At 43.1% G+C, this 72089-nt stretch overlaps 1 protein-coding gene across 3 annotated transcripts; it reads left to right on the top strand.

Annotated features, from left to right (window-relative positions):
• The first annotated feature begins 26599 nt into the window (after nt 1-26599).
• Nucleotides 26600-33284, top strand: LOC136508089 (protein STICHEL-like). 3 transcript variants are annotated; one of them, XM_066502707.1, is made up of 7 exons: nt 26600-26690; nt 27491-29470; nt 30064-30286; nt 30879-31442; nt 31804-32494; nt 32727-32802; nt 32878-33284. In XM_066502707.1, exons 2-7 carry the CDS (start codon nt 27518-27520, stop codon nt 32908-32910), a joined length of 3540 nt encoding a protein of 1179 aa, XP_066358804.1. In that variant the 5' UTR covers nt 26600-26690; nt 27491-27517; the 3' UTR covers nt 32911-33284. The 3 variants fall into 3 exon arrangements, with proteins under 3 accessions (XP_066358804.1, XP_066358805.1, XP_066358803.1); XM_066502708.1 differs by lacking the exon at nt 26600-26690 and adding an exon at nt 26757-27012; XM_066502706.1 differs by lacking the exon at nt 26600-26690 and adding an exon at nt 26760-26803.
• The last annotated feature ends 38805 nt before the right edge of the window (nt 33285-72089 follow it).

The raw sequence follows: 72089 nt of genomic DNA, 5'->3' as shown, positions 1-72089 counted from the left end.
GTTAAACGTTGGTACTAACGCGTACCTTACATTGGCACGATTTAACACGACAAGAACGAAGTTAACCCTAAGTAGTTGCTTTTAATTAAAAGCTATTGAATAAATATGAATTAAATTAATACCTTATATTAAAATTCAGAAACATTTGTTATATTGGATGACGCTGCTAACATGTATCACACATTGCGATGAAACTCGCGCAATCGAATAGAAATCAAAAACCTAAATCGACTTTAATTAATCAGTGATTAATTAATTATAGACACAATTAATATTTTAATAAAATAAATTCATAAACATGTGATATGAAAATTAATAGTGCTACTGCGTAGATCTCCACGACAAACTAATGCAACTGGAACGAACTGAAATGGAGTTAAAATGAATAAACTACGATTATTTAACGACCGGTGGCGAACTCGTAAATACCTCATCTTCAACCTTGGATCGTCATCACCAACAGAACATACAAAACAGCGATGGCCATAGGAGGCTGCTATTGCTCGCGGAGGGGGGAGTCGAGGACGGCCTCGGCCGTGGGGCCTACTTACCGGTCTGTGGCGGCGCAGCGCCGGGACAGGGCCCACTCGGGCCGGAGCAGGACAGCAAGCACGCACGCCCGCACCCGCACGACACAGGGCGGCAGCGGCCATCCTGCTCACTCACGAGCAGGGGCGCGGGACGGGGCACGTCCGCACCCAGAAAGAGTGGCATCGTTCTAACGTATCTTAAAACCTTTCCAAGCCTTTGGATTTTGAAAACAAAGCATCCTATCTAACTTTTATTTTTTGTAAGTTTTCAAATTCTTTTTAAACCACTGCTTGAAAATAATATTTTGAAGATTGAGATTTCAATTTATTTTTGAAACCACCCATCACAAAAGTACCAATGCAACGACATGTATGCGCAAACATGTTGCTACCCTTATGTTGGATTTTAATTTAAAGAAAATTTTCTTTTTTCTATGTTTTTATGAGCACAGCAGAAATCATTTTACTCTTTTTTAGAAAGTAGCTAATTTTAGGGTGTTACATTGATGCCATGCGCATTCGGCATGCGAGGTGCCATCCTATCGGAACCACTCTACGAATGAGTGTAGGATTTTGAACCAGAACCGTTGGATGAGCTCCCGCTGGGCGAATTGTCGCCAAACAATGACTCACTCGACATCTATCCAAGCGAAACACACACACGAAAAACCAAGCAAAAAGCAAAACAGTAAAGAAGCAAAAAGGGCACAATAATAAAACAATAAACTACAGTGAAATGGAAAATGAAAGTAAAACAAGCAACTCGGAGAGAACTAACCTGCGAAGAAGAACGGTGAAGGCTAGAGTCTCGGTGAGATCAAGCAACAAGCTGGCACACCGAAGAAGCAAATAGAGCGATGGCGAAAGCTCTCTTTCTCGAGCAGCAGGCAAAAGATGGAAGAGCATGCACGGCTCCACGAACCCAAGGCGGGTCTTATATAGCCAACACGGCGCGTGCCCCCAGGAGCCGGCGCGACGGTTCGGTCGCGGCAATTCATTTTTCGAGAAACAGTAGCCGAGGCACGGGAACCGAAACAACGAAAAAATAATAACAAATAAATACAATGATAAAAAATAATAATAATAAAATATATATAATATTTATACACAAAAACAATAAATAATAATAATAATAATAATAATAATAATAATAATAATAATAATAATAATAATAATAATAATAATAATAATAATAATAAAGATATACATATGTGTCCATCACATGCCCAAGACTCTCATCCTTCGCCTGGGACGGCATCCGAGCCCTCATGGGGTGACAAACCTAGGATTTTGCAAGGGCGCCACGCTCTGATCAAAAGCCTCTTCACACGGCGTCGAGGGGCTAATGTTGGGGGCAGGCCCCACCTCTGGGCACTCCACGTAGCTCGGATGCCACCCCCGCACCTCGCATAGGTGAAAGGAAGGTGAAGTTGAGTTTGCTCGGGTCTTGATCTCGTAGAGATAAAATAGGCATGCGCACGTCCTCATTTCGCCAGGGCGAAATGAGTGCGCTCGAGCCCGCATCTCGTCCAGTCAAAAAGAGGCCGCGTAGGCTCGTACCTAGCCCAGGCGGGACAACATCCATCTTAGGTTACGCCATTTCACCTGGGCAAAGGGGGTGACACGGTCAAACTCGGCGTGACGCCGGGCTAGGGCCCCGTCGGGCCAGACTATTCGCTCGGGCGAATAGGTGCTAGTTGTTCTCTTACCAGTTTCCTTGCAGGTTTCGCCTTTGGGGGAGCTATTCGCCTCGTGTGGCTGACAATTCCTGTCGGCCGATGGCCCACCTTGTCGGTCGAGAGGGCGACACCACACCTAGGGCCGGTCGGGTCACTCACGGCAGGCGTAAACCGAGGGAGGAGGGAGCTCCAGATGGCAAGCTTGCCCCGGGCGGCGGGGAATATTCTTTGAATTTGTAGTAGTTGTAAGGGCATTTATGTCCCATGAAAGGCCTATGGCGTGTATAAATAGCCCTAGCTGGGGGATTGTAAGGGGAGGACCAAGTGGAATATAAGCAATCTACTTATCTCGCTTGTGTCCCATATTCGTCATCTTTCGTGCTTGATTTCGCTCGTGTGGTAACCGGTGTTCGGAGGCCTCCGGCCCAGAATAGCACTTGGTCACGCCATTGCAATTGGTGTGACTGAGTCACGCCATCCCGCTTGACGTGAGCAAGCCTATATAGCCACACGTGCATGTCTTCTTTCTTCTCACTTCATTCCTTTTCTCCTCCAACGACCAAACCTAACTCATCGGGCGTGACATCTGCTAGCCGGCCACATGTGTGTAGATCTCCATCAAGAAGGCCTAAATTGAGGGGGAAATCGCTCCAAGAAGGTACCTCCTTCAAATCCTTCACTCCTTATATTGAGTTCCCATGTGTTGATTTGGTTTTAGTTGGGTTACCTGGTTTTGTTGTATAATTACTATTATGTTTGGAATGGTTTGGATCCGGATTAATTGGAGGTATCATATCTCTTAGTTGATTTATGATTTCGTATAGTTAAGATTCAAAATTTGTTGTATGCAAGGATAGTTTGATTTATTTGTGTGCTATACATATATATATATATATATATATATATATATATATATATATATATATATATTAGTAAAGATTGCTATCAATAAATTGGTGGGTGCTTAATTTTTATTGTATTTGACTCTAAAAATTGGTCAAATAAGCATATCTACATATTGTCCTCCATTGATCCAAAACGGGCACCAGAGTCCTCCGCTGATGCCACCGGAGCTCAGCATCATAGTGTCTCAACAGAGACGAAATTTTTGTGCACGCCAGGTTTAACACTCACTGGAGTTGTTCATTGACCACGGGAGAGCACAACACTAGAGCTTAGCACTAGTAATGGCTACCTCTGATAGGTTGTTAGTGACCATTGAGGGAGCTCTGATAGTGGACTCCGGTGACTCACCGGAGCTCTCCAATGCTCTCAAAAAATCTATTGGAGGTCGGTAACAACTAGTTTCTTGAGTGGAGATATAAATAAAGTGTGTGGCCAAACATTTTACAACTCTTGGAACCCCTAACTGATATCCACACACACTAGAGCTCAAGTTAAGCTTCCACACTCATTTGCTTGCTAGTGATTGCATCTTTAGATATAGATTACTGTGATCTTAATGCATTTACTTTGAGATATTGTATCGAGTGGCTACATAGTTTGCTTGTTAGTCTTGATGGTTGCCTCCACCTATACGGCTTGGTGCAACGGGACTCCATTGAAGCACTCAAATTAAAAATTGTGAGGTGCTCTGGAGGTGATTTGTCAGAGTCTCTTATGCTCATCCTCGCTGGAGTTAGCAAAGAGCAACTTTTGTGGAACGGAAGTGTTGAGAGTGTCTTTTGACCAAGCCGGCTTAGAGACCAAGCCCTCAAGTGGAGGAGGCAACCTTGCGGGGTTGAGTCTTGGTAGAGAAGTGATGATCCTAGGACTTACCTCAATGTGGATATAGGTGACCAGCAAGTCACCGAACCATAAGGATATATCTCTTGTCATCCCTTGGGTCGTATCACATTTGATCACTCTACTCTTGTGCTTTACATTGTGTTCTTAAAATTCATAAAGTAGTGATATTAGGACTTGTTATCCTAGGGAGCAAACGAAGATAGTCTGTTCAATTCTAGTACCTTAGTTTTGTTCATAGTCTTGATACTAAAATTGTGTAGGTTGCTCTCACCATAGGCTTGCAAGACAAATCTAGGCATAGTTTTATTAGGACTCCTTGCAAGAAATTTTAATTAGCCTATTCACCCCTCTAGCCATCCAAAGACACTTGCACCTCAATTAAGTGTCAAACTAAAACAATAATAACATAAAATATAACGTATTATAAAAATATAGAATAGTATGGATCGACAAAAAGATAAACATTTATTAGAACTAGACATCAAGTAACTATCTCCTTGATTTGCCTTTCACGAGAGCAGAGAAACACAATGCAGGATGTAAAAACCATCTACCACCATGATAGACTACATATTAGATTTAGCTTGGGCATTTTAGACTTTTACGAATGCTTGAAACAAAGCATAAAACATAATATATACTTAGGGTACTTATATTAGCATGGGCCCCTTGGATTTTGAGGCCCTAAGTAGTCACGCAGCCAGCACATGCCTAGGGACGCTCTTGCCCAAGAGGGCCATCTTCACATCAAGAGCCAAACTTCATACCAGGCATATATTATGTATTGATTTGCATTGTGACATTGCCCATGCATGATTGTTCATGTAACGTAGAGACATTTGAGGAGCAGGGGAATGAACAAAGTGTGGTTGATGATCGAGATAGTGACAAAGAGGAGAGCGAAGAAAGGCGTGATGATGACATCATGATCGAGATGGTGACAAAGAGGAAAACAAAGAAAAGGACGATGATGACGTCCATGAGGTTTAGTGGCATGGAAGTGATAGGGTGGCAGAGGCTAGTGAAAGCTGTGAACAAGTGATCGAGGCTAGTAAAAGATGATACTTATTCTCTGTGAAAATCCAATATTAATGAGAGTACAATATTGTGTTCTATAAATTGAGCCTTAAATTTTCCAGATATGCAATATATACGGAACGGTAAATGAAAAAATAGACACACAACTAACTTCTACACAATAGGGACAGAACATAAACTGGATAGATCCACATCCTCCAATACAATTAAATTAAATACATCATTTAATCAATATATTATAGGGAATAGATACCATACCTTACATGAGCAATTTCTATCGATGTCACGTGGATTTATAGTGACTCGAAGCACTAGTTCCTGAAATTTTAGTTCAGGACATACTTTTTTATATTTTTAATATTTTTGTGACCTCCTCACCCACACAAACATATAGCTGCTGAGAAGGACATGGCGTGTTGACGCAGGCATATTGCATAGTCAGGAGAGGGGCTGCACTGCCAAGGGCAGGCTACCATGGCCGATAAGTTTGAGCGAACAGGGGATTATCAGCCTGACTTATCAGCCATGGTACAATATTTTTCTCTCACAACAAATTAGTGAACAGTATTTTTTAGCTTGTCTTTTCAGTAAAGCAAACAGTACGTCGAAAGCAAGGAAGAGGAGCTCTGCCTATTGCGTGCTTTACTAAAATAATTGCTAAGTACTTTAGTTGTATTATTTATTTTTACTGATTTTCATTGTAAATGCAGAATGAAAAAAGAGATACAGAGAAGGGGGGAAGACTGTACATTTGGTGTTATACTCAGAGAAAAAAAAACCCGAAGTGGTGGCTTTACAAGTTTAATGGTATTATTAAATTTGGTTGATGATCCAACCAGCTCAATCAAGCTGGGTCTTGAAAAGGCCATTTGCAGCTTTTTTTTTCTATTCAAAGAACATGTATACACAAATCCGGCCCTAAACTGTGTGATAGATGTTGTATTGTGGTCTGTAGGAGTGGGTGCACAATCTTCATTCTAAGTGCCTGTTTGATAAGGGCTAATTGCTAGCTAGCTAAAAATTAGCTCTAATGCATCTAAATAGGAGGGCTAATATTTGAGACAAGTCTTAAACTAGTTGTTAGCTAACTAGCTATCTGACCATAACTAATTTGAGTTGTAATCTCAACTAGTGACTAGTTATGTGTATCAAATATAACCCTACTAATTGCAGTTCGAACTGTAAGTTGATGTCTGGGCGTGGTCCTCCGACACTGCAACCACAGAATCTGAAGAAAATCCTCTCTGTTAGAGAGGACTGCATTTGCCGCTGGTCCATTGTCGCCTTGATTCCTCCTGTTCCTTCCTGCATTTTCTCAGTTCACACATGACACGACACGCGTGAATGAATTATGGAGGGATTATGAGTGCTACATCATCCATTTCCGGAGTTCCCTTTTGCTGAGATGACGAGTTAGGGCCCGTGCGTGCAAAAGTAAGCAAGCGAGAATTCTCCAACGGCGAGCTAACTTTTGACTCCCAATGTATATAATCAACTGTCGGAGCTAAGATAGCCCTTGTTTAATGGAGAAAATATGGGGAAATCTTTAGTGCAAACCCTCTCTACTCGTACTCGGTGGAATCTTGAAATTCCTTTTGCAAAACATACTTAAGAGTTTCAAAAAAAAAACTACACACATCCATAGTGCATTAATAAATGTACATTGTAGCGAAATTTGAGATTAAGTTCAAATATCAAATTTTGCTGCATGTACATCTATAGATGCCACTACTAGAAACGAGATCTTTGCCGAGTGCAAACTGCTTTGCCGAGTGTTAAAAATCGGGCACTCGGCAAAGACCTTCTTTGCCGAGTGCCGCACTCGGTAAAGAATTGCACTCGGCAAAGGACTTCTTTGCCGAGTGCCAGGCTCTCGGCAAAAGCGCGGCACTCGGCATAGGCTGCCCCGCGTAACGGTGTTCGGCCACGTCCTTCTTTGCCGAGTGCCTGCTGTTCGGCACTCGGCAAAGAAAGTTTTTTTTTAAAAAAATTCTTTGCCGAGTGTCCCAGATCTGGCACTCGGCAAAGATTTTTTTTTTGGAAAATACTTTGCCGAGTGCCCCTGACACAGCGCTCGGCAAAGAATTTTTTTTTTTGAAATATTTTTGCCGAGTGCCCCTGTGAAGGCACTCGGCAAAGGGTGCCGAGTGCCTTATTCTTAGCACTCGGCAAAGACCCCCTTTGCCGAGTGCCATGCACCGGCACTCGGCAAAGTTTTTTTTTTTGCCTCCAAATTTTTTGTGCAGCCCTTTTAAAGTATCAGGAACTCCTAGTTAGAATTTGGGGATTTTTTGTGGCTTTTTGATATATTTAGTTACTTTATTTCGTTTACTTGAATTTTTTTGAAAAATATAAATTTGAACTGCACGTGGTACGAATAATGGAATTTAATGATTCAAAAAATGATAGTCATGTTACTGAGTGTAGTGTGAGGCCGTATCCAGGAACGGACCTGAAATTTCGGACATCTTGTTCACGAAACATGACTGCGAACTTGCGTGCGAAGTGTTTTTAAATTCTATAAAAAGCAAACAAAGTCCGAAAATGATGAAACTTGTTGAGATGTCGTGATATCGTATGTGGAGGCTATGATAAAAAATTGAGAATGTTTGGTGCACGTTGTCACGTACGATGCTTACAAACCAGAACATCTCCACATGTGATATTTTTCGAAAAAATTCAAGTAAACGAAATAAAGTAACTAAATATATTAAAAAACCATAAAAAATTCCTAAATTTTAACTAGGAGTTCCTGGTACTTTAAAAGGGCTGCACAAAAAATTTGGAGGCCAAAATAAAAATTTTGCCGAGTGCCGGGGTATGGCACTCGGCAAAGAGGGTCTTTGCCGAGTGCCAAGAATAAGGCACTCGGCAAAGAGGGTTTTGATTTTTTTTTAAATTTTCCTCTTTGCCGAGTGCCTTCACAGGGACACTCGGCAATGACATTTCGAAAAAAAAATTCTTTGCCGAGCGCCGTCAGGGGCACTCGGCAAAGTTTTTTTCAAAAAAAAAAAATCTTTGCCGAGTGCCAGATCTGGGACACTTGGCAAAGAATTTTTTTATAAAAAAAACCTTCTTTGCCGAGTGCTAGGCCAGGTGACACTCGGCAAAGAGGCGGTTAAAAAAATTAAAAAACCCTTTGCCGAGTGCCAGATCGGGGGCACTAGGCAAAGGGGGGATTTAACCCCTCCCGGTTGGGCTGGCCACGCACCCCACACACACGACACACGCACGCGACACCGCTCGCTCGCCCGCGTCACCACCGCTCGCGTTGCCCGCGCGCCCGCGCCGCCCGCGCTGCCCGCGCCCTGCCCCCCGGCCACACCGGCCCTACCCTCGGCCGCGCCGGCCCTGCCCCCGACCGTGCCCCGTGGACTGCCCGCTCCGACGCCGCCCGTGCCCGACCCCATTCCCGACTCCGGCGACCCCGACTTTGAACCCGATGCCGCCTGACCCTGACGCCACCCTACCCTACCCCCGGCGCCCATTAGGTATGCCTTCTCTCTTGTTGTTGTCGTGGTAGTGATAGTTGTAGTAGTATTAGTTGTACTAGTAGTGCTAGTGGTAGTAGTAGTATTAGAAGTAGTGGTAGTTGTAGTACAACTAGTGGTAGTAGTAGTAGTAGAATTAGTGGTAGTAGTAGCAATAGTGGAAGTAGTAGTAGTAGAACTAGTGGCAGTAGTAGTAGCAATAGTGGAAGTAGTAGTAGAAGTAGTGGTACTACTAGGATATATTCTTCTGCATGGATTGATATCCAAACTACATGGCTTCTCTTGAGACATATGTGCTTGTCGGCCATCGTGCCGTTGTTTTTTGCAGGTTTTGGAAATCTCACCGTACAGGGGAGGTTCTGCCAAATTTTTTTAAATGACAGTATTTTGTTCCATTTTTGTAGAGAAGAGCCCGTCGGAGCCGAGTCGGAGTTCCCGTCGCCATGCCGGTCTGCCTGCACCACGTCTCCTCGCCACTACATCAACCCGCCACAGCCCCGCTAGCCTGACTCCGCCGCCACCCTAGGTATAACCCCTCTTTCCGTATCATGGTCGTAGATCACGTAACCTAGTTAGGCGTCTCCCGTTCGAAAGAGATACGGTTGGAGGTATGCAGATCTTCGCATATCTATGACCGTATCTATTTCGGATTGTCCACATTTTTTGGATAGCCCACGGATGCGTAGATGGGTTAGTTTCCATGGTCTGCTCTGGTCCGAGATAGAGTTTTGGCATCACCTCCCTATTGTTCTCCGGATACGCACTCTTCTTTGGCAGGACGTGTATCTGGAGAACAGCAGGGAGGTGCTACCAAAATTCTATCTCGGATAGGAGTAGAGCATGGAAACTAACCTCACTATGTATCCGTGGGTGGGATTAGGACCTATCCTCACCTATTAGACAGTAGGAACACCATGTAGATGCAATTGATGGTTACATTACTCGCTGATACATATGTTAGAGGATGGATGATCGTTAGTGGATGTACATAGGCTGGAGAAGTTAGAGTGATTACACCACGGAATGGATGAACAAGACCGATGCTTTCTTGAACAGTGCATTTGGCAAGGCTGCTAAAGGACATTGCCTAGTTTTGTGTCCCTGCAGCAAATGTGGAAACAGGAGAAGGGTAAACAAGGTGGAAATGGGTAAACATCTTGTGAAGAATGGATTTACGCTGGACTACACCCGGTGGGTCCACCATGGTGAAGCCCATAGTATGAGAGAGAAGGTGGTGAGACCACGGGTGGAGGCTTTTGATGCTGATGCCGGGGTAGCAGACATGTTAGATGACTTTCACCAAGGATAGTTCGATGAGGGACGTGAGAAGGAGGAGATGGAGGCAGCCGCACAGGCGTTCTACGATATGATGGGCTTGGCACAGAAACCCCTTCATGATCGGTCAACGGTGTCTCAACTGGATGCCATTGGACACTTAATGGGGTTGAAGTCCAAGTTAAACTTGAGTGGACCTGGCTTCGATAAGATGTTGGCCATCATTGGCACCCTGCTTCTGGAGGGCCACATTCTGCCAAAGAGCATGTACGAGTCATAGAAACTCCTTCGTGCACTTAAGATGTCGTATGAGCAGATACATGCTTGTCCAAAGGGGTGCGTCCTATTTAGGAAAGAACACGAGCATGCAAAGTTCTGTCCAAAGTGTAAATCCTCTAGGTACCTGGAGGTAGACTCTGATGATGGCCAAAAGAGGCAACTTACGATCTCTGTGAAAATCCTACGGTACCTTTTGTTCCTACCGAGGATCCAACGGCTATACATGACTGAGGAATCCGTGAAATAGATGACATGGCACAAAAATGGCAAACGGTACAATCCTAACAAGATGGTACATCCATCCGATGGTGAAGCTTGGATCCACTTTAATGACAAACATCGTGACAAAGCAGATGAGGCTCGTAATGTACGTGTCACGCTGGCAACAGATGGGTTCAATCCTTATGGAATGATGGCTGCCCCATACACATGTTGGCCCATCTTCGTTATCCCCCTTAATCTCCCCCCGGTGTCTCCTTTTAACGACATAACGTATTCTTGTCGTTGATAATTCCTGGACACCCAGGGAGTAATATGGGTATGTTCATGGAGCCCGTGTTTGATGAATTGGTCCATGCTTGGGACGAAGGGGTATGGACATATGATCGAGCTACAAAGACAACCTTCAAAATGCACGTTTGGTACCACTACTCCCTACATGACTTCCTGGCATATGGGTTATTCTACGCCTGGTGTGTTCACGGGAAGTTCCCATGCCCAATATGCAAGGAAGGTGTGAGGTTCATTTGGTTGTAGAAGGGTGGCAAGTATTCGTCGTTCGACAGACATCGTCAATTCCTACTTCTTGACCATCCATTCAGACAAGACATCAAGAACTTTACGAAAGGTGTCAAAGTGACAAACCCTGCACCATGGATGATAACTGGTGCCGAGGTTCATGCTCAGATAGATGCTCTTATGCCCAATGAAGAAGGTGGTTTTGTGGGATATGGTGAGCAACATATGTGGACTCATATCTCGAGCATGACGAGGCTCCCCTATTTCGATGACCTTCTTCTGCCATATAACATTGATATAATGCACACTGAAAAGAATGTCGTCGAGGCACTTTGGGCAACACTCATGGACACTGAAAAGTCTAAGGACAACCCTAAGGCTAGAGTGGACCTGGCAATGTTGTACGATAGACCAAATCAAGAGATGTAGCCTCCTAGTCGTGGCAAGACCTGGAGAAGGCCTAAGGCCAATTTTGTCTTGAAAAAGGACCAAAGGAGGGAAGTACTTGAATGGATCAAGACGCTAATGTTCCCAGATGGGTATGCAGCGAATCTAAAGAGGGGAGTGAACTTAGGCACTCTGCGAGTCAATAGGATGAAGTGTCATGACTACCACATATGGATTGAGCGGCTTCTTCTGGCGATGGTTCGAGGCTATGTCCCAGAGCATGTCTGGCAAGTGCTGGCAGAGTTGAGCTACTTATTCCGCCAGCTTTGTGCCAAGGAGCTCTCTTGGACCGTCATTGATGACTTGGAAAAAGCGGCACCCGTGTTGCTCTGTAAGTTGGAGAAGATCTTTCCACCTAGCTTCTTCTTGCCGATGCAGCATTTGATTGTGCACCTCCCATATGAGGCACGGATGGGGGGCCATGCAGAACCGTTGGTGTTATCCAATCAAGAGATGTCTGAAGACTCTTCGCAAAAAATGTAGAAATAAAGCCAAAACTGAGGCTTCCATTGCAGAGGCATACATTCTAGAGGAGGTGTCAAACTTCACAGAGAAATACTACACTGAGAAACTTCCTAGCATTTATAATCCACCCCCCTCATTACAATGCTGGCGAAAATGAATCGAACCTTAGCCTTTTCCAAGGGCAATTCAGAAGCGCAAGTGCATCGACCACTAAGCAATTGAAAAATGAAGAGTGGCGTAGTATCATGCTATATGTGCTGACCAACCTTATCGAGGTGTAGCTATTCATTGGGTAAGTTCTGAACGAACTTGTTTCATTTCGCCGTATGTCCTTGTTTCTTCGTCCAACCCCCTTGTTTCTCGTTGGTATAGGGAATTTCTTCGTCAATACTGGCATGGATCAAGGCAACCTACCCTGCAAGAAAATGATACCCTTCTTTCATAGGGTGCAGGACCAGGGAGCCCCGATTTCATTTGTTGGTTCAAATAGAAAGCCCAAACTGATGCGCCTATAAGTGACGAGCTGAGACAGGTTGCAAATGGATGTGCCGTTAGGGTCAAGTCATTTACCGGTTATGACGTGAATGGATATTGTTTTCACACAGCAAGCTACGAGCAGAGTCGGCCCAATCAAAAAACCACAAATAGCAGAGTTGTTACGCCCGGCACTGATGGACTCGACTATTATGGAAGAATTGAAGAAATCTATGAACTATCATTCTATGGTTCCAAACCTCTTACTCCTGTCATATTCAAATGCCACTAGTTTCATCCTGGAGTAACGAGATGGACCCCTAAGCTTGGGCTAGTCGATATTCGATAGGATTCCATCTATCTAGGAAAAGATGTCTACATTGTGGCTCAACAGGCCGTCCAGGTTTATTATACGTCATACGCGTGCAAAGACGCCAAGCATCTTAAGGGTTGGTCTATTGTGCACAAGGTATCGCCACACGGTAAACTACCTGTCCCAAACGATGAAGATTACAACTTCAACCCAAACACATATGATGGAGAGTTCTATCAAGAAGAGGGACTACAAGGAAGGTTTGACATAGACTTAACCAAAGAGATAGGAATGGAAGTAGACAATGAAAGGGATAATGATGAGGACACTGGAGACGAGGTGCGAAATCTGAAGGACATACAAATGCTTGAGCGATTACGTTTAGGCAATGACAATGAAGACAACATTCCTCCTTCGGATAGTGTTGATGAGTTGGACAATGTTGATAGTGATGACGAGACCTATGATCCAGCTAATCTCAATCATGAAGATTATTTCTAATACATGTAATACTATGTTTTTTGTAATTATGTTTTGTTCATTTTTGTAAATATTTCTAATACATGTATTACTATGTTTTTTGTAATTATGTTTTGTTCATTTTTGCATCTATTTCTAATTACGTCTTGTTTTTCTTTTTTATTGCAGGTGATTGAACAAAGATGGTGGGCGACCATCATAGGTCCATGAACTCGATTTACCAAAGACCACGCCAGCTACAGAGGAGGTGGAGCGGGCGGTGGAGGGATCGGACAGGAGGAGGAGGAGGAGGACTGCCAGACGTAGGAGGGGGCCATCTCCTCCCACACCGCGTGAGGAGGAGCCGGAGGAGGAGGTGGCGCCCGTGGACGAGTTGGACGATGAGCAGGTTCGGCAGACGGACAAGGAGGAGGGGACGCACGAGGACGACGAGTTGGAGGCGGCAGGCACGGGTTCTGCTTCCTCTGACTCCTCTTCGAGTGTCTACTTGCGAGGTCCCACGAGCCTCCCACAGGTTCCGCTTCCTCACCAACGCCCAGTGATTCGCCCCGAAGGGCAAAAGTAAGTAATTTTATATGTTATCACCACTACTTCATATGATATGATGAAAAAAAACTAATATTTTTTCTTAATCACTTGTGCAGGAACTTGGTGGTTGTGTCGGGTGGTAGCACACGGCTAGTCAACGGCATCCTGGGTCTTCTATGCAGGCAACACTTCCCCGGCATTGTCACGTACGCATCGAAGATAGAGCCGGCCTACTCGTTTGACCACTACGTCGTCGCCATCGATGCGGAGTACCCCAACAAGGCAGCGCGGGTGAAGGCAGAGTTTTGGGTAAGTCTCCCTCACACAACATTGCTCAATACATCGCATTCATTGGACTTTTCTTGAAATAATGAATGGATACATCGCTTTTGTATGCAGACTTATTACAGATGCGAGGAGGGATTTGAGGCCAGGGCGGAGCAGGTGACTACCAAAGCTTGTAAAAAACTCGTCACCGACATGCATCACGAGGTGCGCATCTAGGCCATCGTAACCTACTACGGGTCGAAGCTTGGAGAGAGGAAAACCAAGAAAGACGCAAGAGAGATGCAGCTGACCCGGGAGCAGTATCTTGAGGTAAATGAAGAACATCAATATTGATTCGTTTTGAGATTAAGTTGGTTTAATTTGATCTTCTTATATGTCCAATACTTGATGACGTGTAGATGATTTCCTGGTGGTGCCAAGCGTATCCCGAGTGCTGGGCGATGATGGTGGAGAGGTGGTTCACGGAGGAGTACCTCAAGATGCACAGGGATGCCTGAGACCATCGTTTGCATATGCAAGGTCCAGCACACCATCAAGGCAGCCGCAGCCTCGCCGGATACAAACAAGCATGGGTACGCGAATTCATTTGTCTATTGTGACGCTCAGTTCTGCCTGATTTCTAATCATCGTGCTATCTTTCTCGCAGTCGGCGTCACATAGTGGCCAGGCTTGCTCGGACTTGCAGGCATGGTGTATGGCCCACAAGGGCAAGGCGACGTCTGACGTCTCCTTCAACCTGGAGGACCTGCCCGAGTCATACACGAACCCGAGCATCCACTCCCACATCAGTGAGTATACTGAGGTGGTGAGGTCGCTCCATGGGTCAGACCACGATCTGAGCACCTAGGACTTCAATGGAGAGGCCGTCATGAGGGCGGGGCAAGGCAAGAAGCATGGGTGGTTCTGGCTTGGCGACGGCGTCATCGACACGGCCTCTACTCCCTCTCTCTCCCAGATCCGAGCACGGAGCACGAGCGAGAGCCCGGCCATTCGCACATGGCCGACCGCTGCATAGCACCGGGTCGACGCACTCGAGGTTATTCCTGTTTTACTCGTCATACATTGATCTTTACACACCTTAATTAGCTTTGCATTACTAAAACATTGGAGTGAAATATTGTAGGCCCGGCTGGAACAAGAAATAAGGCAACGTTAGGAGCTAGAGGCCGGGCACCAGAGGATGGCAGCCCAGCTGGAGGCTGAGCAGGCCGAGCGGTAGGCCCAGGCGTAGAGGCTAACGGACATTACGGAGTTCCTACAAGGGCTTGGGTAACGTATGGGCTTCTCTCTGCCAGCTGGGCTATTGGTTCCACCTCCGCGTCCTGCAGCTGCAGCTACTCCTGTGAGTATGAAAGTTTTTTACTTTCGCTTGTGCTTTGCTTGTATGGCCTCTACCTTCCTAGATTAGCTATCCAAATAATCTTGTCTTACATGCAATCTTTTCTCCTTTGTGCAGTCTCCATCTAATAGTGATTCGAATAATCCACCTCATGCACCTCCGAATGATGTAGCTGGGCCTTCACCACAGTCGCAGTGGCCAAGATGAGTGCACGTTGTATTTTTTTCATTTGTTGTTCACTTGGTGATGGACTTGTGATATACTTGTGATGCACTTGTGGACTTTGATTGACTTGTGGATTTATTTGGATGAACTTGAGCACTTATTATTATATATGTGATATATATTGTGATGGATGTGATATGTGCGGATGGATGTGTGGATGGATAAGATATATATGTGATGGATGAGATATATATGTGATGAATGAGATATATATGTGATGGATGAGATATATGATTGTATGAATTTATTTGTCATGATGAAATGTAAAAAAAATTAAAAATTGCCGTTTTGGGTCACATTGCCGAGTGTTGCACTCGGCAAAGGACCCCGTTGCCGAGTGCCATGGTCATAGCACTCGGCAAAGCTGGAAAAATGGGCGCTCGAAAAACCATTTTTCCAGCTTTGCCGAGTGCCATGACCATGACACTCGGCAAAGAATTTTTAAAAAAAAAAATCAAACTTTGCCTAGTGCCGACCAGAGGGCACTCGGCAAAAAAAAATTTAAAAAAAAATTCAAACTTTGCCGAGTGCCGGCAAGAGGTCACTCGGCAAAGAATTTTTTTTGCCGAGTGCCGGCCAGAGGGCACTCGGCAAAGATTTTTTTTTTAAAAAAAAATCAAACTTTGCCGAGCGCCGACCACAGGGCACTCGACAAAGAATTTTTTTTAAAAAAAATAAAAAAATATTTGCCGAGTGCCTGCAGGGTTGGCACTCGACAAAGCCACCGTCAACGGGGCCAGCGCCGTGACGGTCGCTTTTCTTTGCCGAGTGCCCCCGGGGCTCTCGGCAAAGCCTTTGCCGAGTGCCCGATAATAGACACTCGGCAAAGAGGTCTTTACCGATCAATTTTTACCGTGTGTTCTTTGCCGAGTGCAATTTGGCCTTTGCCGAGTGCCTCAGGCACTCGGCAAAGAACCTGAATCCAGTAGTGTGCATTATGGAGATGCATAGTTTTAATATTTTAAAAAACTTTAAAGTATGTTTTTCTAAAGATTTGTGACGATTACATTATGGGGCACTGCTAGAGTACATCCTTTACCTCAAAGGAGGTAATATCTCAAATAAATCTGAGCCGTTGATTTGTAGACTTTATAAATCAATTAATTAACCTATAAGAAAGAAAAAGAAAAAGAAAATATCTTCAAATCCCCTCATGGACGGGACAGACAGAAGCGGCGGCCCGCCGCGCGGCCCTTCCTTGTTGATTGTGCGGCCTTCCTTTCAGTATGTTACATATATATATATAAAATATCAACATGTATACAACAGCTATCATGGTTTATTTAGTTATTAAAAGTTACGTTACATGTATAAAAAAATATCAATAGTTAACACATTAATTGAGACGTGAACTTTAACGATCTAAAACATGTTATATGTTGACACGTTACAAATCAAGTGTGTATATTATACTAACTCGAATAAAACTATATTTCATAGTTGAAAGGGCCCTACCTGTCACGTATATTGAGCATGCAAGATGGCCATGTAAAGTTTCATGTATGCTCGTAAATTTTCGTGCACGTTGGGCACATACACACGTCAATTTCACGTCTGTTTGAGCACATACGTGTGGTACGAGTTACTTGAATAAAAAATAGGTAGTTTATGTTAATTAAATTATGCTATATCTAAAGTTGCAAAAAAAAAAAAGATTTACCACATCCAATGGATCATGTATGCATCAATTAGATTAAAAAGATCTTTATATCTAAAACATTTCCTAATTTATCATACCTTCCAAAATTTAAAATTAAATCAATATATTTTCATATATTACCTCTTAGTTGTACCACAGCAAAGCCCTTACATATAACCGCTGGAGACGTCCTATGAACTTTTCAAACAAATTAAAGGAGGCAAGAATCGAGTGCGCAATGGGCGGTTGTTGCTGAGGCGATGGAACGAAGTCCTGCGTGCAAAACAATTATTATATATTATAAAAAAACCAAAGCTTCAACGTTTATATTTATTTGAATTGATTGAGCTTTGAAGGCTTGTAATAATGCCACTGACGTTGGCATTAATCATGTCCGTGCGATCCGCGTGAACGGAGGAGGAGATCCTTACTTGTGTCAGCGTCGTGTACATCGTCGCAATGCAAAGCAGTACCATACCAGGGTCCGTATATATGGTATATGGCTATATATAACTCAAACAAACTAGGGGAAGCCAATTTTACCGCCTTCAGCTTTCAGACTTGAGGCGGCTAGTACATCTTCGTTTTCTTCTTAGAATAAAAGTAACTCCAGTGCTTCCGTCGTTTTCGTTTTAAAAAAAAGCAAAATCAACGTTCTGCAGCCTCGTTTCGTGCCTACCTTGGCTTTGAATTCCTCACGCAGAACAGACCCCCGGTGTGAGTTTAACTGAACCTCAATGAATAAATTGCTATAAAATGTGCCCTTGCTTCCTCCTTGGTAACTGCGTTCATGAATCAACAAAAAAAACTTATCATTGTCAGCATGTTTCGACGGCTGTAGCCTGTAGGCCCCTGTGGCCCAATTCTTTATTTGGGGCGCGTTTAGTTCGGTAAAGTTTGCACCTGCAAATTTTGCACAGTACACGTTCTCCACTATAGCATTTCGTTTGTATTTGTGAATTATTGTTCAAACATTGACTAATTAGGCTCAAAAGATTCGTCTCGCAAAGTTAAAGCAAAATGTGCAATTAGTTTTTGATTTCGTCTACATTTAGTACTCCATGCATGTACCATAAGTTTAATGTGACGGAGAATCTTCTTTTTGCATAGTGCACTTTTGGAGAACTAAGTGCTTGTTTAGTTCCAAAAAGTTTTCTCAAAAAGTGCTACAGTAGCCATCACATCGAATCTTGCGATACGTGCATGAAACATTAAATGTAGACGAAAAAAAACTAATTGCATAGTTTGGTTGGAAAATCGCGAGGCGAACGTTTTAAACCTAATTAGTCCATGATTGAATACTAATTGCCAAATAAAAACAAAAATGCTACAGTAACTAAATTCCTAAATTTCACCCAACTAAACACGGCCTAAACAAGGTCTCGATGAACTGGAGTTGCCAAAACAAACAGTTGATGTCCTAGGCCCGTGCTTTGACGGACAAACCCACTGCCTAAATCTGTGGGAATTCCAAGGAAACAGTAACACGTGAACCTGAACTGCTTGGCTGGGCTCTGTCCTTTGCCTGCTTTCTGTTTGTTTCTTTCCTTCTTTCCATAAATTTCAGTAAACAACCGATTCATTTTCACGTTTCAAAAAGTAAAAAGGCCCTGTTTAATAGAAAACCGTGGTAAATATTAAGAAGTTATATAGTTCCAGAATTAATAGGCGTGTAAAGTCAAAGGTTTACAACTAAGAAAAAGGGTTTAGGGTGGAGTTTTTGCCCTAACCTGATATTATGGCCACCCATCGCCTCTCGACCTCGCCATTGCTCAACTGTCCTTTTCCTTATGCTCACGGATAACGGTAGACCTCTCTGGCCTTGCGCTTGCCTTCTCAAGTCCTCCTTCGTCTTCTTTTGTCTCCCAATAAACACATCATCGAGACACCCCCCCCCCCCCCAACAAGAAAACATAACATCAAGTAGTATTTATTTGGAAAAATGGTGTTCTTGCCCCTTACACAGATGTGCAATTGTGATTTTGCTCTCGTTTTTCTAACTTTGTGATTTTGCCCTTAACTATTCACAAGTCAACGCGAATTTGCCCCTGGTCAACGCGAATTTGCCCCTGTTTTTACCGTTGACCAGGGGCAAAATTGCGTTGACTTATGAACAGTTAAGGGCAAAATCACAAAGTTAGAAAACGAGGGCAAAATCATAATTGCACATCAAAATAGGGGCAAGAACACAAGAGCCCCTATTTATTTAGTACTAGGTAGCGTGCCCGTGTGTTGCTACGGGATAACTAAATTTTTATTAAAAAAAGATATGGATCGCACGATAAGATAATAATACTATGAAATTAAATACTGACGTTAAAGTAACATTTAATCTAAAAAGTAAAGTTCGTGAAATTAATAGTCACCGAGAGCAATATAAAATCATAGAAATTTTAATTTAAACATGTGTTATACTGTTACTAAAAATGAATCTTTGAACATGATGAGAGTATCGTTCCACCATCATCACTGTCATTTTACTCTTGCTGACATCGGTTGTCTTCCATAAAAGAGTAGGTCTACATGCTACACGGGAAACTAAGCGGTGCAGAGACCGTCGACCTCAGAGAGCGATGGCCAGTTGAGGTGATGCACAAGTCGACACTATGTCCATTCAGCTTTAGTTGTTCTTTTGCTAAAGCATCATGCTCACAAGTTTTTTTTTCTCATATGACAACGAGCAAATCAATGTGCCCATCACAACGAGAAGAAATGGCACTGCCATTCTCTGAACTAAGAGTCCAATAAAGCATCTAAAGTTCAGTTATCTGGTACCAAGGTAATGGGAAACTTTCAATTAATAACTAAATGTGTATAAAATTATTTAAATTAACCATGTCCAACTCCAGAACTATTTTAAAATTTCTTCCAGCATGGTGTTATGGTGGCTTTTGGTCCTTGTACACAGCTTTCAAGCATTCGTTGGCATCACTCTTCAAATCAGTCTTCAAATGCCGCTCCTGCTTGTCTCATTGCACAAAAAAAGTGCAGTCAACCTAACCCATCAGATATGTGATAGTACCAAACATTTCTGGTCCTCAATATCATAGAATTAAGCACCATTGATAGTCGATCCCACACAGATACTCCAAGATAACAAGAAAAGAGAAAAGCAAAGTACCCGAAGTTTGAGGAAGACATGCAACCTAACCTTGGTAAAGGATTATTGTATCAGCTGTCTAAGCATGGTTAGTGCTATTCATACTCTGTATCCATGTTTTTCGTCTTAGTTTTTCAGTGCCATATGTAAGTCTATCCCCACTTATTAGGGCAAAAGTGCTCATGATAAAAGGCCTAAAATAACTTGGGGATTCACAAGCCAGGCTACCCATGCTTGGGAGCGGGGAGCACAAGCATCATCAGCCAAGGTGATTCCACATGTCAAAACACACACAGAGTCATTTATAGCTAATGGAACGATATAAGATAGGAATTTTCCTTCATTTTTAATACAATCACAAAATGTTATGAACCACACCTTTTTAGAAATATGATAATTTTATAAACCTGTCCAATACCAAAAAATTCAAAGCCAACAGTGTTTCATCAGTTACTGTCCAATCACCTAATGAGTTGGTGACCATCCCTGACAGTTTCAGACTGACCCATTACCTTCAGTCTTATGCTTATATTGGCAAATGCCCAAGTGTTGCAGTGGGAGCCATAAAAAATGTCAATATTTTGTCTTGCCCGAATATCCTCGTCAAGTGATAAGAAAGATATTCCCTATTGTGTATAGTGAACATTATTATAAATGTATATTGATTTGTGTAAAATTTACAGATAAACAAAATAGATAGAAGAGATATAACATTTACATATATCTGAGTTTGCTCAGAATTAATTAGGGAACAAAAATAAGGTTGCATTTGGTGAAGTAAATGCCATCAAAATTGTTTTGATGAAAAAAAACTCTTATATGATTGAGCAGTGCTCCTGGATTTCGACAAAATATGTGGCTATTGACAGAGCAGCAAAAAAGGGCCAAAATAATTGTTCCATTTCATAAGCTCATGTAGATTGAAATGCAATTTCTTATCTGTAATAAAACTACGCTAAAAGAAATTAGCATACCTTTGCCTCCCCAAGATCACACAATTGTTCATTTCTCAAGGTGCTTTGTATTCGCTCCCAGTTTAAGCTTCCTTAATGGTATCACTTTTCCCCTCTTCTTTCACAAATGCCTGGGAGAAAATCAAACCCGAATTACTCAAAAACTAAAGGAACTGACAGGTGAGAGCCTGTAAGCACCGAACAGTACAACGCAATTATTTTTAGAATATCCTGCTCTACAGATGAATCGGTTTGAATCCTTTAGAAAATAATGAAAATAACAAGTTGTGCATAAAACCTTTACCGGTATTTTCCATTCAAGCGCCTGCAGTGAGGAGCTTAGCATTTCGTTCCGGCCACAAATGACAATAAGCTGCCCAATTGGTTTTCCAAGCTCTTTGTCAAACAATGATTTTCCTAGGGCTCTGGCCCATGCTCTCAACCTCCCATGAGTAGCACTGCAGGAAGCTCAGGATCCAATTCAAGTTCCCTCAAATCATCCTGATATAAGTGTATCCAATTCAAGCATAATAGTATTCAGACAAATCAATGCAGACATATTTTCTATTTTCTTGAAACTTGAACAGTAACGCTTTGGGGTATACAGCATATTCATTGAACACAACAGGACAAAACCTTGTAAAATGAATATCTCAGCCTTTTGAAAGACCATGTATGGTTCACACTAAAATTAGCAGGAATAGAAATATAAAAACTTAGGGTGAACTAAATACCTTAACAAGAACTGCAAGGTAGAATGATGGTCGTGGAAGACCGAACACGCGGATTTGAGAAGGTTGTAGATCATCCAGTGCAGCCCGCTTGGCAACTTCTTCTGAGGGGCAGTAACATCTGTTCACATCAGCATGGAACCTGCGTTTTTCTTCTTCTAAATGTCAGATCAAGTGAAAAAATGCTTTACTATATGTTTTCCTTATCATTAACTGAATATACCATGTAGGGTGGCAAGTGTTGAGGTCTGTGTCACAGTTACAAAGACTACTCTGTTCTGTAGGCCTTGGCATTTGAGAACCCACAGAGGAATGAGTTGCATGACGGGGTGGACGCTAATTATGATGTTTGTCTTGTACTTCTTTAGTCCAGCCTCCACCTTCCTTCATCCATAAACAAGGCATTCAAAAAAAAAAGATATAAGCAACAGATCATGCAGCAGATAAGACGTGGATCATGGTCATGGTATATAAAATACAATGAAATAATTATATAAAAGGAAATATTGGCAATTCTGAAAGGACATATGTTAAGATAAATGTTGCACAAGGATAAATGTTGACCCACGAACCTATGTGCCCTGCCTAGCAGAGCGGCGTTGCGTCTTGCGTGCAGCAGCAGCTTGACGCGCTCGATTGGCACCACCACGGTGTGCACGGCGCCCCCTATCAGCGCTAGAGACACAAGATCCCGCTCGAACTCCCGGACCCACCCCGCTGCCGCCACCGCCCAATGGACTCCTCCATTCCCACCCTCGCCGCTGCCGCCCGATGGACTCCTCCACTCCCACCCGTGCTGTCGCTGGGCACCAGCCTGGGTGGCTGGCCTATGGGCTAGGTTGAGGCAGGCAGCCAGCCTGGTATGAAGTTGTAGTTAACAAAAAGAATAATTCATCTGAAACATATAGGCAACTCATCCAAAAAATTGTTTATGCAGAACCAGCATTCAAATTGGTCCATAGTTTAGCTAGGTGCTAATAGTTCAACCCACAATAAAGAAACCACCTTTTTGCCATAGCGAGAAAGGAAACGAAAGCTCAATTCAGGCCATGACAGTGGGGGAACTACATGATAACTTTAACAAAAATTAAAATAAAAATGTACCTGCTTTGGTACTTGCCAAGAACAGCGTCATAGAACCTATACAATATGGTGAAAACAATGTACCTACCCTCAAAATTAATTTAATGGCATCAGTTTAGGATGCACAGCAGCAGAATTGAGAGGAACATATGGTGTGCGCTCTTTGGTTAGTTAGTGGATAGATGTTTGACAACGTTCACAAAATTCAGCTTCTAGGACTACTTTTGTCTGAATTATGCAGAGTACCAAACTGCACACACACTTCTAAGGCCATATCCAAATGAGAGACACTATATTTATTGATAGTAAATTTGTAGCACACATTGTCCTATCCTATTGTTATTGTGAGTGCCAAATGGCCTCTAGTCCAACTGGTTAGAGCGTCCCGGCGGCACTACTTAGGTCCTAGGTTCGACTCCCCGTGGGAGCGAATTTCAGGCTGGGGTTAAAAAATCCTCTCGTCTGTCCTATGCCAAAGCACAGGTCTAAGGACCGGCCCGTTCTCACAGAGCGACGGTGCCGCTGTGTAAGGGTGGGGCAGAGGTTCGGGGGTTTTCTAGGCCTGCGTGAGAAGGTCTTCTTCTTAATGCAATGCCTGAGGGTGGTCATACCCTCGCAGGTCCAAATTTATTATTATTATTGTGAGTTATATTTTTGTGCATCTAGTATGGATAATGAATGTAGGCCCTATCACATGCCCAAGTAACTATAAGAATAGAAATCCAGTTACCATTGTGGTCCTCAGTCGCGTCATGTACGCAACCTCCGATCCTCATCCTCTAGCACGACAGCACCCATTGCACTGCATCCTCAGCACCAGCCACCATCGGGCCATTGCACAGCAGCAGAATAGAATAGATCAGACACCCTGGTCTGGCAGCGAGAGCAAAGCAGAATCAGGGAGGGAGAATCGAGGGGGAACATACATGCGGTGGACGGCCTGTGGGCCGGGTCTAGGCTGGCAGCCAGCGGGCGACCGCTGACCGGCCTGGCTTCTGCGGCGGTCGGCCGAAGGGAAGCGCCGGCGGGCCGCGACTGGCCGCGGGGCAGCGGACGGAAACCCTAGCCGCGTGAGGGAAGTCGCGTGTCCTCTGGTGTCGCGAAGGAGAAGAGACGATTTCTATTTTTTTCATTTTTGTTTTTTCGGCGCTAGCAGGCTTTGAACCTAGGCTGTCGCACCATGAGGCAGAGGGACGATCGCATGGGGGGAGGACAGGAAGGTGAGGCAAAGTTTTTGTCGCACCAAAATAGTGTCTCCTCTTTAGTCTTTTTAGTAGTCAGAGATATAGTTGAATAGTCTTTGTTTATATTAGCACAAATATGATAAAAAAAAATTCTTGTCATATATGTTTAGTGATGCGTTTTAGACAACAGAACATAGTTAGAATAAAATATTTTGATTCACCTCAACTTATTTGGGTACCATATTAGGACACATCTAATGAAGATTTTATGTTTTACTAAATACGTTACCGAACGCGTACTCAACTAGTAGTAACAGTTTAATGGTCATCAACACTTTTATAATAATCATGCTTATTAAGCGGTGCTATTATTATATCTTGACTCTTTTTATTGTTAATCACATTAGAGACATAGAAGCTAACATGAATGCATATACACTCAACCCTATGGACAAGCATACATGCACCTCTAAACTACTAAGATTTCGAGATTCATAAGTCACCACATGTGTCTACAGGCCTGCTGCACAAAAAAATATCATTGTTAAATGGTTAAATATATACTAAAATAAATTTAGAAAAATAGGTGGAGCTGCGTCGTGAACAACCCGAGTGATCAAGTTCCACCATATAAGAAATTAAACAGATGATCTAGACTTAATTTGCATATGTTAATTTTTTTTACCAGCCCCCTCTGTATATAATTCTAGCACGTATGATCATAAATCGACAGCCTTGGCCCTAAGTTCAAGGACGTTACCGGTGAGCGGAGAGAGAACACCAAGTGAGAACGGAGGCGCCTATGATCATACAAATAAAACGGCGTCCTGGCTCCTCGTGTAGTTTGCGGATAAAACGTCGTTCTAGCGCCACAGCCCCTCCCCTGAACTTGTTTACCCCTGGCTCATCGATCTCTGCGTGCAATTACTCAGCGCCGCGCATGGGACGCTCGCCTCGATTCACGCCGCGCGTGCGACGCTCGCCCTCTCGTGTGGTCGTCTGCGTCTTAAAACCGCGCGCCGCTCGAGTACCAGCTCGCATCGCTGCACGCTGCGCCGCTCGTGCTCGGCCCCAACTCGCCCCGCTGCTCGCTGCACAGTGCCATGCAAAATGCGCTAAAACTACAAAAAAAATGGAGACAGTGGGGAGTCCAACCCGCACCGTTCTCAACACCAGACACCAGCCCCTGTTGCGCTAGCCAGTAAGAGTGTGCAACTTTCTTGTATGGAATGCAGCCACAACTGTATTTAATAGGGATAGACAGGGAAAAACTTTACCCTAATTAAGCACTCCTTGGTATGCGAAATGTTGTCCTAAACGTCATTTTTTACCAGTATGGAGGGAGTATTCTTTTTTCTAATGTATCTTTTCTAGCCCCCTTTTGTGTTCACACGATCAGATCTATATACTTGCAAAAGAGAGGTTATAGAAACCATCATTAGTATTTAAATGATAAAATGGTTCCAATTTTATTCTAAGAATAGTAATCAAATTAGAGGATAATCCATTAATAGAAAACTTATAATAATACAAATACTCACTCCATCCAATAAGATACAATTCTAGAATGGAGTTCATTGAAATTATCTTAAGTTCAACAAAATGTGTATAAAAAGTAATATAATTATCACTAGATTTGCTATGTAATATATTTTTATGATACATCTAATTAGAGTCTTAAATGTTTACTATTTTTTTTATAAATCCAGCTAAACTTAAGTTAGTTTAACTATGACCAAACCTAGAATTATATTTTTTCTAGGACAAAGCTAGTACTCACTTCGTTCTAAATTATAAGTCATTTTGATTTTTTAGTTCATTCATTTTGTTATGTATCTAGATATATTATTATATCTATATGCATAGCAAAATATATGTATCAAAAAAAGTCAAAGCGACTTATAATTTAAAACGGAGAGTACATTTTATAGAGATACTAAAGCACAATAATTCATCCTGGTAATTGATTACTGTGTGCATACAATCAAATTTCATTCAAACTCACACCACAACCAATATTTTCGAACATAACTTGACAACCTCTGTCACAAAAAAGGAGACACTTTTTAATAGAAAACCGAAGGCCGTTTAACCTTCCTGATTTTATTATCCGGTTGATTGTTCTTCGAAAAAGAGATTCATTTCTGCTGCATTATATTCTGTGTGTGTCAGCCGACAAACTGTACTGTGGTGCAGAGGGAACACACGGAGCAAGAGCGTGTTTAGTTTCACCCCAAATTTCAAAAAGTGCTACATACCTGTCACATTGAATGTTTGCGGTCTGTGCATGGAGCATTAAATGTAGATAAAAAAACTAATTGCACAGTTTGATAGAAAATTACAAGACGAACGTTTTGAGTCTACTTAGTTCATGTTTAAACACTAATTACCAAATAAAAACGAAAATGCTACGCGAAAGTTCCAACTTTTTGTGACTAAAAACGAAAGAAGCGCCTATCACCGTCTCCTCCGGCATTCACTGCCCGATGGCGACGGATGTAGGTTCCACCTCCAAAGGCGCCTCCTTTTCCGACGCCTTTTGGCTTCTTGATGCCTTTCAAGGACTAGGACCAGTTTGAACTGTTCGTTCCCCCTCCTTCCCGTGCGCGCTGCTGCAGGTTTCGTCGATGCCACCTGGCTCCTGGCTTGCTCCGTGATTGCCGTGAGTTCTTCTTCCCCCTTTTTCTTCAAAGCACGTTTCGGATCTTGGTGGCGGAATGCTGCTGTAGTGCTGTGTGCTCCAGCTTCTGGTTCTTGGGGATTGATTCTTGCATGGTTAGCGGCTGCAAATTTGGTTTGCAATGCGTTCGTCGGCCGTTCCTCCCAAAATATTTCAGATTCCTTTTCATCCAACATTCATTTCATCCCATCCCTCTTCCTGATGCCGTTTTTCTTCCTTCTTCCGATGCGCATGTGTCAGGAGTGAATCGGAGTGGAATTAAACTAAATTTCGTTCCATTCCACTGTAACACGTATGAATTAGAGTAAATACACGTTTCCCCTTCCCTTTCTTTTTTGAAACACCCCTTTCCCTTTCTTGATTCAGGAATAAACTGTATACGACATCATTTCTCCTCTTTTGCATCAAATCCTTCCCAAAAAAAAAACTGGTGGCTACAAGCTTAGGTTTCACGGTTTGCGCATAGCATTTTTTTTTTCATGATGGCTCGTTCTGATTTTTTATTTACCACGGATACCCATCCCCATCAGTATATTTACTTCCTGTTCTAGATATGCATTCCTTCCCAAGTCGCAGCTTGAGCATGCCGCTTTGGAAGCTGAAATTATGTTCACTGCTTTATACCGATCTTTTTATGTTTTTAAGATGTATCAACAATGTGTCTTTGTAATTTGCACCTATCTTAAACTGTGAACACATTAAAATTGTTTGTAACGAACATACCACAGTTCTTTTCCTGGATGCTGATGTCTTTTAATATTTACTGTTTTGCTCTCTGTTAGACAAGTCGGCGTCTTTCCAGACTGGAGATGGGGACTATGGTTGGAGGGTGTGTTGGCCCAAGTGAGCTTCACTTGAGGAAGGAACTTACTGCTTTGCAAAAGGCGCACTGCTTGCAGGACCCTGATACTTGCTCAACATGGAGATCACCTTTGAGTTCTAGGTCACTGGTGGCAACTTCAAGGATTACATACAACGGTGGGATTTCTAGTAATTTAGCGCCAAAGCTCAATGAGTCACCTTGTGCACCTGCAAACACTGAAAAGAAACGAAGAAAGGTTTATCTCTACAATTGGAGGCAGAATTCTTGTAAATCTAGTGAAAGTGGAATGAAGATAGATGAGGATGTTAAGCAACCATCCGGTGAGCTAATCCTGGACAGTCCATGCAAATCTAATGGGGTAAACTCCAAAGGTGATGCATATCTGGGTCCTCCAGCCAGCATCTACAATGTTCAGAGTTCAACATCATCTACTCCTGTCAAAAGAATAGCTAGAAGGAGAAAGGGTGTTTTGTCCAAAAAAGGTGCAGTCAGAAACCAAGCTGTCTCGAAGTTGTCAGATCTTCAGGTTAATTCCGGTGAGCAATCTGAGGATACTGAGAACTGCAACTCAGAGACTCTGGAGATATTTCAAAGGAGCTACTTCTCTCGCCCTACATCTCCGCTATTTGCTGCATGTGGATGTGTCAGCTCTTCAAATCCCTCAAAACTACTGAAAATAGGTAGAAGAGAGGGATCTTCCTTTTCTTGCACACCTGTTTCTACTAGCTCCTATTACAGGCACGTAAGAAGGAACACCAGCACTGTTGGTTCTTGGGATGCTAGGACTGCTACTTCTTTTGATGGTGATGAGTCCAACCAATCATCAGTTCTGAGAAGTCAGAGGTCGCATGTCCCTTGCTGTGCATCAAATAGGAGAAAACATCGAGGATCTGAAGGAAGTAATTATTCTCCTTCACTATCTGCTATACTTCGAAGAAAAGGTAGCAGCCTAATATGTGGGAGTCAGACAATGCATAAGAAGAAGAGATCATTTGGTTCAATGAAATGGGCTCATTCGAAAAAGTCTGCTCAGGGAATGCCACTTTTGGGAAATAGCTATGATTTTGGTTCTTCATCATTTGATTCATCAAGTGATGAACTCTCAACCAATATAGGGGAGCTTGATATGGAAGCTTCAAGCCGGTTAGATGGGAAAAGATGGTCAAGCTGTAAAAGCCAGGATGGGATGGATCTATCTGTTCGTAGTGCTGATCTGGCCGAGTCAGACCCGAGAAGCTTGAGCCAAAAATATAGACCAAGGACATTCCCTGAAATTGTTGGTCAAAACATTGCAGCCCAATCACTTAGTAATGCTATAACAAGGGAAAGGATAGCTACTGCCTATCTTTTTCAAGGTCCTCGTGGAACCGGAAAAACATCGACTGCAAGGATATTTTCAGCAGCTCTAAATTGCCTTACTACTGGAGATAACAAACCCTGTGGGGTATGTAATCAGTGCACTGATTTCTTCAGTGGAAAAGGTACCAATCTAAAAGAAGTTGACGCAAGTAACAGAAAGTGTATAAGCATAATTAAGCACTTACTGGAAAATTTGCCACCATCTGCACCTTTGCCCCGGTATAAGGTGTTTGTTGTTGATGAATGCCACATGATACCTTCCAAATTATGGTCAGCATTTATGAAGTTTCTTGATGAACCATTTCCTCGTGTTGTGTTCATATTTATTACAATTGACCCAGACAACCTACCTCGAGCAGTCGTATCACGTTGCCAGAAGTATGTGTTCTCTAAGATCAAAGATATTGACACTGTGTGCCGCTTGAGGAAAATTTGTGTCAAGGAAAATCTTGATGTTGAGCTGGCAGCTTTGGATTTTATAGCTCTGAATTCAGATGGCTCACTACGAGATGCAGAAACAATGTTAGATCAATTGAGTTTGTTAGGGAAAAAGATAACTCCTTCACTTGTCAACGATCTGGTAAATTTCTTGCTATGATCAATCAATTCTTTTAATGACGAATATTGCTTTGAATTACATGGAAATGAAAGTTGTTCTCTGATCTGTATTGCATTTTCCTCCAATCTCTGATTTAATGGACTATTTGTGTATTTTATATCCATGCATTCTGGTGTCCCCCAGTGAATTCAGCATATTTTGGGGTTCTATTATTTTTTTCTCCAATAAATCATGTACGTAATGCACATAAAGTTAAGTAAACCTGTAAAGTTCGGTGTCAAAGTTATCCCAGATGTTAAGAAAGAAAAAAACAGATAAAGTACTCAATCTGAGGTTAATATTGTCACTGACCATATATCTGTGCCTTTGTCATATTCACCTCGTCTCTAAATGAAAACATGTGTTTTTTGAAAATGGGTTGTTTCTGAAATTGTACACTGTAGAAACTAAGACATGATACTAAATTGTCCTTTTGGGGAGTTGAAATGCTGTTCAGTTTCTGCATGACTGCACAAGTAATGGGCATGCTAAATTTCTTCCTTTATTTTAGAATGACTTTTGAGCGAGATATCAGTTATTCTATCAAGATAATGATTGCAAATTTCATTTTAAAGGTCGGTGTTGTCTCGGAAGAGAAATTGCTTGATCTTCTGGAGATAGCTATGTCAGGAGATACGGCTGAGACAGTGAAAAGATCCAGAGAGCTGATGGATTCTGGCACTGATCCAATGGCATTAATGTCTCAGTTAGCTGGGATCATCATGGACATCATTGCTGGCACGTACAAATTGGCTGATGTTACTTGTTGTAATGGCTCAGCAGTTGGTGGTCGAAGTTGTGAGTACATTCAACCATACCTTATTGTTCTGTTGGCGTTTTCAGCTCATTCATTCTTTCTTCCTCTCCATCTTTATTCTTTTCTCATCATAAATATCATTGCTTCATGATTTATTTTGTATCACAGAAACTACTATATTATATTAGGCTATTAGCAGTCATACTAGGTGATTGATGGAAGTAATTTCAAAAAATTTTGTTTAGACTAACAAAAATGACTCTCCTTGGTTCATTCATCAGAATCACATCACATAAGTGTGTTTTACTCCCTCAATTCCAAATTGTAATTTGTTCTGGCTTAACTAAATACATACCTTTTACTCTGTATCTAGACATAACATATATCTAGGTGCGTAGCAAAATCTATGTACCTCGAAAAGCCAAAACGACTTACAATGTGGAATGGAGGGAGTAATATTTTTTCATGTATTCATGCAGCATGCCTGTGAAGCAGGCAAAGTCACTGACAATTGCATATTTGAAGGCAGCCTTTGCTTGTTTTTTAAGCAGTGAGCCAATGAGGCTGATTTGAACCTTGCCCTTCATTAGTCTACATGATCTATCTGCTAACGACTTTGTTTATGCTCTGTAGTAACGGAAGCAGAGTTAGAAAGACTACAACAAGCATTGAAGATTCTTTCTGATGCTGAAAAGCAGATAAGGCTTTCAAGTGAGCGTCCCACGTGGTTTACTGCTGCTCTACTACAACTTGGATGTGGTCATAGTTCAGATATGAACCAACAAAAATGCAGTACTCAAGAACACCATAAAGTAGCCAATGATGCTATGTCTGAGATAGCAAGGGAATCCTCCAGCAGAACTGTTTCTCATTCATTATCTGCCTTTGGCATTTCTAAGAGAACAATTGACGCCAAAACAATTAGTGTGCACTCGAGTCCTCAGGTCCTTGCCTCACATTCATCTCGGTTGAGACTGAATGACAACTTGGTTTATGGAGAGTGTAGGTCTGTTGATAGAGTTCCACTCAATTCTAATCAACTGAATGACAACTGTTCCCAGCAAAGGGCCCTAGTAAATGGAATCTCAGATAGCCTTGCCCAGGTTTGGATAAGATGCATTGAGAACTGCCACTCGAAGACATTACAGCAGCTACTTCTTGACCATGGGAAACTAGTATCAATCAGGCAATTTGAGGGTAAGCATGTCTTATGTTTTTCACTTTTTCTTGCTATCAACATGGAATATCTTTAAGTGGGTTACTTATCATTTATCGCTTGCTGTCACTAAGATGCTCATACTTCTTTCTCTGAAAGCAAAATACGTGATCCTCATTGATTAGTCTTTTTTTTTATGTTTTTTTAATACACTTAAGATTTCATCTTCAGACATGTGATTCAAGTCTGTAAGAAGTATGTCAGTGGTATCCACAAAGGTTGAAATAAATGCATCTCTCAAAGTTGAAATTGAGTTAAATTCTCCATATGGCCCGGTATTTTAAATGGTTGGCTACCTATTCTCTGTTATTGAGTTATAATCTTCATTTTCATATCTGTCAGGCCATGCGATTGCTTTCATTGCATTTGAGGACTGTGGCATAAAATCTAGAGCTCAAAGATTTTTGAGTAGCATTACCAATTCAATTGAGACAGTACTGAAATGCAATGTGGAAGTCAAAATTAGTCCACTAGCAGAATTGATGGACGGAGAAATAACATTAGAGGCTGGTCCTAATGTAAGAAGGTACGAGTCTGATGTCTTGAGTTGCTCAGCCAACAGTGACCGACTAAAGGGAACTTTGGATTCAAGGAGAAGCTTTGATCATCCTGATGAAGTAAAGAAAGAACTGGAGACGTACAAAAATACTGCATGTTCTGATGAAAGGTTGTGTTCGGAAGTTCCCATCCAGACTTCAAAAGAATCAACAAATGATGAACAGCGACTGGAAAGCGCATGGCTCCAGGTTTCTGAAAAGCACACACCAGGTCTGATGAATCAGGAAAGACACGATCAATATCAGGTTCTGTCTCAATTTGTTGGCAACCAATACCAAAGGAAGTCCTCAATGTCCCTAGTTGTGCCCCCAGGCCATGCAGATGAGGATCTTGCTCATGAGATAAAAGCTCTGAAGATAGTTGAGAGTTATGGTTCTCAGAAGCACCAGAGTGGAAGAAGTGAAAATGGCTTTGCCATTTCACCAAGCAGAATGCACAAAAAGGATGACATGGTTGATTGCGACAAAGAGAGCGTGTAAGTCAATGCAGCTAGGACATTGATTAACATGCAAATTTGATTTTTTCTTTCTAGTCAAATTAATTAGAGACAACTTGATTTGTTGTCATGACATGGTGCATCTGATTGTTGAAGTTGAGCGATACTAATCTTTAGAATTTATGACATGTCCTCGACATATTGCATTCATTCTGTTTGAAATTCTGTGTGGCCTCTGAAATTCACCATGCTTACCATGTCTAATTTACAGATGCTCTGATCTTGGAAAATCGGGATGCCATGGCCTTTTCCCTTGTTGGAAAACACAAAAACCAAGGGGAGTAAAGGTAAATATCAAATGCTCTTATCTTCTCAGTGGCACCAAACATCAGGATGCAACCTGACACCTGTGTGTACTGCAGACGAAGAGGCAGATGCGTGTGAAATCTTCTTAGTCTGGCAGAGCTGTTTAACATGCCGTTGATGATGCAGCGAGCCTGGGAATAAAAATACATGCTGTGCATCCTTCTTCCAGCCTGAAATTCAACTCTGAAGGCCGCATATTTTTGGCCTTCACGGGGCAGGACTTTGGTGCAATAACTAATCTATGACAACTTCAGGGATGGAGGACAATTTCTCCAGCATTCAGCTGCACGTGAAACCTTGACGTTGTATTTATATGTGGTCCCAAAAGTTATTATATGTTCCTTGTTATCATGGGGAAAAAAAAGAAAGAATGCATCTTGTAATGTTTTTACTCTGTAGACAATGTCCAACGAGGAACATCACATGAATGAAACTGATCAATATAGACTTATGTTATCAAATCTGTCTGCTCTTTTGTACTACTGATCCTGCGTTCATATTACCTGTTTTCATATTACCTGTTATGCTTCATTCTGTCAGTGTTTTGCTCCTTTTTATCCAATTCTGACAAATCTGATCTTATTCTATGATACTCTTACCGCTTGATGTTCAACAACTTAGAGGTAGCGATTACCATTTTATTCAACTAGCCCCGCTGGTCAGTGTGGCACGGCAGGGCCACAATGATGTGGTCGATCTTGTGGGGCCAATGCATGCCGAAGACTAGTGTTCACTTTAGCATTTTTGTACCACCTAAATGAATTAGTAAATGATGCTCTGAGAACCCGTCTGGCTTGAACCAAACTTTTTCTTCCCTCCTAGATCAGGTCCTAGTCGGGAGACCTGGTCACCAGTCTTCGTACTGGCATAGAGACGAACAACCCCTTCGACAAAGGAGCCAATGATCGATGTCTTCATTGTCCTTTTTCGTTCTATGGTCACTAACACCCATTTTGACCATCAACATTCCACCCAAAACAAAGATAAAACAACATCATATGCATCATTTCATGTTTATAATTCATCTAGTTCCACTTGTATTTGGAAAAATTATTTGTATGCAGGAATTTTCACAAAAATGTACAAAAGAAGTGCATAGAAGGCAAGTGGACGTGGCAGGGAGCCGTGGGCCCACAGGGCCACGTCGACCAACGCCACATGGCGTCGGCCAACGCTTCGTGGCCCCTGCCACGTCACTGATCCGTGGGAGAGCCTCTACACTATCTCTCCAGCGTTGATCTATGTCAGTTTGATCCAAAGGTGGAGGTTGAGCTCCCTTGGATCCATGGGTCCATTGTCATACACTTGGAGGGGCCAAACCGACCGACAAACCGTCTTTCTGACCGAAGCAACCGCCATAGGAGCATGAAACCACCATCCATCGCCGTTGGATGGTGAGGTGGTGCAAGGGACGGTCGGCCGACGCCCCCTAGCATCGCCCGCCGCCCAAGGCACCTCCCCACCGCCTCAGTGCTGCCTACAAGTATCCCCTGCCCTCTACGCACTATATAAAAGGGGCAGTGGTGCTCGATGAAGATCATCCCTAAAGCAATCCAAGCATTCCAAGCTCTCCAAGCTTCTAGCAAGCTCTTAAGAGTAGTAGCTTTAGAAGTAGTAGCTAGCTAGTAGTGATAGAGTTAGAGCGGAGCTCGCCTCAGAGTTCGGAAGAGTCTTCTGGTCTAGTATATCTTCTTTGTAATCTTTTATTTAGCATTTACTTTATTTGGTACTTTACTTTGTTAAGTAGTTTATTCAGTAATATAGATTTGCTTAGTTCAAGTCCTGTCTTGCTCTTGTTCATCATTAGTGAGCCTAGGTACTTGTTCTCTTGCATTAGCATCATAGTTATCTTAGTGTTTAGTTCATTCATCGTTAGTACTTGTTCTACCTGAAAGCATCTAGGCCCCTAGTTGAGTTTCGGTGATTAATGACAATACGCGATTACTGTGACTAACGTGTGTTTTGCAGAGGCAATTAAGTTAGGTCACGGTAATGGAGATCGATTGGGCAATCATGGTGGTCATGCCCCTACGATGGAAATCGTTTCGGTTTTCAAAGGATGGACGACAAGGTTAAGGATGGACTAGTTCTAAGTGTTGTTTGGAGTTGAAGAGACACTTAGAGTAGTTTAGGACTTTGTTTTTCCTTTGGCTGTACTATTAAGGGGGGTATGGACGGGTAGCTTGACCTAGGTGAGTCTAGTGAGTTAGGTGTGGTGCACACTTGCTAAATCTAGCACTAGGTAGCTCTAAAATAGCCCTTAGATCCAATGGAGCAAACTTCATTCACGTATCATCGTGAGTTGAAAGTGAATGGAGGGTCAAATACTGACCGGACACTGGCTCAGGGTCCGGTCAGTTCATTTGACCGAGGGGTTTTCGTCTGGTGCGACCGGAAGCTGAGAGCCAGCGCTCGGTCGACTCCAGTAAGGTTCTAGAGAGGGAAAATCTCGACCGGACGCGTCCGGTCACATTGTAAACACTAGAGTTTGGGGTGAACTGACCGGCGTGTCTGGTCAACATGACCGGAGCGTTCGGTCACCCCGCAGAGGCACATAACGGTTCGTTTTTCAGCCCATGTTATAAATACTTCCTCCATTCGTGTGTGGAGGCACTTTTGCTCATTCCAACAGCTGAGAAACACCTTTGAGAGTGCCAAGAAGAGCAAGGTCCTAGTGAGGTGATTGAGATTTGAGAATCCCAAAGAGAGCCCTCATTAGTGAGATCAAGAGTAGCAAAGTGTGCATCCACCCTTCTCATTAGGCTTGTCATGGTCAAGTGAGAGTTCGTGCTTGTTACTCTTGGTGATCGCCATCACCTAGACGGCTTGGTGGTGATTGGAGAGCTTGGTGATCATCCGGCGGAGCTTGTGGATGACCCAACTCAAGTTGTAAGCGGTTGTGGGTGATTCACCGCGACGGAGTGTCGAAGAATCAACCCGTAGAGAGCACTTGATCCTTGCGCGGATCAAGGGGGAGCTACACCCTTGTGCGGGTGCTCCAACGAGGACTAGTGGGGAGTGGTGACTCACCGATACCTCAGCAAAACATCGCCGCGTTTCTCCTTCTCTTTTTACTTTGAGCAATTCAATTCTTGTAATTTACATTCCTAGAATTGCCATGCTTGAGTAGGATTGGAACTTAGGGTGCTAAACTTTTGTGCGTTAGATCAATAGAAACACTTTCTAGGCACAAGGGGTTAATTGGGCTAACCGTAGATTTAATTTTTGCAAAGAAATTTAGAATTAGCCCAATTCACCCCCCCTCTTGGGCATCTTGATCCTTTCAATTGGTATCGGAGCCTCGTGCTCACGTATTTAGGCTTAACCGCCTAGAGAAAGATGTCTCACGGGGATGGACCTCCTCCTATCTTTGAGGGGGATGATTTTCCATATTGGAAAATTCACATGGAGGCGTACTTAGAAGCTCTAGATGTTGGAATACTTAGAACCGCCTCACAAGGCTTCCCAAAACCTCGAGATGCTACTAACCTACAAGGCGATGAGTTGAATTATAAAAAATGGAATGCAAAGGCTAGAAACACCATATTTAGAGGCATTTGTAAAGATGTGTTCAACCGGGTGAGGAACCACAAAGACGCCCATGCACTATGGTCGGACGTTTGTGCGCTCTATGAGGGAACAAAGAGTGAGCATGAGGAACGCTATCATCTTGTCTTGAAAAAGCTTAACTCTTTTGAAATGCTTCCTAAAGAATGTGCTAATGAAATGTATTCATGTTTGAATATTCTTGTAGAGGAAGTCAATGGGCTTGGACTAACTCAAATGCAACCATCCGATGTTGTAAGAAAGATCTTGAGTGTCCTCCCCATTGACAAATATGGGTATATTGTGACCGTGCTTCATCAAGGTGATCTTTCCACCGCTACACCGACACAAATCTTAGGAAAGATCAATGATCATGAAATGTACATGCACATCACACCTCAAGATGGATCATCCTCTAACAAGAAGAAAGAAAAGGACTTAGCATTCAAAGCTAGTCAAGAGAAGGGCAAAGCAAGGTTTGAGTATGAGAGCTCAAGTGATGATGGAGTTGATGATGCCAGCCTTGCTCTCATGGTGAGAAAAACCGCCAAGATGCTAAAGAAGCTCAACAAGAGTGGCATTAAGTTTGATGGCAAGAAGAAGAAGTTCTTCACTAGCTCTAGAAGGAAGCCAATCTCCGAGATGGATTGCTACAATTGTGGAGAACTTGGTCATCTAGCTCACCAATGCACAAAGCCCAAGAAAGATAAGTTCAAGAACAAGAACAAGGGCAAGAAAGATGACTCAAGTGATGAAGATGAGAAGAAGAAAGACAAGCCATACAAGAAGAGAGATGGCAAGAAGAAGGACTTCCACAAGAAGAAGAAGAGTGGAAAGGCATACATCGTCGGTGATTGACTCATGAACATTGATTCATCTAGTGGCTCATCCGATGATGATAGTGACAACAAGAAGGTGGTCGCCATTGCTATTGACTCTTCATCATCTTCACCGCCACCATCGCCATCATCCTCTACTCACCTATGCCTTATGGCCAAGGGTGAACACAAGGTATCGAATGATGATGGGAGTAGTGGTGATGAACATGCTAGTAATAATGATAGCGATAGTGATGATGATGAATATGAATCACCCTCTGATGATGATCTTGTTAAATTGCTAAATAAATACTCCAAGATCATTATAAAGACTAGAGCAAAAATGATTCACTTTTAGCAAAATGTGATATGGCGGAAAAGGCTAGTATTGAGCTTAGAGAAGTAAATGATGCTATATCATCCAAACTCAAGGAGCTCAAATCTTCTAAGAAAGAGCTTAAAGATAAACATGATAAACTTAAGAGGATGCATAAAGAGCTCATCACTAGCCATAATATGCTAAAAGATGAATATACTACTCTTAAGATTAATCATGATAATCTAGTTATTGCTCAAGAATATTTATTCAATGAGCCACATGATGCTACTAACAATATTGTTAAGATTGATATAGCTACATCATGTGATGATTTGATCATTGAGAGCATTGAGCAAAGTTCTAGTAGCAAGGGCAAGCAAGTGGCTGAGGCCGATGATTATGATGAGTTTGTCAAGCTCAAGAATGACAATGAAAAGCTCAAGAAAGATCTTGAAGAACTCAAAACCACCAAGTCCGTTGTGCTAGAAACTCTTGATCATGATGGTGAGTTGATGCTTGAGAAAGAGAAGCTCAAAGAAGAAAACAAGAAGCTCAAGGAAGAGAAAAACAATGATGCTCTTAAGGAAGAAAACAAGAAGCTCAAGTTGGAGAAAGAGCATCTCAAGATTGGATTGAGCAAGTTCACTAGAGGCAAGTATCTTCAAAGTCAGCTACTAATGAACACTGTCATGAAGATGGATAGAAGTGGCATTGGGTACATGGCAAACAAAAAGAAGAAGGCTCAAGCTCAACAACAACAAAAGCCAAAGCCAAAGAAGTGTTTTGAGTCTGGACAAGAAGGCCACTTTGCTCATGAGTGCCAAACTCCACCACCACAACCCTTGCCCAAGCATGCTAGACCTTTTGCCTTCAATGCTCACTACATGCTTAGAAAGGATTCTAGTGGAAAGATGAAAGTCATGTTCTTAGGACCTCCCAACAAGAATAGACCTAAGAAAATTTGGGTTGCTAAGTTACTTGTTCAGAAGGTGAAGGGCCTTCAACAAGATTGGGTTCCTAAAGCTTGATCTCTTGTGTGTAGGTGAACTACAAGACCAGTGGAAGTCATTGGGTTATTGATAGTGGTTGCACACAACATATGACTGGTGATCCTCATATGTTTACCTCACTAGATGAAGAAGTAGACGGACAAGAAAGAATCACATTTGGAGATAACTCAAAGGGCAAGGTTAAAGGATTGGGCAAAGTGGCAATATCAAATGATCATTCTATCTCAAATGTGCTATATGTTGCTTCATTGAGCTTCAACTTGCTATCCGTTGGACAATTGTGTGATCTTGACTTCCAATGCTTGTTCACCAAGAAGGAAGTTGTTGTATATAAGAAGGATGATGATCAAGTGATATTCAAAGGATTTAGATACAACAACCTATATCTAGTGGACTTCACCTCCGAAGATGCAAATTTGAAGACTTGCCTATTCAACAAAACAACACTTGGGTGGCTATGGCATAGAAGACTTGCTCATGTTGGGATGAGCTCACTCAAGAAGCTAATGAAGAATGATTTGGTGAGAGGGTTGAAGGATGTGAAGTTTGAGAAGGACAAGCTTTGTAGTGCATGTCAAGCCGGCAAGCAAGTTGCAAATACTCATCCAACCAAAGCTTTCATTTCAACCACAAGAGTGCTAGAACTCCTTCACATGGACTTATTTTGGCCAACAACATACAAGTGTTTGGGAGGAAATCTTTATTGTCTTGTGATTGTTGATGACTATTCAAGATATACATGGGTATTCTTCCTTCATGACAAATCCGAAGTTGCATCTTGCTTCAAGAAGTTTGCCAAGAGAGCACAAAATGAGTTTAAAGTGAAGCTCAAGAAGATAAGAAGTGACAATAGGAAGGAATTTGACAATACAAACATAGAAGCATATTGTGATGAAGTTGGGATCAAGCATGAGGTCTCCGCAACATATACTCCTCAACAAAATGATGTATTTGAGAGGAAGAACCAGACATTGATCACTCTTGCAAGAACAATGCTAGATGAGTACAACACCCCCGAAGCTCTATAGGCAGAAGCTATCAACACCACATGCTATGCATCCAACCGTCTATTCCTTCAAAATTTCCTTGGCAAGACACCTTATGAGTTGCTCAATGGGAAGAAGCCGGACGTCTCCTTCTTTAGGGTGTTTGGTTGCAAATGCTACATCTACAAGAAGCGGCAACACCTAGGGAAGTTTTAAAGACGTTGTGATATTGGTTTTCTTGTTGGTTACTCATCAAAGTTCAAAGCATATAGAGTATTTAATCATGCCACCGGCTTGGTTGAAGAAACATATGATGTGAAATTTGATGAATCTAATGGCTCCCAAGGAGCACATGAGAATCTTGATGATGTAGGTGATGAACCTTTGAGGGAGGCTATGAAGAACATTCCGGTTGGAGACATTAAGCCTAAAGATGATGAAGATGATGTACAAGTGATTGATCCATCTTCTTCATCAAGTGTGCCATAGGATGATGATAAAGATGGGAGAGTAGAAAATGAAGACACCCATGTCTCCCATGATCAAATGGTGGTACAATCATAAGATATTGATGCTCCACAACCTACTCCTCAAGTGGTCAATAGAAGAAATACACCCCTACTACAAGATCATCCACAAGATCTCATCATAGGGAGTCCATCAAAGGGTGTAATGACTCGCTCACAAAAACTTGCTTCATTTATTGCTCATCACTCTTTTGTCTCTTGCTATGAGCCTACCAAGATAGAAGAAGCTCTTCAAGATCCGGATTGGATAAATGCCATGCATGAAGAGTTGAACAATTTCACCCGCAATAAAGTTTTGACTCTTGAAGAGCGACCAAAAGGTGCAAGAGTCATTGGAACAAAGTGGGTGTTCCGTAACAAGCAAGATGATCAAGGCGTAGTTGTGAGGAACAAAGCAAGACTAGTTGCAAAGGGATTCTCTCAAGTTGAAGGGTTGGATTTTGGAGAGACCTTTGCACCAGTTGCAAGACTAGAAGCCATTTGTATCCTCCTTGCATATGCATCACATCATGAAATGAAACTATATCAAATGGATGTGAAAAGTGCATTTTTAAATGACTTTATTAATGAACTAGTCTATGTTGATCAACCTCCTAGGTTTAAAGACCCTAGATATCCTAATCATGTTTATAGGTTGTCCAAGGCATTATATGGGCTTAAGCAAGCCCCAAGAGCTTGGTATGAGCGTCTTTGGGACTTCCTCATTGAGAAGGGCTTCACTATTGGAAAGGTCGACACCACACTATTCACCAAGAAGCTTGATGGGCATATCTTCATTTGTCATATATATGTTGATGATATCATCTTTGGATCATCAAATGAAGATTCTTGCAAAGAGTTTGGTGAATTGATGTCGAAGGAGTTCGAGATGTCAATGATTGGAGAGCTTACATTCTTTCTTGGTTTTCAAATCAAACAAATAAGAGAAGGAATTTTCATCTCTCAAGAGAAATATACAAATGATCTTCTCAAGAGATTCAAGATGGATGAATGTAAGCCAATCAATACACCAATGCCAACTAATGGACATCTTGACCTAGATGAGGGAGGTAACACGGTTGATCAAACTATCTACCGCTCTATGATTGGTAGCTTGTTATATTTAACCGCATCTAGGTCCGACATCATGTTTAGTGTGTGTATGTGTGCAAGATTTCAAGCTAATCCTAAGGAAACTCATTTAATTGCCGTAAAAAGAATCCTTAGGTATCTTAAGCACACACCAAGCATTGGTCTTTGGTATCCTAAAGGAGCTATATTTGAGTTAGTTGGTTATTCCGATTTAGATTATGCCAGTTGCAAAGTTGATAGAAAAAGCACATCCAGAGGGTGCCATTTGTTTGGTAGATCACTTGTGTCTTGGTCCTCCAAGAAGCAAATTAGTGTGGCTTTGTCCATCGCCGAAGTGGAATACATTGTCGCGGGTGCTTGTTGTGCACAAATAATTTACATGAAACAAACTTTGCTAGACTATGGTGTAGTTCTAGATAAAGTACCTTTTTTGTGCGATAATGAAAGTGCGGCAAAACTTGCAAATAATCTAGTTCAACACTCTCGCACCAAGCACATAGATATTTGCCATCACTTTCTTATAGATCATGTTGCCAAAAATGATATATCATTAGAAGGTGTAAGGACCGAGGATCAATTGGCAGATATCTTCACTAAACCGCTAGATGAGGCAACATTTTGTAGATTGCGGAATGAGCTCTATGTTCTTGATTTTAGCAACTTTACTAAAAGATGAGCTTATGTTGTCCCTTGCATTGCATTGTAATATACAACATGTTTAATTTTTGATAATGCATATAGGGATTGTCTAACATGGTTAAGATAATCACCGTAAAGCATGTGAAGAAGCTTAACCTTGGATCAAACTTGACAAGCAACTAGATTTATCTTCAAGTATTGCATTGCATATGCATGAATGTTGTTTTAGTATTTATCTTCAATTGCCCTCTTATTGCCTATTTTCATAAAAAGAATAATAGCCTAAGGCAAAATATTTTTGAAAAACATGAGAGTTTGAGAGAGGTCACTCACATCAGTCCCAATTGGTGCTTATTTGGATCTTATTGGAGTTGGGACTTGATTGGGAACAGGCAACACGAAGGACTTTGAAGATTCGCTGGAAAAGGAGTGACCGAACGCTGCACCGGACTCTGAATGTCCAGTGTTCGGTCAGTTCACAGGTGGTGAACTGCTACTGTGAAGGAGTGACCGGACGCTAAAACAGTGTTCTCCCAGCGTCCGGTCAGATGGTGGCTCTGCATTCGGTCGATTGAAGACGAAGGAGACAGCTTGCACCGAACTCTGGCTATGTCCGGTCGGTGTCCACCGGATGCGTCCGGTCACAATTCTAGGGGTTTTGGACCTTACTGGAATCGATCGGACGCTGGGTGGTAGCGTTCGATCACTATCACCGGAGTGTCTGGTCAGTAGGAATCGTGCGTGTTCTGGATTCTTTTCCTGTTTCCTTTTTCTGACACACGGGGGACCCCCATATAACCTTTTGCCGCGTGTATCTTTACCTAATCCACTGACGGCCACCGCACCCCATACCGCCACCCGTCGTGTCGCCCACGCCTCCGCTCGCCGCTGCGCTGCTCCTCCATGCGTCGCCAGCGCCGCCACCACGTTCAAGCCCCACTCCAGCACCGGCACCCACATCGTGCCCTAGATTGCTTGTGCCCTAGCTTGCTCCAGCACCGCCATTGCATCTCCACTGCCGATTAAGCACATCGCAAACCCTAACCCTAACCGATTTGGTGGTTCCCCGCATATCGTATCTCGTCTCTTCGCATCGCTGGTTCATCAGGTAGCAAGCCCTCGATTCAATTTCATACCTAATTGCTTTCTTTCTTATGGTTTCGTATCTCTAGATGAATAATTAAGATTATCGGTATATCCTCTATTCTATCGTGCAGCGAGTCGGTGCCGTTGAGGTCATACTTGCAGTTGTCAGTCAACTTGAGGCCAAGCTTGCTAGTACGGATCGAGGCCAAGCCTCGCAAGTGATAGTTGACAGTTGTTTCTTGTCAGTGGTAGTTGTTCTTTTTAGATCCAACCGATGGTTCATGTCAAGAATGTTGGAGGTGGTCCCGGTGATGAGGATTCGAGGCGTCCGCCTCGCTTGCCTATAGATCCAAAAGGCAAGGTGACAAAGAAGCTGGCAACTAAGAAGCGCAAGTATCCAGATGCAGATACAGCTAGAGCAGCCACAGTTGCAGAGGGTGTAGAGCATGCTGAGAGGGGAGGTGCTCGTAGTGGTGTAGTTATTGCAGATCAGCAGCTTCCACCAGTGATAATAGAAGCACTTGAGCAGGTTGAGCGCCGTCATGGTGGTCTAGCTGGGACTATCATGGTAGCGGGACGACGAGTTGTATTGGATGAGAGTCAGCCTTAGGGGGAGTCATAGTCAGAGCCACAGGCATCAGAGCAGACTCAGGAGGGACAGTAGGCCCAGGAGACAGAGCAGGCACCTCAGCCATAGCTTTGCCACTCTAGTTGTACCTGTGTTCTAGTCACATCGAGGGCAGATACACAGCGAAGGGGTTCTCATCCACCACCCAGACCACAGGGTTCGCCTGTAGTGACTCATCTAGATCTGAGGGCCGCCACGGCCAAGCAGGTGCAACAGCTTAGATTTGTGGAGTTTGAGCTATGGTTTCCGCTGAGGCGAGATGAGCGTGCATCAGAGGGCTTCTACACACCACTATAGGAGGATTTCTATAATGCATATCTTAACAGTGGAGCTATTTTTAGATCTCAAAGGGTGTGCAACATAGAGTCTATTATTGCAGCAGCTGGAGAGCACATTCGCCCCTACCTTTCTTACCTGCCAGGGTTGATAGACTTACTTGGATGGATAGGATTGTATGTTCCATCTTGGGTCCGTCAGTTCTATACTTCTCTCTAGATTGACCCGCATCACAGATTCACACTTTGCATTCAGTGGTAGAGATTATAGGCTGACGAGCACTAGGGTTAGAGAGATACTTAGGTTTCAGGAGTAGCCCATCCGGCTACATGAGGTTTGCTATGGATAGACAACGCCCCCTAGACGTCCTCATGGCAGGATGGTGCCCCCTACTGATCTAGTCCACCACTGCTTCACAGAGCCATTCGGCAAGGGGTCAAGTAGGACACCCAGTGATCTTACTCCCACTGCTAGAGTGCTTGATGCCATTATGAGGACACTGCTTTCGAGGATGGGGTATTGCGAGGGCTTGACTCGCATATAGTTGTGGCTACTGAACTGTCTGATGCAACAGACAATGTTTGATATTTGGGATCTTCTTCTATCAGAGATGGAGGATACTATTGCTGAGAGGTTCAGAGGTCACTGATAGTTGCCCTATGCCCACTGGATCATGTTTCTAATTCATAGGGCAGTTATAGTGACGTCGCTTGAGATGCTAGCTGAGTATAGTGGTGCTACGACAGAGTTTCCTGCATATAACCTGACTCAGATGATCCGCCATAGTACACCGACTGCACCTAGCTAGCCGCGCCATTGTCTAGAGGTGCCAAAGACTATGGCCTAGCAGGATGATACTATCAGGGGCATAACAGCTATAGAGGAGGAGCAGTTAGATGCTCAGTAGGAGGGGATGGTCGAGAGCAACCCAGTGACAGCTCAGATGAGGACTACCATGATATCCCTTAGATGCCTCCACGACGACATGATCATGAGATCGGTAGCTCTAGTTTAGATCCATCTGCATCGCAGACAGACCCTGCTCTACTTGCCATACTTGAGCGGATGAGACAGGATCAGGCTCACCAGGCTTAGGAGACCGCCGCTACCTTTGCACAGTTCTAGGCTCGACAGGATGAGTTCAGTGGTAGCAGCAGGCCATGCATCAGTAGCAGCTCCTCATGCAGTAGTAGCTCCTTGGATTTATGCAGCATATAGTGACAACTATTGGGGTTCCACTGCCACAGCCTTCACCCCAGCTTGGTCAGCCTGCCACCACTTCTATGACTCCAGCATTACAACCTAGTGGGCTTCAAAGTCAGGGACAACCACCAACATAGTTTGCTTCACCTACAGAGCAGGTGTCTTAGTGGTTTGCTTCACCCGTGTTAGCCCCACCATTCACACCTCTCTAGAAGGGCTTTACACCAGCTCAGACTTCTTCGCTGCTAGTGCCAAAGACTACAATGTTCAGGAGCCTTGGTGCATCCTTTAGTGAGTTGACAAGGTAGCCTACTCCACCATATTTGCATGTCCCAGGTCCTTCTATCATTGCACCTATTACTAGGACTATAGAGGCGCTCCCTTTCTCAGTGGCATCATCAGAGCCGGCTGCTCTAGTCATACCTGCACAGTCTACAGTAGCTCCAGTTGTTGATCCGACCCAGACTATTTTAGCATTGCTTCTAGCTATAGAGGGTCAGATAGCTCAGAGCTCTGGTTCAGATGATGATGGCACTCAGTACCAGCTTGCTCCTTGTACATCAGCGCCCGACTCGTCCGCTACAGCCCCGCCAACCGACCCTTAGTTTTTGGTGTTTGACGCCAAAGGGGGAGAGGGATCGAGTATGCTAGACTTAGGGGGAGCGACTTAGGGGGAGCTTAGTTTACTTAGACTATCTATTATATTTGGTTTTTATGTGTGATATGCATTCGTTGTGTTTTTACTTTTATGCATTAAACTATTTATGTGATAGTGATATCTATGTGTTTGTGATATATGATATGTGTGCTTTCTACTTTGAATTATTTACATGTCATATCACTTGTGCTAAGCTCATTTGCTCTTGCTTCCGTGTTTTACTCCGATGCGAATGAGCTTTGTTACTTGTACTCATGCTTATTTCATATCTTTTGAGTACATCATGTTGGTTTGGGTCATATAAGCTTGCCTAACTTTTTGTTCTTATTGCCAAAAGCTTATATGAACCAAGCATGTTAAAAACCTCATCTCTTTCACATACTCGAGGTAGTATTGTCATCAATCACCAAAAAGGGGGAGATTGAAAGCATCTAGGCCCCTAGTTGGGTTTCGGTGATTAATGACAATACGTGATTACTGTGACTATCATGTGTTTTGTAGAGGCAATTAAGTTAGGTCACGGTAATGGAGATCGATTGGGCAATCATGGTGGTCATGCCCCTACGATGGAAATCATTTCGGTTTTCAAAGGATGGACGACAAGGTTAAGGATGGACTAGTTCTAAGTGTTGTTTAGAGTTGAAGAGACACTTAGAGTAGTTTAGGACTTTGTTTTTCCTTTGGCCATACTATTAAGGGGGGTATGGATGGGTAGCTTGACCTAGGTGAGTCTAGTGAGTTAGGTGTGGTGCACGCTTGCTAAATCTAGCACTAGGTAGCTCCAAAATAGCCCTTAGATCCAATGGAGCAAACTTCATTCATGTATGATCGAGAGTTGGAAGTGAATGGAGGGTCGAATACTGACCGGATGCTGGCTCCGGTGTGACCGGACGCTGGCTCAGGGTCCGAGCAGTTCATTTGACTGAGGTGTTTTCGTCTAGTGTGACCGGACGCTGAGAGGTCATGTTACCGGATGCTGAGAGCCAGTGTTCGGTCAACTCCAGTAAGGTTCCAGAGAGGGAAAATCTCGACCGGACGTGTCCGGTCAGTGCTGACCAGACGCTGGCCAGCGTTCGGTCACACTGTAAACACTGGAGTTTAGGGTGAAATGACCGGCACGTCCGGTCAACATGACTGGAGCATCCGGTCACCCCGCAGAGGCACATAACGGTTTGTTTTTCAGCCCATGTTATAAATACTTCCTCCATTCGTGTGTGGGGGTACTTTTGCTTAATCCAACAGCTGAGAAACACCTTTGAGAGTGCCAAGAAGAGCAAGGTCCTAATGAGATGATTGAGATTTGAGAATCCCAAAGAGAGCCCGCATTAGTGAGATCAAGAGTAGCAAAGTGTGCATCCACCCTTCTCATTAGGCTTGTCGTGGTCAAGTGAGAGTTCGTGCTTGTTACTCTTGGTGATCGCCATCACCTAGACGGCTTGGTGGTGATTGGAGAGCTTGGTGATCATCTGGCGGAGCTTGTGGATGACCCAACTCAAGTTGTGAGTGGTTGTGGATGATTCACCGCGACGGGGTGTCGAAGAATCAACCTATAGAGAGCACTTGATCCTTGCGCGGATCAAGGTGGAGCTACACCCTTGCGTGGGTGCTCCAACGAGGACTAGTGGGGAGTGGCGACTCTCTGATACCTCGGCAAAACATCGCCGCGTTCCTCCTTATCTTTTTACTTTGAGCATTTACTTTGAGCAATTCAATTCTTGTCATTTACATTCCTAGAATTGCCATGCTTGAGTAGGATTGGAACTTAGGGTGCTAAACTTTTGTGCGTTAGATCAATAGAAACACTTTCTAGGGACAAGGGGTTAATTGGGCTAACCATAGAGTTTAATTTTTGCAAAGAAATTTAGAATTAGCCCAATTCACCTCCCTCTTGGGCATCTTGATCCTTTCACTACCGTCTGGTTAGGGTGCTTCAATCTTATTTCACTGGAGCTTAGATTGAAGCAGCGAGTTTATATATTAAGCGTGGTGCTTAGGCTATATCTTGCATGTAGGTATGACTAGATCCCCGAATAGATTGTGGTAGCTGGCAGGTGGTAACAGCACTGTCCTTCCTCTGTATTCCACCACGTTGGGTCTCGTTATTAAAATGTAGGCTCGTTGTGCATTGTGCCTGATTGAATTCAGGGCAAGGATGCCCCTCGTACTAACGACATTCTTGCTATCATTAATTTACCTTTGTTGCTTAATATTAATTGCTCTGTCTCTTCCTGTCGGGGTCATACCCCCGGGGTGTTTCAAGGCACTGATTAGTTAGCAGGTGAAAGGTGGCTAGAGGGGGGTGAATAGCCTATTAAAATTTTCTACAACAACACTTAACAAACCGGTTAGACAATTATGAGGCGAAGCAAGTGTTGCGCTAGCCTACTAAAAATGCAAGCCACCTACCGCAATTCTAGTTTATGTAGTTTCTATCCACACAATAGCTATGATACTACACTAAGTTAGTGTGCTCTCAAAAGCTAACTAAAGAGCCACACTAACCAAACTAACAAGCTCTCACAACTAGCTACACTAAAGAGCTTGACAACTAGTTTGTGGTAATGTAAAGAGAGTGAGCAATTTGTTTATACCGCCAAGTCAAAGAAGGAGCCAATCAATCACACGAATGAATAACAATGAAGACCAATCACCTCGGAATCAAATGATGAACACGATGATTTTTTACCAAGGTTCACTTGCTTGCCGGCAAGCTAGTCCTCGTTGTGGCGATTCACTCACTTGGAGGTTCATGAGCTAATTGGCATCACACGCCAAACCCCCAATAGGGTGCCGCACAACCAACACAAGATGAGGATCACACAAGCCACGAGCAATCCACTAGAGTACCTTTTGGCTCTCCACCGGGGAAAGGTCAAGAACCCCTCACAATCACCACGATCGGAGCCGGAGACAATCACCACTCTCCGCTCGATGATCCTTGCTGCTCCAAGCCATCTAGGTGGCGGCAACCACCAAGAGTAACAAGCGAATCCCACAGCAAAACACGAACACCAAGTGCCTCTCAATGCAAACTCTCAAACAATGCACTTGGATTCTCTCCCAATCTCACAAAGATGATGAATCAATGATGGAGATGAGTGGGAGGGCTTTGGCTAAGCTCACAAGGTTGCTATGTCAATATAAATGGCCAAGAGAGTGAGCTTGAGCCGGCTATGGGGCTTAAATAGAAGCCCCCCATGAAATAGAGCGGTTATACCTCTTCACTGGGCACAACTCGGGGTGACCGGATGCTCCGGTCGGATCGACCGGACGCTGACCCTCAGCGTCCGGTCACGTGATACACACCACATGTCCCCTCTCTTTGAATACTATTCACCCAATCTCAATGGTAAACAGTCGACCAGACGCTGTGGCATAAGTGACCGAACGCTGAGCCTCCAGCGTCTGGTCATTTCCAGTAAGGTTCTAGAAACGAAGTTCTTCGACCAGACGTGTCCGGTCATGCTCGACCGGACACACCCAGTGTCCAGTCACTCGGCGACTCCTCTGTGCATGACCATGTCAGTGTGACTGGATGCAGCCAGCCAGTGTCCAGTCATTTCAGCTCCAGCATCCGGTCGATGACCGACGCTGCGCTTCTTCAGCTGCTACTGACCGGACATGCCGGTCCTATAGAGACCAGCATCCAGTCACTTACAGTGACCTCCGTCTTTTCTGTCTAGGGCGCCGGTGGCACCGTCGAACTGTCCGCACTCTACAGGCAGACACTCTGCTAGTGAAGTTCCTAACCCTTGCTCAAATGTGCCAACCATCAAGTGTATCACCTTGTGCACATGTGTTAGCATATTTTCACAAATATTTTCAAGGGTGTTAGCACTCCACTAGATCCTAAATGCATATGCAATGAGTTAGAGCATCTAGTGGCACTTTGATAACCGCATTTCGATACGAGTTTCACCCCTCTTAATAGTACGACTATCAAACCTAAATGTGATCACACTCTCTAAGTGTCTTGATCACCAAAACAAAATGGCTCCTATCATTTATACCTTTGCCTTGAGCCTTTTGTTTTTCTCTTTCTTCTTTTCAAGTCCAAGCACTTGATCATCACCATGGCATCACCATCATCATGTCATGATCTTCATTTGCTTCACCACTTGGAATGTGCTACCTATGTCATGATCACTTGATAAACTAGGTTAGCACTTAGGGTTTCATCAATTCACCAAAACCAAACTAGAGCTTTCAATCTCCCCCTTTTTGGTAATTGATGACAACCCTTTCACAAAGATATGAATTAAAATTCAATTGAATCCATGTTGCTTGCCCAAGCATATTTACCATGTGTAAAAGGATATGGACAAGTTTCATGAACCCCATATGGTAGCAATTACTGCCCCTACATATGTGCTAAGAGTTTGGATTGTAGCTTGCACATATGCTTAGATAGGAAATATAGGAGACAATGTCTACCAAATGATGCTAAGGCATAAAAGATGGACCTTTGAAGCGTGATACCAATCAGAGTGCACCATTATACCATCCTTAGCACCATGGTTAGCTTATACCACTTGGAAATACTTGGAAATGAAATCATTAGATATCCTATGCATGCTAGTTTTTCATTTTATCATTCAAACCTACAACTAGCATACACCATACAAGCATGGATATTGAAATTTAAAACTTATGCTATGCAAGCAAACATATAAAATACACATTCAAATGCACCATACAAGTTCATGAGCTTGCTCCCCCTGCTTGTGTGTTCAAAATTTTAATTGATCCCTTTCCTTTGTCATATTTTTCCCCTTATGTCAAGTTCTCCCCCTATCACTTGTATCTTTATTTCTCTTCCCCTTTGTGTTGTCGTTTCACTATCTTTGTGCACTATTTCTCCCCTTTGTCATCAATGACCACGAAGGCTTAGAATTATAGATAGGTTGAGATTATCAATGTCAATCAATGGGGTGAGAATCATTTTCCAAATTTGGTCCTAATCTAGATCATTTACCAAAGATATTTAACTCGGTTTGATCCAAGGACAAGCTTCTTCATACCTCCAAATAAGGGTTATCTTGTACCATGTTGAGTTAAACACTTAGAGCTCATTTTCTAGATCAAACACTAGGTTTACAAGCCCACAAACATGTTATATGCTACCACTAGATCAAAAATAAGCATAGTAGCAATAGTGGTACCATATAATCATCAAATTCATTTGTCTTTCATGAATGAGCCTATTAAATGTGAAAGATGTCTAGATGGCACTAAACATGTCCTTAGCAAGGATGTATGCCATGCCAATCAACTTTTACCTTGGATTGCTCGAAGGAGAGGCATGTCATATGAGTGGGGGTGCATCAACACATATTTGAGAAATCCAATATGTTCAACTCATTCCTTAGCTTGCAAAACCTTTTCTCATCCAATGGCTTGGTGAATATATCGGCAAGTTGATCTTCGGTGCCTAACACTCTCAATGCAAATGTCCCTTTTTGTTGGTGATCTCTTATGAAATGGTGGCGGACATCAATAGTGCTTTGTTCTTGCATGTTGAACCGGATTGTTGGTCAACTTGATTGCACTCTCATTGTCACATAGCAATGGCACTTTCTTGAACTTGATTCCAAAGTCACTCAAAGTGGCCTTCATCCAAAGTATTTGTGCACAACAACTACCGGCGGATATGTATTCGGCTTCGGTGGTTGATAATGCAACACTATTTTGCTTCTTTGATGACCATGAAACAAGTGATCTTCCCAACAATTGACATGTGCCTGAGGTGCTCTTCCTTTCAACCTTGCATCCCACATAATCCGAGTCGGAGTAACCAACTAGCTCAAACTTTGCTCCTTTGGGATACCACAAACCAACATTTGGTGTATGCTTCAAGTACCTCAATATTCTCTTTGTAGCCTTCAAATGACTTTCTCTTGGTGAGGCTTGAAATCTTGCACACATGCATACACTAAACATGACATCCGGCCTTGATGCGGTCACATAGAGTAGGCTTCCAATCATAGACCGATACAATTTTTGATCCACCATATTTCCACTTGCATCACTATCCAAGTTGCCATTTGTTCCCATTGGTGTGCTAATGGCTTTACTATCACTCATGCCAAACTTCTTGATCATGTCCTTGATATACTTGCCTTGACTCACAAATGTACCATTCTTCAATTGCTTGATTTGAAGACCAAGGAAGTAACTCAACTCTCCAATCATGGACATCTCAAACTCATTAGCCATCATCTTTCCAAACTCATCACAAAAGTCTTGATTGGTTGATCCAAATATGATGTCATCAACATAGATTTGCAACACAAACAAATCTTTTCCAATCTTCTTGATGAAAAGAGTGGTGTCAACCTTGCCCATCATGAACCCTTTAGAGAGTAGGAAGTCCTCTAATCTCTCATACCATGCTCTAGGTGCTTGCTTCAAGCCATACAATGCCTTCTTCAACTTGTACACTATGGTCGGGCTTCTATGTCATCTTCAAAACCGGGAGGTTGCTCAACATATACTTCTTCATTGATGTAACCATTGAGAAATGCACTCTTAACATCCATTTGATAGAGCTTGATGTTGTGGGCACAAGCATAGGCTAGCAAGATTCTAATTAGCTTCCAATCTAGCAACCGGGGCATATGTTTCTCCAAAGTCAAGACCTTCAACTTGTGTATAGCCTTGTGCTACCAATCTTGCTTTGTTCCTTACCTACTATCCCATCTTGATCTTGCTTGTTTCTAAAGATCCATTTGGTTCCAATCACATTGTGTCCCTTTGGTCTCTCTACTAATTCCCATACTTGATTTCTTGTGAAGTTATTCAATTCTTCATGCATAGCATTCACCCAATCAACATCCTTCAATGCTTCATCTATCTTCTTTGGTTCAATGGATGACACAAATGAGAAATGCTCACAAAATGAAGCCAATCTTGATCTAGTTTGCACACCTCTTGAAATATCACCAATGATAGTGTCCAATGGATGATCCCTTGCAATATTGGTTGGTTGGAGGATTGGAACTTGATTGCTTGCACTTGCTTGATCATTGGGTTGAGATGATGTACTAGCCACTTGATCTTGTTCATTATCATGAGAGCCACTTGTACTAGCTTGATTTGTATCATCTTGCACATTTGAGTTAGAGAGCACTTGCACTTGATCATCTTCATCATCATTCACTTGCCTAGGCCTCAATTCACCAACATCCATGTTCTTCATGGCATTTGAAAGTTGAATGCCTCTAACATCTTCCAAGTTCTCATTCTCTACTTGTGAACCCTTGGTTTCATCAAATTCAACATCATGAACTTCCTCAAGAGTACCACTATCCAAATTCCAAACTCTATATGCTTTGCTTGTAGTGGAATAACCAAGTAGGAATCCTTCATCACATTTCTTATCAAACTTGCCCAATCTAGTGCCTTTCTTCAAGATATAGCATTTGCAACCAAAGACCCTAAAATATGCAATGTTGGGCTTTCTACCATTCAAGAGCTCATATGGTGTCTTCTCTTTCAATGGGTGACAATAGAGGCGGTTGCTACAATAGCAAGCCGTGTTGATAGCTTTGGCCCAAAAAGATTGACTCACATTGTACTCACTAAGCATAGACCTTGCCATATCAATGAGTGTTCTATTCTTTCTCTCAACAAGGCCATTTGATTGTGGAGTGTACTTGGCCGAGAATTGATGTCTAATTCCAAATTCATCACACAACTCATCAATTCTAGTGTTCTTGAACTCACTACCATTGTCACTTCTAACTCTCTTGATGGTTGTTTCAAACTCATTGTGAATGCCCTTGACAAATGATTTGAATGTTGCAAACACATCACTTTTGTCCACTAGAAAGAATACCCATGTGTATCTAGTATAATCATCCACTATCACAAAGCCATATTTGTTACCACCAATGCTAGTGTATTGTGTTGGCCCAAACAAATCCATGTGCAATAACTCAAATGCTTTACTAGTGCTCATCATGCTTTTCTTGGGATGGGTGTTTCCAACTTGTTTTCCTGGCTTGACAAGAGCTACAAAGCTTATCCTTTTCAAACACACATCTTTCAAGCCTCTAACCAAGTCATGCTTAACCAATCTATTCAATTGTTTCATTCCAACATGACCAAGCCTTCTATGCCATAACCAACCCATGCTAGACTTAGTGAACAAGCATGTAGATAATCTAGCTTCACTAGCATTGAAATCAACCAAGTATAGATTCTCATATCTAAAGCCTTTGAAGATCAAGTTAGAGCCATCTACACTTATGATCTCTACATCATCTACCCCAAATATGCATTTGAATCTAAGATCACACAATTGAGCCACGGATAGCAAATTGAAGTTCAAGCTCTCTACTAGCAACACATTGGATATGCTCATGTCATTGGATATTGCAATCTTACCAAGTCCTTTGACCTTGCCTTTGCCATTGTCACCAAATGTGATACTATCATAACCATCATTGCCATTGGTGTTGATTGAGTTGAACATTCTTGCATCACCGGTCATGTGTTGAGTGCACCCACTATCAAGAACCCAATGCCTTCCTCTAGGCTTTGTAATTGACCTACAAAAGAAGATCAATTCTTTTTAGGTACCCAAACTTGCTTGGGTCCTTGAAGGTTAGTTACTAAGCTCTTTGGTACCCAAATGGCTTTCTTCTTTGAGCCCATCCATGGTTTACCAATGAACTTAGCCTTTACACCATTTGTACCCTTAGTAAGTACATAGAAAGAATCAAGCTTAATGAGGATACATTAGCATTTTTGCTCTTGTTCTTGCATTCATGCTCTTTATGACCAACTTGCTTGCAACTAGTGCAAAACCGACCATTGTTCTTCACAAAACTAGTCTTGTGAGGAGCAAAAGGCCGCCTTGCCTTTCTTGGGGGTATAGCCCTAATCCCTCTTTATAGAGAGAAGCTCTTTGGCTACCCAAGCACATAAGCAAGCGGTCCTCACCACCATAGGCCTTAGCCAAGGTGTGAGTGAGCTTATTGACCTCCTTCTTGAGGTTCTCATTCTCAACCATTAGTGAGGCATCACAAGTGAGACCATCACTACTAGATGAGGTGGAAGTAGAAGTACTACAAGAAGGGTTAGTGGGAGCAACAATGATAGGCATAGATAATGATTCATCAATTATATCACAAGTTAAGCCTACATTGCAAGTTTCAACATGCTTCTTTTTATTTTGCTCATTAAGCAAAGAGGAATGAGCTTTTTCAAGCTTCTTGTGAGCCTTGCCAAGCTTCTCATGGGCTTCCTCTAGCCTCTCATGAGTTGCTTTGAGCTCATCAAGGGCTTGCTTAAGGGCTTTTACCTCCTTATTCAAGCTCTTGCATTCCCTTCTCTTAATAGTCAAAGTGTTCTTTAGCATCTTCTAGCATGTCAAATAATTCATCTTTAGTAGGTTCATCATCATCACTATCACTATCATTTTCATTATCATGTTCCTCATTCACTTCCATCATCACAAGTTTGTACCTTAGTGGCCTTAGCCATGAAGCATGATGGAGTGTCAAAGAGAGAAGGCTTCTCATTGATTGCAATGCTTAGCAAGTGCCTTCTTCTTGGTGGTCTTGTCATCATCACTATCATCATCATCACTTGAGGAAGCATCACTATCCCAAGTGACCACATATGAACCACCCTTCTTCTTCTTGAAGGTCATCTTGTCCTTCTTCTCTTTCTTTTCCTTCTTGTCCTTCTTCTTGTTCTTCTTGTTATCATCATCATTGTCGCTATTGTATGGACATTGAGCAACAAGATGATCTTTGCTTCCACACTTGAAGCACCTTCTTGACTCTTCTTTGTTCTTGGATGAAGACTTCTTTCTTCTAGCATGGTAGCCCTTCTTCACCATGAACTTGCCAAATCTCTTGACAAAGAGAGCCATCTTCTCATCATCATCATCATCCCATGAATCATCATCTTCACTTGTTGTTTCTTGCTTAGCTTTGCCCTTGGATGATGTGGCCTTGAATGCCACGCTCTTCTTCTTGTCATCCCTCTTCTCATCCTTCTTCTCCCTCTTTTCTTCCTTCTCATCATCATCTCTATAAGCATCATCGGTCATAATATCTCCCAAGATTTGGTTTGGTGTCATTGTGTCCAAACCGGTCCTCACTAGCAAGGTGACCAACATTCCAAATCTTGTGGGTAAACATCTCAAGAACTTATTAGAGAAGTCCTTGTCCTCTATCTTCTCACCAAGTGCTTTGAGATCATTGACAAGCACTTCCATCCGATGGAACATGTCCGGCACACTCTCATCCTCCTTCATCTTGAAGCTTGCAAACTTCTCTTTAAGAATGTATGCCTTTGCACCCTTCACGGCTTGAGTGCCCTCAAATGATTCCTTCCAACTTCTTCCATGCCTCATGAGCTCTCTCAATGTTCTTGATTTGCTCAAATGTTCTTTCATCCAAAGCATCATGGATGGCACTAAGAGCAATGTCATTATTTTGGAGTAGCATCTCTTCGGCGGCGGTGGGAGCCTCTTCATCTTCTATCTCAATCTTTGTTTCTACCACCTTCCAAACCTTCCTATTGATTGACTTAATATATGTTGTCATCTTAGCCTTCCAATAGGGATAATTTGAGCCATCAAATTGGGGTGGCTTCTTGGTGTTGTTGATTTGAGCCATTTTTACACCGAAGGTTGTTAAGCCTCAAATCACAGTGACCTCGGCTCTGATACCACTTGAAAGGTCCTAATGGCTAGAGGGGGGTGAATAGCCTATTAAAATTTCTACAACAACACTTAACAAACTGGTTAGACAATTATGAGGCGAAGCAAGTGTTGCGCTAGCCTACTAAAAATGCAAGCCACCTACCACAATTCTAGTTTATGATAGTTTCTATCCACACAATAGCTATGACACTACACTAAGTTAGTGTGCTCTCAAAAGCTAACTAAAGAGCCACACTAACCAAACTAACAAGCTCTCACAACTAGCTACACTAAAGAGCTTGACAACTAGTTTGCGGTAATGTAAAGAGAGTGAGCAATTTGTTTATACCACCGAGTCGAAGAAGGAGCCAATCAATCACAATGAATAAATAACAATGAAGACCAATCACCTCGGAATCAAATGATGAACACGATGATTTTTTACCGAGGTTCACTTGCTTGCTGGCAAGCTAGTCCTCATTGTGGCGATTCACTCACTTGGAGGTTCACGAGCTAATTGGCATCACACGCCAAACCCCCAATAGGGTGCCGCACAACCAACACAAGATGAGGATCACACAAGCCACGAGCAATCCACTAGAGTACCTTTTGGCTCTCCACCGGGGAAAGGTCAAGAACCCATCACAATCACCACGATCAGAGCCGAAGACAATCACCACTCTCTGCTCGATGATCCTCGCTACTCCAAGCCATCTAGGTGGAGGCAACCACCAAGAGTAACAAGCGAATCCCACAGTGAAACACGAACACCAAGTGCCTCAAGATGCAAATACTCAAGAAATGCACTTGGATTCTCTCCCAATCTCACAAAGATGATGAATCAATGATGGAGATGAATGGGAGGGCTTTGGCTAAGCTCACAAGGTTGCTATGTCAATATAAATGGCTAAGAGAGTGAGCTTGAGCCGGCTATGGGGCTTAAATAGAAGCCCCCATGAAATAGAGCCATTATACCCCTTCACTGGGCACAACTCGGGGTGACCGGACGCTCCGGTCGGATCGACCGGACGCTGACCCTCAGCGTCCAGTCACATGATACATGCCATGTGTCCCCTCTCTTTGAATACTGTTCACCCGATCTCAACGGTAAACAGTTGATCGGACGCTGCGGCATAAGTGACCGGACGTTGAGCCTCCAGCGTCCGGTCGTTTCCAGTAAGGTTCTAGAAACGAATTTCTTTGACCGAACGTGTCTAGTCATGCTCGACCGGACACACCCAAGCAGTCCGGTCACTCGGCGAGCCCTCTGTGCATGACCATGTCAGTGTGACCGGAAACAGCCAGCCAGCGATCCGGTCGTTTCAGCTCCAGCGTCGGTCGATGACCGACGCTGTGCTTCTTCAGCTGCTACTGACCGGACATGCTGGTCCTACAGAGACCAGTGTCCAATCACTTACAGTGACCTCCATCTTTTCTGTCTAGGGTGCCGGTGGCACCGTCGAACTGTTCGCACTCTACGGGCAGACACTCCGCCGGTGTGAAGTTCCTAACCCTTGCTCAAATGTGCCAACCACCAAGTGTATCACCTTGTGCACATGTGTTAGCATATTTTCACAAACATTTTCAAGGGTGTTAGCACTCCACTAGATCCTAAATGCATATGCAAATGAGTTAGAGCATCTAGTGGCACTTTGATAACCGCATTTCGATACGAGTTTCACCCCTCTTAATAGTACGAACTATCAAACCTAAATGTGATCATACTCTCTAAGTGTCTTGATCACCAAAACAAAATAGCTCCTACCATTTATACCTTTGCCTTGAGCCTTTTGTTTTTCTCTTTCTTCTTTTCAAGTCCAAGCACTTGATCATCACCATGGCATCACCATCATCATGTCATGATCTTCATTTGCTTCACCACTTGGAATGTGCTACCTATGTCATGATCACTTGATAAACTAGGTTAGCACTTAGGGTTTCATCAATTCACCAAAACCAAACTAGAGCTTTCAACAGGCCATGCACCCCACAATACACCAGCTAGCGAAGGCCTGAACAACCAAGGCCTAGCTAAGATGAACAAACCAGGCCAGACGATAAGGCCGGTGTCAGCCGTGGCCTTTTCCTCATGCTTTAGCCACATGGCACTCGAAGGGCGCATGACCTATCCCTCATCGCGACCTTTGGAAGGGACAGGGAGAGGTCGAGCCCCAACAGGTATGCCTGTTCTAACAAGGATAGGTATGCCGCACTAACCTCGCAAGGGCTAAGGGGACAACAGTCACGTCGGTCCGGTCAAACACCAACCCTGCACCACGCAGCTTAGACAAGACAATACCACCACAGGGCGGTGACGATGGGCACGATGACCACTGGCCAGATACGGCCCGACAAGACGCATGTACGACCCCACCCACTACAGGATGGGATCCACGGCAAAGGCTTTGACTTGAAGGCCATCTAGATCGGCGGGGAACCATGACCCTAGCCATCGGGATTGTGGCCCTCAGCTCCTCAAGACAACCAGGCGATCAACGACCTAGGGGCGGCTACCAACTCTCGTACGACGCCCTAGGAAATTAGGAAATGATGACGAAGGCCACGGTGGAGACCATATCGCACAGGACGGCTGGCGAACCACCACCGTGCCTACAGTACAGCCACGGTTGGCACACTAAGAACCATGCCACGATGTGGCCACAGGACCGTGACGACAACCATGCCCAGATGTTGTTGGCATTTCTTAGTGTCATCACTAGGATTTGTGTTTCCTAGCAATGGCACCAGAAATGCCGTGATGATATTTCTGAACACATGTAGAAATATTCTGCAAGCGCACGGATATATTGTTGTAGCATTTCACCTGGAAGTATTCGGGTATCGTTCATTTATATTTTCCCAAAGGAAGGCATGGCATAAAAGTCTCTATTAAGGATATGGACAAGATAACATGACTGCATACTAGACCAAAGTCCATAACAGGGGTAATCCTAGATAGATATTGGATAGTGTGACACACACACTTAAACCAATCTCTAGAATAAAGATAAAAAAGAATAAAGCATCAAAGATTATACCTAACAGGAGCAGGTTTATCTTGTATAGCTATGCTAAGCAGATAGTCATACAAATACATAAATTTCTAGTGGTTAGAGATTCTAAGCTAAGGTAGCTTTGGTCACTATAAACTTACTTCGGGCACCGGATCGCACCTGGTCTACCAAGTGATGCCAGCCAACAGCTCTACGCCGTATCCAAACATGGGGGATTATGAAGGACAGACATTGATGTCACCACCTGTCACCTACCCCTCAACCGGAGGATACGAGGCAAACAAAGGTAGCCTCTAGCCTAGACACCAAGTCTATGCTATCGACTACTACTATAGCGTCGGCCAGGAATATCCTTCTTTATAAGGAGTCCTCTACTAGAGCATCCACCACGGGGACGGACGATGAACCTGTAAGAATATAATGACCAAAACTAACTTAAAGTAGAACTCATCACCTCAACTTAGCTCTTGGTCTAAACATGTATGTTGTATGAAGGATTAAGCATAAAGTTCAATATGCTAATCTAATAACATAAGAACTTAGCTCTATTTCATAAGCATAGCTATAATGATAATATGAGAGCAAACACAAAGAAGAATCCTTAATATTATTCATACCAAGAATTCTCCAAGGTACAAGCTCTCCAATGAAGCTTCTTGCCTTGCTCCAAATAAACTACTAAGAATAGTAAAAAGATACAAGTGTGGGAGAGGGCTCCTAAAGCTTCCCTTTGGGCTGTCCATCTCCTAGCTCTAGCTCTTCTTCCTCTTCCACCATTCTTGCACCCCCATTGTAAGAACTTAGAGCATTCAAGCGAGGAACATGCACTCGATCATCTCTAAGACTGGACGTAGGGCTCTGGCCTGAACCAGTATAAATTCTCATGTCTTTTGGATGCTACCATTGTCTTCCTAGAGCAGCGCAACAATCGTATAAGTCTACTAGTCCGGTTTATGAAACACCAATAGTTGGCACGCTAGGTAGGGGACAGTTGTGCACTCTTGTTTGTTGAGAAGGAAGCAATGGCTCCTCGCACCGCCGGTGGACTCGCTCATGGCATGGCCCACGGCGGCCACACCCGCCACAAAAACTATGAGTTCATCGACATCAAAGGGCCAGCACCCACGTTCGCCTTCAGCCACGACCTAGACCTCCACCCTAGAGATCTGGATCCCATGGTCCACGGTGGGCACACTCTCAGAACTGCCCTTGGGGGCAGCATCCCAGAGTTCACCTACCTAGAGGGGATAGTACCCTCACTCATTACCGACCATGGCTAGGTCTCTTGTCTAGGAAACCAAAGGTCCACGGCTCATAACGAACTCATGACCTCGATCGGCCGCATCCTTTTGGGAAACCATGCGGTTAACCACACCAAAGGGCTAGCACCCGCTTCCGCATTTAGTTGCATCCCAAACCTCTATCACAGAACCGTCCAATTTATAAGAGTACAAGTACAATAGCAATCACCGAAGCGATCAAACCGTCATACTTGAGGCCATATAAACCCGACAGTCCGATGAAATCTTGAAGGATCTCAAACAACTAACATAGAAACCAAGATCGCAGAGATTCAAGATAACCAGTCACATGTTATATTACAATTCACAAATATCTCACATACATCAGAGTTCACATAGTTATTACAAACCAAGTTTGAAAGTAGCAGAAGCAAAGTAGTCTGACATCAACATCACACGTAGGTTAATACAAAGCCAGTTTCATAGTCATCTCCAACCAAAAGCATAAGGGTGAGATGATAAATAGAATGACCATTGCCCATGGTCCTAGTCCCAATCCACTATAGGAGCAAAGCAGTTCTTGTAGTAGTCGTGATACATAGCATTATCTGCAACAATTGGAATAAAACCCTGAGTATGAGAAGGTACTCAGCTAGACTTACCCATCCAACTAAAATGCTAAGAAACCAAGGAGTAGGCAAGGCTTTATTAGTAGAGCTGGTAGACATTATTTGCATAAAAGCATAAGTTGTTCAACATCTCTTAAGTTGTGAATCACCAGTTATTAATCCTATCTCGTACTAGATTAGCATCTATCCTATGCCAAACATGTTGGTACCATTAAGTCATCACAATAATAACCGTATCCAGTTGAGTTCTTGCATAATCTCATAACCACACTTCCATCAATTACTACGATGAAGTGTGATCCTGTCAAGTTCTCACTATCCGAGAGAGACAATGATTCAAATCGATTCCTACTCAGCTAGGGGATTATTCCTAACACACACCCATACTTCCCCTGTCGGGGTCGCATCAGGTCACCTTTGGGACAACTCAAGTACAATCGCGTGTAGGACCAGCATCGCACCCTCAAAGATACAACCAATCTGCCAAGGGGGCTCAGGACTCTAACCTACCCTTGGGCTTACGCCATTGGCTCTTCGCACATCCTTACTGCCTCCAGGGTGCGCACTTTAACTACTCATGTCCCTAGCCTGAGTTGAGCTACTCGGCTTTGCGGTCGGAATGACTTATCTGGCCAACTATGTGAGGGGCATGTGTTCAACATGACAAGATGACCTCCAATGGCCGGTCCTTAAATGACACAGATGGAATCACTACAATACCACAACATAAGACTCCGCCCGGTCTCCATTTATTCAACAGTACCAGGTTATGTTCCACGATAGCACAATATAGCCAACCGTGATCAAGTTATCGGCTATAGCTCGCAGGTGATAGGAAATCACCCGACTTCTACCGGTCTAAGCATAGCTAAGCATAATAAGCGTTCTTGGACTTAAATAGGATTCATGGTAGATATTTCTAGTCAAGGAAAGGTAATATGCAGCAAGTGTTTCCAAACAACTCCTGTCATATAATGCATCAATACGAATAACTTTAGGTGACAATAATAAAGTAGGGAGACTTATAATGCTCCGGGGCTTGCCTTTCACGAATGTTGCAGGCTGGTGATCTGGGCACTCGGGAAGGTGATCGACTTCAGGCTCTCCTTCTCTGGGAACCTCCTAGTGCTACACCTCTTGGTTCTCCTCCTATGGATCGACGTTGAGCTCCACCAACGTGGTCTCCTCGGTTGCACCTATTGCATGCATATGCATAAGTAAGTCACATGAATGCATAAGAAGGATCATGGATGATGTGATAGGGGACTGTACATGCTGCAACAATGAGGTTAAGTAGCACAATGATAACAATGCTAACTCCTTGTTTACTGAGCAGGTGCATATCTCTTCTCTATTCATTACCGAAATTCTAGTCAAGACAATTTCAGAGCTATACATAGCAGCTACTAGTTTACATCATAACTAAAGTTCTACTTATCCAAATGTTGTGTTCTTGGACTTTCTCGAAATCTTATAAAATTTCCTACAACTCTTATTTAATCACCAAAAGCTAATTCACAGTCTATCCTAACCCAAACAGGCAATCTATCCAATGTTGTCCAGAAATTCTAGAGAACAAGCATTTCGGGAGATTAACTTAAAACAGCTATAACTCCTAAACCATTTGGTCTATTGCCCTGGAATTTTAACACAAGATAGATGAAGAAGTTCCCTACAACTTAGTTATTAAATATTTCTATAGCAAACATAATTTTGACTATGCAACATACCCCACAACAGAATCTGTCTGAAAGCACTTCTAAATCGAATTATAGAGCAACAATATATTTACTACATGTAAGCATTCAAAATTTGACATCACCAACTATACCAACAGTTCAGGAACATCAAATACACTCAAGAAAATATAATGGTAAAGCTCAATCTATTCATTTAAATGCCTTTATTAATTTAATTAGATAATTAGGGAAAATAACAAACATATACCAAATGTGCACAATAATTTCTCAGAAAATTGCAGTGGCTTTGAACTGCTCCCAATAGACTACTGTAAAAATTTCATAACATTTGAACATGTATAACATTCTCTACAAAAATGACAAGCTAGCAAGGTCTATTTTAGTGAAAATAGTTAACCCTATAGAAAAGTGTCAAACAACAGATTATATATTTTTCCTAGCTTCATATTAGTGCCATACTACTTTACAAAAAATTTTATAGCAATATGTTACATATTTTATCCCTACAATTTTCCTCAGAAAATACCATTTATTAATAGATAAATAGAAATATCCTACTTCAATCAAGTGTACAGTAAGTTTATTATTTTTTCTAGCTAAAGCATGTCAACACGAGTCCAACAAAATTGGAACCACAATTTTTTTATTTTTCTAGCTCAAGATATCTATTTTATAAGATTGCTAACATTTAAAAAGCACTTATATAGCTACATTTTAATCACCATGAAAATACTAGAAACTGTACATTTCATATTTTTATAAAACACTACCCTTCATGAGGATTACAACAAAATTTGGTTCACTAGAATTGGACATCTACAACTCCACTTATGATTTTTCAAAGTTGGAATACATTTCTGAAATAAATGAACTAGCATCTAGACCTAAGCCGCTGACAGCTAGGGCCCTTGAGTCAGCCGGGCCCGCGTGTCGTAGGCTAAAAAATAGAGTACCGGCATTGACCGGCCGGAGTTCATCGATGGTGAGCTCTCCATCGTCGGCACCGGCACCACAATGATCCCCTAGACATCCCGCACACCCAGGGCTAGCTAGTTGGATCGATTGCGGACGCTACAGGTGACGGCGGCGCTCATGGCGGCATGGCGGACGCGGGTCGATGGCGAGCCACCGGAGCTGATCGAGACAACACAATCTAGGGTACGATCAAGCTTCTACATCCTACAATGAGTCTAGCACGCACTCAATCACAACAAACGGTGGTCGGAGATGGCCCGACCATGTGTGGCGTGGCACGGCGGTGAGACAACGTCGATGGCTGCGTACTGCACGGCGGCTTACCGTGCATTGCTATCTAGTCAAGGAGCATGGTGAGGTGGTGGGAATACGACGGAGCTATGGCGGTGGCAAAGGAGCGACGTGAGTGTGGTGCCAAGCCGGGCGGCTGGCAATGGTGTCAGCGGCGAGTGCTGTGCTGTGCTGCTGCGGTGCACGAGCGAAGGAGGAGGCAGAGGAGAGAGAGGGAGCGCAAGGGAGTGACTGAGCTGAGTTGCGCGGGTGTTCCTTAAGCACACGCCAGCGCACCATGGCGGGGGCCCAACGATGGCCAGCGGCGGCCAAGTTCTGCCCGTGATCGACCACCACGGCGCGATGCGCGATGGCCATCAGAGCTCGCGATCAAGCCTGACAGCGTCATTTCAACGTCCCTAATCTCCTAAACCACGACACATTAGCAAAATCTTTCTTAACAAAAGTTGTAGCCCTATATACCAGGTCCCATATTGATTACATGATCAAAGTCTAAATTGCAACGATTAGGAAGTAAAATCATCTCAAAGTCAGCACGGCGAAACTGTAAACGCACTTTGACTTAGAAAATTTCTAAGTGTGGAAAACTTGTGTTTTGCTGATTTTTGTGAGCTCAAAATGACCAAGCTATGCACTGAATTAGCTCATGACCTAAAAATAAAAGTTGTTGATCTACTCAAATACTACAACTTTGCTTAAGGGTGCTTTGCCATGCAAAGACTATATGACATAGTTCAACCTAGGTCAAACATACAACTTTAAAATGATGACTTACACTATAACTAAGACTTAGAGACCAAACTAGCCTTAGTCATGAATACCAAAGTTGTTCCTTAAGATATTCTAAACATGTTTAAGGTACTCCCAAGGTTCCACAAACAATTTATACCTTGGTTACATGCAAACCCTAACATAAGTAAGGCAATTAAGTAATAACACATGCAATATAAGCCAACAAAGGGATACTAATTGAGATGCTCATGCTCATGCATGTTCAACGATGCTTGTGAGCATGCAATGTCAAGGTTAAATGCATGCTTAACACCTAGGGTGTTATAGCTCTTCCTCCCTAAAAGAAATCTCGTCCAGAGATTGCACGACCTACCATTCCTCGTAGAAACCCGGATAAACCTCACAAAGATAGTCCTCGCGTTCCCACGTAGCGTCTTGCTCACTATGATTATTCCAAATCACCTTGTAGAACTTGATGACTTTGCTACGAGTCACTCTTTCCATTTCTTCAAGCACTCTAATAGGTCTTTCTTCATAGGTCAAATCTGACTGAATCTTGATACTAGTGGGTTCAATAGCTTCTTCGGGCACACGAAGACATTTCTTGAGTTGGGAGACATGAAAAACACTGAATATAGCTTTCATTTCTGGAGGTAACTGGAGTTGATAGGCTATGGGTCCTTTTCATGCAATGATTTGGTATGGTCCAATATACCTAGGAGCCAGTTTTCGCTTTACTCCAAACCTTTGTACTTTCCTTATTGGGGATACCTTCAGATACACATAATCTCCAACTTGGAATGCAATAGGACTTCTCCTCTTATCTGCATAACTCTTTTGTCTTGATTGAGCGGCTTCTATATATTGTCGAATGATTTGAACTCGCTCTTCGGCTTCTTTGACAAAGTCAATCTCATAATACCTTCTTTCAGCAGGCTCAATCTAATTCAGAGGGGTCCTACACTTGCGACCATATAAAGCTTCAAATAGAGCCATCTTGATGCTCTCTTGATAACTATTATTGTTGGAGAATTCAACCAATGGTATCTAGTCCTCCCATGAACCCTTGGAAGAAATCACACATGCTCTCAGCATATCTTCTAAGATCTAATTTACACGTTCAGTTTGACCTACGCTCTGGGGGTGATAAGTAGAGCTATGAATCAATGTGGTACCCAAGTACTTATGCAGATGTTCCCAAAAATCATTAACAAATTGGGGCCCTCGATCTGATATAATACTCTTAGGTACGCCATGCAATCTGACAATTTGCTCAATGTATAGCTTTGCATATTGATGAGGTCGATACGTGGCATTGACAGGAATAAAATGCGCAGACTTGGTAAGCCGGTCAACAATTACCCATATAGAATCATGACCCTTTTGGGTGTTTGGAAGTCCGACAATGAAATCCATACTAATGTCCCCCCATTTCCAACTTGGAGTGGACAGTGGCTGAAGTAACCCTGCTGGTTTCATATGAATGGCCTTAACTCGACAACAGTTATCACATCTTGCAACATATGCCACAATTTCTTTTTTTTCATTTTTGTCCACCAAAATCTAGTCTTCAAGTCTTGGTACATCTTGCTGCTACCTGGGTGAATGGATAGCTTTGAAGAATGAGCTTCCTCTAGGATTTGGTTTCTCAACTCCCTATCCTTCGGCACTACAAGTTGATCTTTAAACCACAGAACACCATTCTCATCCAATCGAAAATGCTTACTTTCTTCTTCTTTCATCCTTCTCTTGATATGGAATATACCAATATCAGTCTTTTGTAGCTCAATGATCTTGGACTCAAGGGAACAACTAACAGTGATATTATGTAGGACTGTCGGATGCAATAAGTTGAAACCATCTTCCAACAAAGAATTTCCATGATACTTCTGACTTAAGACATCGGCAACCACATTGGCCTTCCCCGGATGATAATACACTTCTAGGTTATAATCCTTGATCAATTATAACCATCTATGCTGCCTCATGTTCAACTCAGGTTGAGTGAAAATGTACTTAAGGCTCTTATGATCAGTGTAGATATGGCAAACATTAACAAGCAGGTAATGTCTCTAAATTTTTAGAGCATGGACAACTGCTGCAAGCTCTAAATCATGCGTTGGATAATTGACTTCATGCTTTCTCAACTGGCACGAGGCATAAGCAATGACTCGGCCTTCCAGCATTAAAACACACCCTAAACCGGTACCTGAGCCATCACAAAATACATCAAACGATTTCTCAATGTGAGGCTATGCCAACACAGGAGCAGTAGTTAGCAAAATCCACAAAGTGTGAAAAGCTGCTTCACACTCTGGTGTCCATATAAACTTTTTATCCTTCTAAAGTAACCTCGTCATAGGCTTGGATATCTTGGAGAAATCTAGGATAAACTGACGATAGTATCTAGCTAAACCAAGAAAACTTTGAACTTCATGAACTAAGGTTGGGGCTTTCCAATCCATCACTTCTTGCACATTGGATGGGTCTACAGAAATTCAATCCTCTGATAATACGTGACCTTGGAAAGGCACCTTCTTCAACTGTCGACACAGAATTTTCGTCCTGTGCCGAGGACACACGCAGCAAGCTAGAAGGGTCTGCTCGATGGAGCTATAGATCCACCCAGCTTCAGCGCAGGGATGATCGATCCTACGCACTCCTCCCAAGATGTGCTAGTCAATTTGACCCTATAATGAACAAGGAGAGAAAGCTTATCAGTAATTAAGGGTGGAACTTGCTAGCGTTGCCAAACAGTCCCGAATGTGCGGCTCTAAGAGCCGATATGAAAGGAGATCGACTAAATAGTCGATTCCAGCATATTCATGAGAATAAATCGGTTAAAGCTCATCGGATTGTATAAGAAGAATTGGTTATCATTCAAGATAAATGTCGTTATTTGAGTAGATATTAATCAATGGCAATAAGATATCAACAATGATTGATTTATGCTAAGCCAATGATTACAAGCAACCGAACCCCTTTTTATATAAAGAAACAATTCAACACCATTTAACCATTTAAGAAAGATAAATCTAAGGAACATGTTAGATCTCATCTATCGCTATGACCAGTGGGGCCTGAGGCAGAATCATGTAGGCCATAGAAATAACAATAGACTCGACGACCCTAACTCATTACTAATATTTGTGGGGCATGAGGCAGAATCATGCAGGCTGTAATACAATAATAAGATCATGGGGCTAATACATCTTTCAACCTATCTTTACTTCAACGGTCTCGTGATGTGAACTACTCATGAAAGCACGCGATATCGGCTAAAACAGTTGATTCAGGCATAGCGCACAGTTAAAGTCATGCCTTATGAGGAATAGATCTACCGAATAATGATCCCCACTTCATGGTGCTAACAGTGGGGTGTGAGGCAGAATCACACAGGCTGTGATAACGGGCCATGGAACGGTTTTCGCTAGCCAATAGATCTACTCAAGATGCAACATGCTTTAACCGCACGCTATGCACGATCAAGATTGATGTAAAACAACCGATAAAACGTAACTCATCGTTTAATGTACAGATTAGATCAGTTTTAGATTAACAAACGATGGACTAAATAGGATATAAGGCTAATCTAGATCAATCCCAATTGGGCAAAGTGATATTGGTGTAATTTAGATGAATAATGAAAGCAATAAGCAATATCGGTAACTTAATGAATCTACCAAAGACTGCCATTCTAAGGTAGAGCCGATAACTTGACCTTGATCTAGTTCATGCAGTGGGGGTCGATCGAATCGATGCAGCCATACTTGAACTAGGCAAGAATCGATAACTAACTTATACTAGAGTCGTAGTGGAGGTCGACCGGATAGATGCAGCCGTACGAACAGAGGTATAAGCCATGATGGTACTTTCAACAAGCAGTGGAGGTCGACCGGATCGATGTAGCCATACTTGTTGAAGAACTCACCAAGATCTACTCTACTCGTACTCCTAAGGGGTGGCCGAAGCCAAAAAAGTAAATGACTTATATATTGGATTGATTGTTGTCTTTTACAATAGCTGAGGTTTGGTATTTATACCCGGAGTCTAAACATGAATCCTATTCGAGCATGATTCGTTACAATTTTCTGGCATAAAAGAAAACATTCCTAATTTAAGATAACTTGGACCCTAATCTTTTTCCTTTTGTAGAGTCCATCATGTTTCATCCTAGCGCCGATCGTAGCCTTTGTCATTATCTGCTAGCGCTGCCTGAAGAAAGCTGATTCCAGTGCTGCATTCGAATCATCTAATTCTGATCTGCATGTAATTGCTTCCTTGATGACATGATCTTAGGAGCTTTTAATTCTTTGCGAGACTCCTTCCAAATTTTGGTGTAAACAAATGCCCCCCAATTTTGGGATAAAAGTAAATTTATTCCAAAATTATCACGCCAACGCCCCCGATAGGTCCGCAGTTGATGAGGACATGACACCCATGCATATGACCATGTTTGGCACATGGTATGGAGGGTTAGGAGGCCAGCAAGGGTTTCCAAGTGAAGAAGGAGGCCCGAGACTAATTTGGTTCGAGTCTCCGAGGTGGAGGCCCAAAGCAACTAAAGTTCGAGCCCGTCTCAGAGTCCAGGAGCAGCACGTACTAAAAACGATGCCCAGGTCGCATACAGTGTCCGTTTTGGGCATTCTTTATATGGATGGAAAGATAATTTCATGGAGCTTCCAATGGTACCAGTCCCACCTTAAAATTCTATTGGAGTCAACAGGAATCATAGAAACAAGTGGATGTCCAGAATCTGTCAGGGTGTTGCTCCACCGTCGGTGACAACTTAATTTTGAGGTGAGCTCGTTCTTAAGTGATCCTTTTCATACGTTTAAGAATAGATTGCTACCTAAAGATGTTATATTAATTAAGAACATTGGAGAGTGTCATGAGGGACTTAGAGGAAGAGGTGGAGGCGATGATGACCAGCAAGGACGTCCAACAGAAACCAGAGGCCCGGTCCAACATGATTTCGAGTCTGTCTCGGCCTCCAGGACCAGTCTGCCTTAAACTGGTCACCTAGGACGCATCCAGACTCCGTTTTTGACGATCCACATATGGTTGGAAAGATAATTTGATAAGGAAGCCAATCCAAGTGGTCTCATGTCAAAAGCCCTTCAAAATCAATGGGAATCGTCGAAATAAGTCAGCATCCAGAATCTGCCAGGGTACTGCGACACTATCTTTTGGTCCGTTGGACCGTGTATCGTGTTTGGGCCCATTAGGGGGCACATCTAGGGTAGGCAATGACCCTAAGATCTTTATAATCATACGCCGCTGCCGTCATTAGGTTTTGGGTTTTTCTTAGATTAATCTGTCAAGAACAGTTTCACCGTTCATAGGTTTGTGAGACCCCAACTTCGTGAGATTAATCATTCATCTACAATTTGGTTGCTGTCTTTCTTGTTCTTGCTTGTTTTCTTTGTTGCACAGGCAGGGATTAGCCTTCTTGGTGAGGTCAACTGGATCTGTGTCTCGGTTGATAACCAGAGGAGTTGTGGTGCTAAGGAGGCCCAAACCGAATTAGCCTCGGGCCTCCTTCTTGACTTGGACACCCTTGTTGGCCTCCTAACCCTCCATACCATGCGCCAAACATGGTCATATGCATGGGTGTCATGTCCTCATCACTCGGCATGGGACGAAAATTCTGTGTCAGCACCACGGCCACCTACTACCGCGCTCTAGCACGCAATTGCACGTACATGCGTATGCCGGTGTCCAGCAAGCCTGGCTGCTCTGCCCATCGTCGCGTAGTCCTACGCTGCTCCCTGACCGCCACTGCAGCGTGGTCACTATTTCTATTGACACTTCGTGGCTACACACATGTGGTTTGCCCGCCTACCTTGCCACCACATCAGCGTTTGTCGCGACGCCATATTGCTTCCTCTCCCCTGGCCAGCGCCGTCCACTGCGATGCAAAGTACCGAGTCATCGTTGGCTTGCATGTTATGGCATTGCGGCCAAGCGTCTTGTGCATGTCTCGCTGTCCCCCATCGCCTGTGCGCACTTGTGCTTTGAGTTGACAGCCCTGTCCCACCACAACAGCGCCGAGCCAAACCTTGCCTACCTTCCCTGTTCCTCTGTCGCCATGTCACCAGACCCGCTCCTCTGAATTCGCCATAGTGGAGCCACCTCAGTCCAATTAACCCTATCCGCAACTCTGTTGTGTAGTCAGCCAAACACCCGATGCCACATTATAGCGAGCCTCGCCATGCCATGCTCCAATTTGGAGTTTTCCTCTCGCTGGGTTGTTAAGACCGCCGTAGCACGCGTCGAAGGCAAGCTCCCTATCCAGTGCAGCTCATGTCAATTCACCGCACCGCCAGCTTCGCCTCCACCCACTCATCCCCCTATGCACCTTTGCCTAATCGCTACCGCCACCTAGCCATCCCTGACGCATCCTTGCCACCGCTGTGCGTCACCGCACCATCCGTGCACACGCGGCCATCTCGGCTCGAGCTGCCTCTGGTCAATCCACCATGTCTGGTAGGTTCGGGGTGAGTCATTGATGCCCATTCTAGAGCTCATTTACATTCTTTGTGCCTTGGCTCACAGGAACGTGGTCACCACCATAGGGAGGAGTCCGCCGTCGTGGAGGGAGCTCGGGACAGCAACTCCGTTCGTTGCTTCACCGCCCATCGCTTTGAGTTTACACCTAGGTGAGCATCGGCTCGAGAATGGGGCAAGGAGGGGCTGGTCTGGCTGGCGTAACCGCTCGGTGCTAGCACCGCCACATCGGTGCGCGCGCGGGTGGCCGAGGGTGTCGTCGTTGTGAAGATGAATTATTCCGAGGGCTTATCTGCGAAGTAGCTGTCTGTAGAAATAGTGTTGTCGGTCTCAGGGTGATTCGTCGGTAGGTCAGGGATGTTTTTGCAAAATGGCCATCGTGCGCTGGCCCTCCTGTCGCGGGCTGCGTGGGCCGCGCCATGCATAGCATGCGCATGCACTGCGCTGGACTAGGCTGAGCCGCGCGTGTTTGGGCCACGCGATGGAAATCGGTTTCCATTTTCCAGTGAAGTAATAAAAGTTTATCCAATTTAGTTTTAAGCTGCACTTTGATAAATTATAGTAAATTCTGTAGATATCCAAAAATAGTGAAACCAAGTTTGTCAGGTTTACAAAAATGCCATCTATCTATTAGTGTAGTTAGTTTATAGTTAGCTGTGATAATGATAGGTTCATAAATTCAAATTAGAAAGCTTAGTATTATGTAGATTAATATTTATAGGAATTTTTGTGGCAAATTGATGATAGCT

The sequence above is a fragment of the Miscanthus floridulus genome, chromosome 15 (assembly GCF_019320115.1).
Source record: "Miscanthus floridulus cultivar M001 chromosome 15, ASM1932011v1, whole genome shotgun sequence".
Taxonomy (NCBI): domain Eukaryota; kingdom Viridiplantae; phylum Streptophyta; class Magnoliopsida; order Poales; family Poaceae; genus Miscanthus; species Miscanthus floridulus.
Note: the sequence above shows the minus strand (reverse complement) of the source record. Positions and strands in the feature narration are given on the sequence as shown.

Excerpts from the sequence above, each read along its gene's own strand:
- LOC136508089 (XM_066502706.1), top strand. Across the intron at positions 29,471-30,063 it reads CTTCACTTGTCAACGATCTG|GTCGGTGTTGTCTCGGAAGA; the intron begins GTAAATTTCTTG and ends TTCATTTTAAAG. Across the intron at positions 31,443-31,803 it reads ATCAATCAGGCAATTTGAGG|GCCATGCGATTGCTTTCATT; the intron begins GTAAGCATGTCT and ends CATATCTGTCAG.